The sequence below is a fragment of the Anomaloglossus baeobatrachus genome, chromosome 12 (assembly GCF_048569485.1).
Source record: "Anomaloglossus baeobatrachus isolate aAnoBae1 chromosome 12, aAnoBae1.hap1, whole genome shotgun sequence".
In the NCBI taxonomy this organism is placed as follows: Eukaryota; Metazoa; Chordata; class Amphibia; order Anura; family Aromobatidae; genus Anomaloglossus; species Anomaloglossus baeobatrachus.
Window position 1 is genome coordinate 136,675,191 of NC_134364.1, and position 72,089 is coordinate 136,747,279.

Genomic DNA, 72,089 nt, shown 5'->3' on the forward strand with positions numbered 1-72,089 from the left:
TATGATGTGTATGATGTATATGTGTATGGTCAGCATAAATAATGGGGATTATGTCCTTTGTCACAGCAGCGGGGGTAGGTCTGGTCCAGAGGAGCTCTAATTGTTACTGGTGTTTGGATGGAGAGCCACTGGGGAAGGTACAGTGGCTCCGGTTACTGGTGACCTGCAGGAACAAGGTTGTCTGCAGGGAGGAGGTATTGCTCCGTTGGTGATCAATGCCTTATATATGGGTCAGGGTTGTTGCCAAGGATTATATATTAAGGAGTTGATGGTTGCCAGGGAGTCACAGGTGGCTATAGTGGCCCAGGTGATAGGTAATTGAAAGTACGGGTGTTTTGGTTTGGGTAAGGGTATTACTCCTTTGGTGACTTTTACCTCATTTAAATATAGGACCATTGTTATGGTCAGTGATCCATTTTGGTGAAATGGTAATCGCAGGAGGAGTCACTGGTTGGGGTCATGGTTCTGGATCCAAGTGCAGTGCAAGCACGTGGTTCTGCAAGGCATAGGGGTTTTGATCCGTAGGTGATTAATACCTCTTATCTCTGGGCTGGTTGCAGCTCGGGGATGTTGTTGGATTAAAGTCGCTAACGGGCTTTAAGGTTTTTGAGGTCACAGTTACAGTTATGCACATGGAGGATTGATCCGTAGGTGATTGATGCCTCATATCTCTGGGCTGGAGGTTGCAGCCGGGGATAATATTGAGTTGGAGGTAAAGAGGAATGTAAGGTTTTGAGACACGGTTGATACTTGATGCTTCTTGGGGGGGTTTTAATCCGTAGGTGATTAATGCCCCCATCTCTGGGTCGGTGTGTTGCGGCCAGGGATCGTGTTTCTGACGGTTGTGTGATTGAAGGGTCACTTGTAGGATATAGTGGCTTTGGTTACAGGGATCTTGCAGGCATGGGGTCCTGCAAGGTTGGGGTATTGATCCGTAGGTGATTAATGCCTCGTATCTCTGGGTCGGTGTGTTGCGGCCAGGGATCGGGTTTCTGACGGTTGTGTGATTGAAGGGTCACTTGCGGAATACAGTGGCTTTGGTTACAGGGATCTTGCAGGCATGGGGTCCTGCAAGGTTGGGGTATTGATCCGTAGGTGATTAATGCCTCGTATCTCTGGGTCGGTGTGTTGCGGCCAGGGATTGTGTTCTAGTGGTGGAGTATGGCTTCTGGACCGGACTTATGGCGGGGGTAGGTCTGGTCCAGAGGCGGTTTAACGGATAATGTTATTTGATTGGAGAGTCACTTGTAGGATATAGTGGCTCCAGTTACAAGGATCTTGCAGGCATGGGTCCTGCAAGGTGGGGGGTATTGATCCGTAGGTGATTCATACCTCATCTCCGGCCCGGTGTGTGTTGCGGCCAGGGATCATGTTTTGGTGGTGGAAGGTGGTTTCTGGACCAGGCCTACCCAGGGTTACGTATTGTATTACGTACTGTATTATTATTATTATGGTATTACCTATTGTTAAAAGTTGGGGACGCCCGTTGGACGGCGCCCCCTTGTGTTAGTGTGTAAACAATAGGCAATAAAGGGCTGCTGTGGCCATTTTTTACCAAGTCGCAAGCAGTGTCTGTGATATTATTGATACCGGGTAAGGGTAATTGGGAATAATATAGGAATCAACGACCGGAAAATACCTCCTGGAAATGTCATGTGTGTGTGTGTGTGTCTCGGCCAGATGCAGGGGAGGCGTGCAGCATACCTGCTGGGAACCACACAGACAACCAGGGCTGGTAAGTATGACGATCCTGGGAAGGGGAAGTCTGATCTTTGTGGGGGATAAACTCACCCCCAACCATGTCTCCTCAAGAATAAGACACCCCCTGAAAATAAGACAGTGGGTTTTTTGGGGCTAAAAAAAAATGTAAGACAGTGTCTTATTTTCGGGAAAATGGGGTAATTGGTAATTATTATTTTTTTTTTCTGCATGCGGCGTGATGGGGATCATATGTGCCAGGATGGGGGCCATGTAGTATGATAGGGACATATATAGGAGTATGGGGAACAAAGATTCAAACATGGGCAAGTTGCTGAGGAAAAAAAAGCTTTCCCATGCTCTCATATCAAGGGAAAACTGGGCACTGATGAAACAGTGTATATCAGAGCATGGGAAAGCTGGGTGCTGAGGGAAAGATGTATAGCAGATCATGGGAAAGCTGGGTGCTGAGGGAAAAGATGTATAGCAGATCATGGGAAAGCTGGGTACTGAGGGAACGATTTATAGCAAGAGCATGGAAAAGCCGGGTACTGAGGGAAAAATGTATAGTAGAGCGTGGGAAGGCTGGAGGGAGCTGAAGGGCTACATTTTCCACCGGGTCCCATTGAACAGCAGAGGGCGCTATTTCTGTTTACTGCAGCAGTAGAGTGCACCATGATCTGTATATTGCATCAGTAGCTAATATCACCAGTAGAGGGCACAATGATCTGTCTACTGTAGCAGAAGGTGTGACAAGCAGAGGGCATCATGATCTGTCCACTGCAGCAGTAACTGATTTATCCAGCAGAGGGCACTATGAGCGGTCTATTGTAGCAGTAGATTATGTCCCCACCATAATCTGTATACGACCGCAGCAGATGCAGGTGTCATCAGTTGAGGGCATCATGCTTTTTGTCTACAATAGCAGTAGGTGTCACCAGCAGGGCGCACCATTCTAGCTGATATCGCCAGCAGAGGGCAACATGATCTCAGTTTACTGGAGCAGGAGCTGTTGTTTCCAGAAGAGGGATCATGATTTTGGTCTACTGCAGCAGTAGGTGTCACCAGTAGAGGGCACCATGAAATGTCTACTGCAGTCGTAGCTGAAGTCACCAGCAGAGGACACCTTGTCTCCTGAATCAGTACCTGTTGTAGCCAGCAGAGGGCATCATGCTCTAAGTCTGCTGCAGCAGTAGGTGTCACCAGCAGAGGTCACCAAAATATCAGTCTACTGCAGCAGTAGCTAAACTCACTGGAGAGGGCATCATAATCTTTCTACTGCAGCAGTAGCAGATCTCACTAGCAGAGGGCACCATATTATCAGTCAACTGCAGTCGTAGCTGAAGTCACTGGCAGAGGGCACCATGATGTCAGTCTACTGGAACAATAGATGTCACTAGCAGAGGGCACCATGATTGACGTCTGCTGAAGCAGTAGGTGTCACAAATAGAGGGCACCATGATATGTCTACTGTAGCAGTACCTGTTGTAGTGAAGAGGGCACCATGACCTTAGTTGTTCTTTGCTTACTGCAGCAATAGGTTTCACCAGCAGAGGGCACCATGATGTCTGTCTGTTCAAGCAGGAGGTATTACCAGCAGAGGGCATCATGATCAGTCTACTGCGGCAGTAGGTGTCACCAGCAGAGGGCACCATGATCAGTCTACTGCGGCAGTAGGTGTCACCAGCAGAGGGCACCATGATCTGTCTGCTGCAGCAGTAGGTGTCACCAGCAGAGGGCACCATGATCTCAGTCTACTGTAGCAGTAGGTGTCACCATGCCAGTCAATGCAGCGTCACTGGCGTGTACGCGTCCCGGTTACAGACATGTCTAGTGCGCATGACCAGAAGTGTCGGGACTTTCAGGTCAGCGTTCGCCACGGACACAGGTACGCATGTCACCGCTGGTGACGCTGCATCCTTTTTCTAAAGATCTCTTTATGCTACTAGATATGGGGACGATTAGACAGGGAATAGTAATATGCACAGAACTGGTCGTGGTTCTGGGTGCATATTGGACCTGACAGGTTCCCTTTTTAAACACAAATTTTATTGCAGTTTTCAGAATCATTACAATATATCTAACATTTGAACAAGAATAAATTCACCTTACCAATTTACCCACCCTTGTCTTAACCCACCCTCTTTTATTCCCACTTTATCCCCCCCAACATTTTTAATACACAGAACACTAGGTATAAGTCGCGAAAGAACACACAGCTCCTCTATATTCTGATTCCCGTTTGAAGCCCTATATCTCTGAAACCCTCGTCTCGCCCTACTGTCGTGTCTCTACTGCGTGTGTATTTTCAGCTTTCCCAATGTGCCTTGCAAGTCTCCCAGTAGGTACCATTCCGTATTAGTGAAAGGAGATACCACTTTCCGTATTTCTGCAACTCCATACTGTTGTACTTTAAATCTCTTCCATTTTTTAAAAAAGTTTCCCGTTAGTTCGTCCTTATTTCTTTCGGCTTCCAACTGTTCAATATTGAGCAGCTTTTTAATCTGATTGACCACCTCCTCCTCTGATGGAACAGATTCCTCGAGCCATCTGCGTAGTAGGGCCTTTTTCCCTATCATAGCAATATTATGGAAGAGTCTTGGAATCGTGGTCCCCCGTGTATCTCCTCCTCTTCCTTTTCTTTAGTCCTGTGGTGGAAAATCCATAACAATGGGTCTAGTTCCATTTCCACTTCCCATACTTTTTCTATAAGTGTCTTCATTTTTCCCCAAAATTTCTGACTTTCTGAGCACTGCCAAATCCCGTGGTATAAGTCCGTTTTCGGCTGCTTACATTTGGGGCAATGTTCTATTTTATTCATCGTCTGCTTGGTGGGGATGTTAAAACCATAAATTGCTCTGTGCATTAATCTAAACTGTGTGTCCCTCCAGCCCTCATTAATCACCTCCTTCCTCATCCTCATCCATCCCTGCTGTATCTTTTCCCCTGCCTCTGTATCTTTTAGTTGTCGTGCCCATGCTCCCCAGACCTGGTCCGAGTGCAGTGGTACCAGTGCTGTTCTCAGATCTTTGTACAGGGAGGAGATAGTAATCTCCTGTTTATCCTTCATTATAAATTGGTCCATTTCATTCATTACCTGTTCTTTTCTAACATCCCTCAATAGTCCCATTATTCCCTTTTCCACCTGTTTGTATTGTATGATTTGGAATGGAGAAAGCCCGTACCTGTTCACCAACTCCTCAAGGGTCAACCACCTATGTTCAGTTTCATGGAGCAGATCTTTCACCCCACCGATCCCCTTATTTCTCCATTCTAGAAATAGTTTGTTTTCCCTCCCTGCTGGGAATTCCGGAAAATTCCAGATATTTAGGTATTTGGAGATTCGCCAGGACAGGTTAAACTTTTTCCTCACTGTTTTCCACGCCATTATCGTATCTCTACATACCAGGGAGTGCTTAATTTTCCTCGGAATATTGGCCAATGACGTGTGTAATATTGCCCCCAAGTCCCATGGTCTACAGTACTCACTTTCCAATTTTATGTTAGAATAGCTATTTGTCTTCCTCAGCCAGTCTATTACGTGCCTCATCAAGCATGCAAGGTTGTAGCCTCTCACATTTGGCATCTTGATTCCTCTTCCAGTGGTAGCATTAGTTTTTCCGCCCTAATTCTTGGTCTTTTTCTCTTCCATAGGAAGCTTGTAAATGCTTTGTTCAGTCTATTTACATCCGCATGCTTTAATAATATAGGGATAGTCTGCATTGGGTATAGCAGCTTCGAGAAACTCATCATTTTTAAGAGGTGGTTTCTACCTAGCAGGGATAGCGGCAGCCCCTCCCACATCTTATACCTAGCAGGGATAGCGGCAGCCCCTCCCACATCTTATACCTACCAGGGATAGCGGCAGCCCCTCCCACATCTTATACCTAGCAGGGATAGCGGCAGCCCCTCCCACATCTTATACCTAGCAGGGATAGCGGCAGCCCCTCCCACATCTTATACCTAGCAGGGATAGCGGCAGCCCCTCCCACATCTTATACCTAGCAGGGATAGCGGCAGCCCCTCCCACATCTTATACCTAGCAGGGATAGCGGCAGCTCCTCCCACATCTTATACCTAGCAGGGATAGCGGCAGCCCCTCCCACATCTTATACCTAGTAGGGATAGCGGCAACCCCTCCCACATCTTATACCTAGCAGGGATAGCGGCAGCCCCTCCCACATCTTATACCTAGCAGGGATAGCGGCAGCCCCTCCCACATCTTATACCTAGCAGGGATAGCAGCAGCCCCTCCCACATCTTATACCTAGCAGGGATAGCGGCAGCCCCTCCCACATCTTATACCTAGCAGGGATAGCGGCAGCCCCTCCCACATCTTATACCTAGCAGGGATAGCGGCAGCCCCTCCCACATCTTATACCTAGCAGGGATAGCGGCAGCCCCTCCCACATCTTATACCTAGCAGGGATAGCGGCAGCCCCTCCACATCTTATACCTAGCAGGGATAGCGGCAGCCCCTCCCACATCTTATACCTAGCAGGGATAGCGGCAGCCCCTCCCACATCTTATACCTAGCAGGGATAGCGGCAGCCCCTCCCACATCTTATACCTAGCAGGGATAGCGGCAGCCCCTCCCACATCTTATACCTAGCAGGGATAGCGGCAGCCCCTCCCACATCTTATACCTAGCAGGGATAGTGGCAGCCCCTCCCACATCTTATACCTAGCAGGGATAGTGGCAGCCCCTCCCACATCTTATACCTAGCAGGGATAGCGGCAGCCCCTCCCACATCTTATACCTAGCAGGGATAGCGGCAGCCCCTCCCACATCTTATATCTAGCAGGGATAGCGGCAGCCCCTCCCACATCTTATACCTAGCAGGGATAACGGCAGCCCCTCCCACATCTTATACCTAGCAGGGATAGCGGCAGCCCCTCCCACATCTTATACCTAGCAGGGAGAGCGGCAGCCCCTCCCACATCTTATACCTAGCAGGGATAGCGGCAGCCCCTCCCACATCTTATACCTAGCAGGGATAGCGGCAGCCCCTCCCACATCTTATACCTAGCAGGGATAGCGGCAGCCCCTCCCACATCTTATATCTAGCAGGGATAGTGGCAGCCCCTCCCACATCTTATACCTAGCAGGGATAGCGGCAGCCCCTCCCACATCTTATATCTAGCAGGGATAGCGGCAACCCCTCCCACATCTTTAGCTCTCGTTCTATCTTCTGTATCACCGGTTTGAAGTTTAATTCATAAATGGAGGCAGGCTGGCGTCCCATCTGGATCCCCAGGTATTTAAGGTGGGTTTTTGCTATCGGTATCCCACATATGTGATCCCCTATTCCATAGGTTTTCAGGGATGACATGGTTCGCTCATTCAGAAACAGTATTTCACATTTTGTCTTGTTCAATTTAAAACCTGCCATAGACCCAAATCTCTCTATCTGTTGTATTGTTTGTAAAAGGTCATTGTGTGGTCTATTCATGAATAATATGATATCGTCCGCGAACAGAGCTGAATGGACTTTTTCCGTTCCAATGTTAATGCCCTCAAAGCAGTCTCCTCCATTGATCAGTTTTGATAATGGCTCAATGGCTAGATTGAACAAGAGAGGAGACAGCGGGCACCCCTGTCTCGTCCCTTTGGTCAAAGAGAAGGGTCGTGACAAAAATCTGGGTGTCGCCACTCTTGCCTGAGGGTTTGCATATAGTATACCTATAAATGTTCTGAATGCTCCCCTGAAGCCCATATTATCTAGGACTGTTTCCAGCCATGGCCACTGCACATTATCAAACGCTTTTTCAGCATCCAACGTGATCACTATGGGGAGATAAGGTATGCACACCAGTGACTATGTAAGGGGAATACATGAAATAGCAGAAACTGCTGTGTGAATACTGACTTGAAAAATCCAATAGCTATATGCAAGAGTGAATATGTGAAAAATGGAATCTGCATTACTGCCATGAACATATGAATCTGTGGGGCATATCAGTAATATTGAGCTGGATGCACCCTGACTGCTGAGCCCGGTCTGAAGGGGTTAATTCCTCCTTCCCATGCCCGAACCGTCCGCCCCCTTGTCCGTGTCCAATCCCAGTGTTTTCTCCTCCTCCAGTTTCCCATATAAAATCCCCCTATTTCCTGGTTTCGGTCTCTCCTCATCCGTGAGACCTGGAAGCTGCTGTGCTGCTGGTAGCCCGGACACAGCAGCCTCTGGTGAGAGATGGCTGACGCGCTTGCCGCTGCGATCAGGAACAGGATCGGGAGGGAAGGGGACGCATGGCTTACCTCCATCCTAGCTGAGATGCGTCCTCTCCCTCCTGAGGCTCGGGCAGTTATCTCCGGCGGCAGGCGATCCGCTCGGCGTACACGCCCGCCGGAGCGCCTGAGTCCATCCACAGTGACGTCACGGGGCATGCGCACTCGTGCGCGCGCCTCGCAACAAGCTTCGCCCACTTCCTCCCAGCTCCTGACCGCGGCTGCCGCACGCCGACTCTGTCCCTCCGGTAACGCGGACCCGATGGTCGGCAGCTGTTAACCCCCCCCACCCTGAGCCACCACTATTCCACTTGCCACCAACTATGGGAGGACATCACAGCTGCAGCTCCTCATCCATAGAGGACACTGCAGACACTGTGCTCCCACTGCCTCCTCCCCCTCCCACCCAGCCTTTACAAACAGTGCAGGCAAATATTGTTTCAAGCCAACCTGCTTTATGTGCTGGGGCAGTAATAAGCCCTTCAGCACACACTAACCCCCAGATACTGGTCTTGCCACCCATGATGCAGGGATCTGCGGGTGTGCAGCCAGCTGTGTCTGCCCACCCCCCATCTGATCTGTTCCCACTAGTCCACACGTCACAGGCCCCCATGATTGCCCTGGAACAGATGAATGCTGAAGCTCTGGCCCGCGGTCGTAGCCGCCGCGGCCGCCGCGAACGCTCAGCAACACATTCATCTGCGTCATCACACACCCCCGAGCGATACGAGCGCCCTGCTAGGTCGCATGGAACACATAGCCATTCCAGGTCCTCTCGGAGGAGCCGCCGCTCTCGCTCATCGAGGTGGCGCTCTCCTTCCGCCTCATCAGATTCTTCTGACGCCTCCGTCGTGCCTCATGGGCATCATCGCCGACGTCACCATCACCCGCAGAGGGAGTCGGGTCCTCCCACAGCGCGTTCACAGCCCGTGGAATTCGTTGATCCACTGCTGGAGCCTTATGTCGCCCCTATTCAAGATGCTGGTGAGTATCACTACTCTGGGGCATGGGGGGATGGTGCGGGTATGTCAGCAGCCCTTAAAGCGTTTTTAGCAAATTTACAGCCTGCGGCGGGAGAAAAAATACTAGTTAACCCTTCATTTAATACTCAAATTTCAAAACAACCTGACCCACCCCCCTCCCTCCTTCCCCCCCCTCCTCGAGCGGATATTCACAGAGACGCTTTCTTCTGCGGCGTTACCCCTTTGGGATCCCACTTGAGCGAGGAGACTGTTCAAAAAATATGGGCCAATGACTATATTGATATATGGTCCTTGGTTTCCACCGATCAACATACAGTTGATAAAGAGCGGCGATCGGCGGATCGTCCTTTTGAAAGGAGGCCAAAAGTAGCCAGGTCTATTAACAACTGGCTGCAAGCATTTTGTGTTATGGGATGCATAATGGGTCAGAAGCACCCCGAGCGCTGTTCCGAGATGTTCATTTATCTCGACACCATATACAATTCTTACAAGTCGCACGGGGGATCTGCCTGGTGGCGTTACGACGAAGATTTCCGTCGTCGTTTAGCCCTCCAACCCCAGCTAGGCTGGGGGTCAAAGCCACGGACACATGGCTGCGACTGATGCTGGCCCAGAAGGCTTATCAGCCCTTTCATTCAGCGGCCCCTAGCACCACCGCCGGCTCCGGCTCAGTGGCTGTTCGTAGACCCGGCACGTGCTGGTCATTCAATGAAGGCCACTGTTGTTTCTTTGGCCTCTGTAAATTCAAGCACAAGTGCTCCGCCTGCGGTGGACCTCATACCGCAGCCAAGTGTACCCGTCCATCCGCAAAATTGCCTGCAAAAACATCCAGCATGCCGGATAAGGACGCCAGTGAGCGTCCTCGCGATGGGGCCGTGGCTCGACCAGTACCCCAATAAAGAGGCGGCGGCCCAGCTGCGTTTTGGTTTTACTTTCGGTTTTTTCATCCCTTTTAATTTTTGTAGGGACCCCTCGTTTGCTCAGAACCTAAAATCGGCTACTGAGTTTCATCATGTGTTACTGCAGAAGTTGGAAAGCGAATTGTCAGAAGGCAGGATTCGAGGCCCATTTTCTTCACCCCCCTTTTTCAACTTGAGGGTTTCTCCTTTGAGTGTTGTTCCCAAAAAGGAACCGGGCAAATTTCGCCTGATTCAGCATTTGTCCTACCCCAAAGGATCATCAGTGAATGATGGCATATCTGATGCGGATGCCACCGTGACTTACGTGTCTTTTGATAGAGCGGTTTCGCTAGTTCGACAGGCCGGAAGGGGCGCGTTGTTGGCAAAATCTGACATTGAGTCGGCCTTTCGCCTCCTCCCCGTTCACCCCGACTGTCACCATTTACTGGGATGGTTTGTTGATGGCTCTTATTATTACGACACGTGCCTGCCCATGGGCTGTTCGATTTCCTGCTATTATTTTGAACTTTTCAGTTCATTTTTGGAGTGGGTGGTGAGATGGGAGTCTGGCTCCCATTCCATCACTCACTATTTGGATGATTTTCTTTTTGTAGGACCAGGTGATTCCTCACACTGTCAATTTTTGTTGGATAATTTCTGCCGGCTCATGGAAAAATTTGGCGTCCCCTTATCACAAGGAAAAACAGTTGGTCCGGTTTCAACGCTATCCTTTTTGGGGATTGAAATCGATTCTGAGGCCATGATTTTTCGCCTCCCATCTGACAAAGTTTCTGCATTACTTTCATTGCTCAAGGGTTTTCGTTCAGTTCGTAGCGTTACTTTACGCCAAATGCAATCTTTACTGGGCCTTCTGGTGTTTGCATGCCGTGTCATGCCTATGGGACGTATTTTTTCTCGTCGCCTGGCCCTCCCCACCAGGGGTGTCAGGCTCCCCCACCACCGGATTCGGATCTCGGCACCGCTGCGCGCTGATTTGATTGTTTGGACTGAGTTTATCTCTCAGTACAGCGGTCATACATGCTTTCAGGAGGAGGAAATAACTAATGAGGAGCTATCCCTTTTCTCTGATGCCTCTGGGTCACTTGGTTTTGGAGTGATTTTTTATGACCAGTGGTGTGCTGAACGATGGCCAGATTCCTGGCATGCCTTAGGCTGGGTTTCCAACTTAACCTTGCTTGAGCTTTTTCCCATAGTGGCGGCTGTCGCTATTTGGGGAACTGTTCTACGGAATAAGCGCATTTTGTTTTGGACTGACAATATGAGTGTAGTTCATGCAATTAATCATTTGTCTTCCTCGTCCCCCCCGGTCATAAAATTACTCAGGTCATTAGTCCTTAGATGTTTGGAACTTAACATCTGGTTTCGTGCCCGTCATGTCCCTGGTTTTCGCAATTCCGCTGCTGATGCTCTTTCTCGTTTTCAGTTACAGAAATTCCGAGAGCTTTGCCCTCGCGCTCAGCCGGACAGCTTGCCCTGCCCGGTCAGTATGTGGAACCTCCTTCTCAGCAACTGATTCCGTTGGTGAGAGCTTCCGTGGCTCCTGCGACGTGGCAAGCTTATGGTAAGGCATGGTCGGAATGGCTGAATTTTGCGGGGCACCCCCCGATTGACAGTTCAGAACCTGCCCGTTTGGCAGCTACATTTGCGTGATTCTGTTTTTTCTGGGTCCGTGGCCCGGAATCGTTTAACTGGCATCGCCTTCCATTTCAAGCTTCGCGGCTGGTCGGACGTCACAAAATCTTTTATTATCAGTCGGGCCGTTCGGGGTTGGTGTCGGTTGACCCCCCGCCGGGAGCATAGACGGCCCATTTCTTTTGCACTGTTGGCTCGCCTCATTGGGGCCATCCGTAATTTTTGCTCATCCCCCTTTGAATCCGCCCTTTTCGCGGTTTCCTTTGGATTGGCCTTTTTTGGCGCTTTGCGAATTGGTGAGCTTTTGTCCTTGTCGAAGCACCGTCCCGGTGGCCTTCCGGCACAATGATGTTACAGTTTGCAGTGGGGGTTTGCGTATCCGCATCCGTAAGTCCAAAACGGACCCATCTGGCAGGGGCTTTTGGATCCCCTTATTCTCTATCCCTGGCCCTGTCTGCCCCATTGTTTTGGTAAACAACTATCTAGCTGTGCGTCGCTCTGGTGTGTCCTTCTTATCTCACGAGGATGGTTCACCACTCACAAAGTTCCAGTTTTTGGCCCTCTTTCGTAAATGCCTGCGATCGTTTGGCTTGACGCCTACTGAATTTGGTACACACTCCTTTCGGATAGGTGCGGCTACCGAGGCCGCGAGAGCTGGTTTGTCCAATTCCGAGATTCAGCGCATTGGTAGATGGCGTTCTTCTTGCTTTGCGCGCTACGTTCGACCTGATTTATTGCTTTACTAATTCTGTTTCTTTCCATAGGCGGTGCACGGCCGGCGGTGTGGCTGTTGGGCCACTCATATATTTTTTGGGCTGGCCAGAGAGCGGCGTATCGTCCGGGTGGAAGGCATCTCGGCTTTCGTGGCCTCGACGTGCATTGGAGGGGCATCAGAGGCCTGATGTGGCCGCAGGTTCTCCTGGAGGTAGTCGGCATCGCTCAAGTTGCTGCGTCCCCGGTGATTCTTCTCATACACGCCGGGGGCAATGATCTTTGTTCCTACCGGCTTGCAGAGCTCCTGACTACTATGAGGTCTGACGTGGATAAATTCCACGGTTTCTTTCCCGAGCTGGTCCTCATTTGGTCAGAAGTAATTCCCCGCGTTGCATGGCAGGGGGCTCGCGACGCGGCAGCGGTTGAGCGGTCACGCCGTACTTTGAACGCGAGAATGTCCCGTTTCATCCGCTTTAAGGGTGGTGTAGTCGTCAGACATAGGCAGCTGGAAGGGGACAACTCCAGCCTCATGTTGCCGGATGGCGTCCATTTGTCGGACATTGGCATCGATATTTTTTTATCAGGCCTTCAAGATGGCATTGAGCAGGCACTTCTTTTAATGGGTGGGGGTCGGAGCGCTGTCTAGGGACTTTGCTCCTCCGTGGCGGTCAGTTCTGGAATGGTGGTGTCAAGCGAAGGCTGATTGCGCCGGGTGACCGGCCTGGCATTACGCCTCGTCTTGACAGCAGTATAAGTTGGTTTTGATATTTGCACAAATTAATGTAAAAGCTGTGACCGACCTCAACCCAGCAAAAGATAAGAGTTTTATATGTTTGCACTTGATTATCTCTCCAATAAAGTTTACTTGTTTTATTACAAACGTGTGTTTTGTTCGGGCATGGGGGGTTGGTTTGGTTGTGGGGTCTCAGCAGTCAAGAAAAATTTAGCTACTGAATTGATCAATGCAATAGAGCCCCAACACTACGCCAAAGTATTTCTCTACGTTGGGGTCCCTAGCTTGTGTGTGTCCTCTCATGCAGTTAAAAAACTTAAAAACTAGCCTGGGTCTCAGCTTCCCATACACGGTAGGTTTTTTAACTGCATGAGAGGACACACACAAGCTAGGGACCCCAACGTAGAGAAATACTTTGGCGTAGTGTTGGGGCTCTATTGCATTGATCAATTCAGTAGCTAAATTTCTCTTGATTCATATGTTCATGGCAGTAATGCAGGTTCCATTTTTCACATATTCACTCTTGCATATAGCTATTGGATTTTTCAAGTCAGTATTCACACAGCAGTTTCTGCTATTTCATGTATTCCCCTTACATAGTCACTGGTGTGCATACCTTATCTCCCCATAGTGATGTTTTTTTAGGTTTTTGCACCCAGTTCAGACTTAGAATGGTGTTCCAAACGTTATTCCTATTTTTTTTTTCCAACGTGATCATGGCTGGCAACTCCCCTCCTTGTAGATCCCTGTGTCTGATGGCGTCCATTACTATCATGGCCTTTCTTACGTTCGTCATGGCTGCTCTCCCCTTTACAAACCCCGATTGGGCGGGAGAAATTAGCCTTGGTAATACCTCTGCCAATCAATTGGCCATCAATTTGGCCACTAGTTTAAGGTCTTGGTTGATTAGTGAGATTGGTCTATAATTCGTTGGATTGTCCAAATTTTTATGTCCCTTGGGTAAAAGTTTTATATATGCAGTGTTAAGGTGGCTAGACATTCCCGTACCCCCTAACATTTTATTAAACATACGTGTCAGCGTTGGTGATATTTCCTCCTTTAGTACTTTATAGAATTCCCCATTGAACCCGTCAGGCCCCGGTGCTTTATGTATACTCAGTTCTCCTATTGTTGTTTGCACTTCCTCTATTGTGATGTCCGCGTTCAGTCTAGTCAGTTTGTCCTCGGTTATTTGTGTAAGTCCTAATGTCTTTAGCCACTCCCTCCCTCCTTCTCTATTTTCATCCCCCTTACTATATAGTTTGGCATAGTATTCCCCCAAGATCTGGTTGATCTCCTGCGGATTCGTCGATTTGGTCCCATCCTGTCTTGTCATACTAGCTATTAATGTCAACGGTCGTCTTCCCTTTGCCAGGTTAGCCAGCAGTTTACCTGCCTTATTGCCAAATCGGTGCAAGTCAACCTCCTGCTGAGACCTTACCAGTTCTTCTGGTTTTCCTACCCACATGTCAAACTCTTGTTTTGCTTCCTTCCACTCTTCTTTTGCTTTTTGGGATTTGGTTTTCTAGGTACCTTGTGTATTTCTCTCTCAAACTAGTGCTTGCCTCCTGGTAATGTTTTTGCGTCTGTTTCCTGATTTTGGCTACTTGCCCCATCAGTCTCCCCCTTAATACTACTTTCGCTGTTTCCCAGAATAGCATTGCCTCTTCCTCGTGCCCGCTGTTAGTGCCGCAATATTCCTCCCACCACTCCTTTAATGTTTTAATAAAATCTTTATCTTTGAGTAAGAATGATGGAAATCTCCATATATAATCCGAGCCCCTCTGTATTCTGTCATTTAAGTCTAAGGTCACCGGGCTGTGGTCGGATATAACCATGTTCTCTATGTCTACATCCTTGCCCCTGTGCCAGAGTCTTTGGTCTACTAACATAAAGTCAATCCTTGACCATGCTTCGTGTGGGTGTGAGTAGTGTGTAAATTCACGTTCATATGGGTGTTGCGTTCTCCAACTGTCCTGCAGATTTGTGTCTTCCAGTAATTTGGCCATCAAACCCCTTGTATTCCTACTCTGCCTACCTTGTTCCTTGCCATACCTCCTATCCTCCTCTTTCAAAACTACTGCATTAAAATCTCCCCCCACTATCTTATTTGGGTCTACATCCGCTCCCAATTTGTTGGTGATAAAGTCAAAGAAGGCTTTTTGTTCGTTATTAGGGGCGTATATATTGTGTATGCTAAACTCTCCCTGCGGGCTAGTTAATTTGATATGTATGTACCTCCCACCATCATCACTGTCTTGGGACACTATTTCGTGAGTAAAGTGTTTGTTTATTAAGATCATTACCCCTGCCTTCCTTCCCTGGGATCCCGACCCGACTACCGCCCCCACCCATAATTTTTGCATATGAAAAAATCCCCTTTTTGCAGGTGGGTCTCCTGCAGTAGTGCGATATCTACCTTCAGTCTTTTAAGGTGTCGCAATATCATCATGCGCTTATGTGGAGACTTCAAACCTTTTACGTTCCAAGTGACTAATTTAACCATTATCCCAACATCTCGGGACATTTGTGTCGCTATATGTTCTCACTTGTGTGTGTCTTGGCGCCTTTCCCTGGTCTTTTCCCTGCCTTAACTCCGCTGCGTACTGACAACTATGTATTGCCTAGGCGCAACCTTGTGTCCCCTTCTTGGCATTAACTATAAACCTGGTGGCTACCCCCCCAACTGCCCTCAGTTTTCTTTCGGTGTGCTTATAGCGTTGCTTTCCCTGAACCCAACTATTCAACCTACATCTATTGTCAACTAACAACCCCTCAACTGTCCCCCCCTTTACAATCAATCGTCTCATCACTTCCATTTTTTCTGTGATGCTCCTGGCTCTGCAATCCCCTCTCAGCCCCCTAATTAGCATTTACATATGGCCTGTCCCCCATTGTTCTGTTATCTAACACACCAGAGCAAGGCCTTCCTGGTCAATAGCCGTGCCAGCATACAATGCCCCCTCCCTCATTGCCCAATAGCCGTGCCAGCATACAATGCCTCCTCCCTCATTGCCCAATAGCCGTGCCAGCATACAATACCCCCTCCCTCATTGCCCAATAGCCGTGCCAGCATACAATGCCCCCTCCCTCATTGCCCAATAGCCGTGCCAGCATACAATACCCCCTCCCTCATTGCCCAATAGCCGTGCCAGCATACAATGCCCCCTCCCTCATTGCCCAATAGCCATGCCAGCATACAATGCCCCCTCCCTCATTGCCCAATAGCCATGCCAGCATACAATACCCCCTCCCTCATTGTCCAATAGCCGTGCCAGCATACAATGCCCCCTCCCTCATTGCCCAATAGCCGTGCCAGCATACAATGCCCCCTCCCTCATTGTCCAATAGCCGTGCCAGCATACAATGCCCCCTCCCTCATTGCCCAATAGCCGTGCCAGCATACAATACCCCCTCCCTCATTGTCCAATAGCCGTGCCAGCATACAATACCCCCTCCCTCATTGCCCAATAGCCGTGCCAGCATACAATACCCCCTCCCTCATTGTCCAATAGCCGTGCCAGCATACAATACCCCCTCCCTCATTGCCCAATAGCCGTGTCAGCATACAATACCCCCTCCCTCATTGCCCATACCTATACCTCTGGTCTCAATTTCACTTCACCTCCCATCAGCATAAGTGACCTGGCTACCAGAAGAGCGATTTATCAGTAGATACTAAAGAGAGAAACCCGGTCCCCCATAGATGTTAGGATCCCCTACACCCCCGAGGGGGAAGGGCACCTTGATCCATATAGATTGAAGAGGCGTGGGGAACAGAAGAGAAAGAGAAAAGAATGGAAAAGCCTACAAGAAGAAGAGAAAAAAAAGTGGAAGTGGGAAGAGGAAGTAGGAAGTGGAAAAGGAAGTGGAAGAGAAAGTGTAAAGTGGAAATGGAAGTGGAAGAGGAAGTGGAAGTAGGAAGAGGAAGTAGGAAGTGGAAAAGGAAGTGGAAGAGAAAGTGTAAAGTGGAAATGGAAGTGGAAGAGGAAGTGGAAGTAGGAAGAGGAAGTAGGAAGTGGAAAAGGAAGTGGAAGAGGAAGTGGGAGTAGGAACTGGAAAAGGAAGAGGAAGAGGAAGTGGAAAAGGAAGTGGAAGAGGAAGTAGGAAGTGGAAGAGGAAGTGGTAGAGGATGTGGAAGAGGAAGTAGGAAGAGGAAGTGGAAGTAGGAAGTTGAAGAGGAAGTGGAAGTAGGAAGTGGAAGAGGAAGTAGGAAGTGGAAGAGGAAATAGGAAGTGGAAGAGGAAGTAGGAAGTGGAAAAGGAAGTAGAAGAGGAAGTGGAAAAGGAAGTAGGAAGTGAAAGAGGAAGTGGGACAGGAGGTGGAAGTGGAAGAGGAAGTAGGAAGTGGAAGAGGAAGTGGAAGAGGAAGTAGGAATTAGATTACACCTGTAATGGTGCAGGAGACGTCCGGGCACTGCGGGGTCCCTGTATTCTGTATATATGACCCCTGTAATGGTGCAGGAGACGTCCGGTCACTGCGGGGTCTCTGTATACTGTATATATGACCCCTGTAATGGTGCAGGAGACGTCCGGTCACTGCGGGGTCTCTGTATACTGTATTTATGACCCCTATAATCGTGCAGGAGACGTCCGGTCACTGCGGGGTCTCTGTATACTGTATATATGACCCCTGTAATGGTGCAGGAGACGTCCGGTCACTGCGGGGTCTCTGTATACTGTATATATGACCCCTGTAATGGTGCAGGAGATGTCCAGTCACTCCGGGGTCTCTGTATACTGTATATATGACCCCTGTAATGGTGCAGGAGACGTCCGGTCACTGCGGGGTCTCTGTATACTGTATATGTGACCCCTGTAATGGTGCAGGAGACGTCAGGTCACTGCGGGGTCTCTGTATACTGTATATATGACCCCTGTAATGGTGCAGGAGACGTCCGGTCACTGCGGGGTCTTTGTATTCTGTATATGTGACCCCCTGTACTGGTGCAGGAGTCGTCCGGTCACTGCGGGGTCTCTGTATACTGTATATATGACCCCAGTAATGGTGCAGGAGACGTCCGGTCACTGCAGGATCTCTGTATACTGTATATATGACCCCAGTAATGGTGCAGGAGACGTCCGGTCACTGCGGGGTCTCTGTATACTGTATATATGACCCCAGTAATGGAGCAGGAGACGTCCGGTCACTGCGGGGTCTCTGTATACTGTATATATGACCCCTGTAATGGTGCAGGAGACGTCCGGTCACTGCGGGGTCTCTGTATACTGTATATGTGACCCCTGTAATGGTGCAGGAGACGTCAGGTCACTGCGGGGTCTCTGTATACTGTATATATGACCCCTGTAATGGTGCAGGAGATGTCCGGTCACTGCGGGGTCTTTGTATTCTGTATATGTGACCCCCTGTACTGGTGCAGGAGTCGTCCGGTCACTGCGGGGTCTCTGTATACTGTATATATGACCCCAGTAATGGTGCAGGAGACGTCCGGTCACTGCAGGATCTCTGTATACTGTATATATGACCCCAGTAATGGTGCAGGAGACGTCCGGTCACTGCGGGGTCTCTGTATACTGTATATATGACCCCAGTAATGGAGCAGGAGACGTCCGGTCACTGCGGGGTCTCTGTATACTGTATATATGACCCCTGTAATGGTGCAGGAGACGTCCGGTCACTGCGGGGTCTCTGTATACTGTATATGTGACCCCAGTAATGGTGCAGGAGACGTCCGGTCACTGCGGGGTCTCTGTATACTGTATATATGACCCCTGTAATGGTGCAGGAGACGTCCGGTCACTGCGGGGTCTCTGTATACTGTATATGTGACCCCTGTAATGGTGCAGGAGACGTCCGGTCACTGCGGGGTCTCTGTATACTGTATATATGACCCCTGTAATGGTGCAGGAGACGTCCGGTCACTGCGGGGTCTCTGTATACTGTATATATGACCCCTGTAATGGTGCAGGAGACGTCCGGTCACTGCGGGGTCTCTGTATACTGTATATGTGACCCCTGTAATGGTGCAGGAGACGTCTGGTCACTGCGGGGTCTCTGTATACTGTATATGTGACCCCTGTAATGGTGCAGGAGACGTCCGGTCACTGCGGGGTCTCTGTATACTGTATATATGACAACTGTAATGGTGCAGGAGACGTCCGGTCACTGCGGGGTCTCTGTATACTGTATATGTGACCCCTGTAATGGTGCAGGAGACATCCGGTCACTGCGGGGTCTCTGTATACTGTATATATGACCCCTGTAATGGTGCAGGAGACGTCTGGTCACTGCGGGGTCTTTGTATATTGTATATGTGACCCCTGTAATGGTGCAGTAGACGTCCGGTCACTGCGGGGTCTCTGTATACTGTATATGTGACCCCTGTAATGGTGCAGGAGACGTCCGGTCACTGCGGGGGTCTCTGTATTCTGTATATATGACCCCTGTAATGGTGCAGGAGACGTCCGGTCACTGCGGGGTCTCTGTATACTGTATATGTGACCCCTGTAATGGTGCAGGAGACGTCCGGTCACTGCGGGGTCTCTGTATACTGTATATGTGACCCCTGTAATGGTGCAGGAGACGTCCGGTCACTGCGGGGTCTCTGTATACTGTAAATATGACCCCTGTAATGGTGCAGGAGACGTCCGGTCACTGCGGGGTCTCTGTATACTGTATATATGACCCCTGTAATGGTGCAGGAGACGTCCGGTCACTGCGGGGTCTCTGTATACTGTATATGTGACCCCTGTAATGGTGCAGGAGATGTCCGGTCACTGCGGGGTCTCTGTATACTGTATATGTGACCCCTGTAATGGTGCAGGAGACGTCCGGTCACTGCGGGGTCTCTGTATACTGTATATGTGACCCCTGTAATGGTGCAGGAGACGTCCGGTCACTGCGGGGTCTCTGTATACTGTATATATGACAACTGTAAAGAAAGCCATGGACCCCATAGGGGGGAGGGGCGACATGACCAGAGGGAAGGGAGGGAGTGAGGGGTTAATAAAGTGAATTAAAGGGCATTATGGGCCCTTATAGGGGATTGGTGGAATAGGGTCACTGTAGGGTGGGGGGGGGCTAGTATATAAACTATAGGGGAGGGGTCTTACCTTCCTTGTGACTCCGGACAGCAAAGGATTCCGACCTGACCAACGGCATGGCGGACCTCCAGGAACTGGACAGGATGATCCGATCAGCGATGGCGGTGCACGGGGCCCAGGCAGTGCAGTCCCACTTCAGGGCTGCCTGGGTTTCCCCGTCGGCACCTGCCCCTTGTCTCCCCCTCGGCCGCGGGCGGCGTTCCAGACCCACCCCCACCCCCATCAGGTATTCCCCGGGCGCAGGGGGGGCAAGGAGGCCCAGTGAGAGCCCCCCTCGGGACCCTCCGCGGCGGGGCGGGCAGCGGCTGCTTCCAGCGTCTGCCCCGGCCGCAGGGAGGAATCTCCGGCGAGGCCGCGGCGGCCGCAAAGGGGGCGTGGCCAGCCCGGGGCCTTCTTCTGATGTCGGGCCTCGGGCTGGAGTGAGGAGCCCAGCGGCGTCTCCCGGCCGGGAGCGAGCCCGGCGACGATCGGAGGCCAGCGGCGGCCTGGATGGAGGCGGGCCCGGCCTGGGGCCTACTTCCGGTCCCAGGCCTCGGGCTCAATTTACCAGGCCAGCGGCAGCCCGGGACCGGGGGGCGTGCCCAGCGGAGATCGGAGACTTGGAGAGGGGGCGTGCCCAGCCTGGGGCCTGCTCCTGGTGACGGGCACCCTGCGGTGGGACACGGCCCTGCGGCAGCTTCCAACTGGGAGCGGGCCCTGCAGTTGAATGAGGCCAGCAGTACCCCCCATGGGTGGCGGGGGGGCTGGGCGCAGGCAGCCAGCGGGGGGACCGGTGTGTGCAGGCGGCACCCGGATACCCGTGGGGCTGCGGGGAGCAGGGGGGACGGCGGGAGCCCTGCGGTTCCCGCCAGGTCCCTCAGGTCATCAGTACTGCGCCCGGCAGCAGCGGTCTCCCCCTCCCGTGGAGGACCCAGCGGGATGCCACGGTTGGGGCCCCTGGAGGGCTGGAGGCGACGGTGGGGAGCCCCCTGAGCTCAGGGAGAGGCTCCTCCAGGAAGAGGATTCGGTCAGCGGCGGCCCGGGGGACAGGACGGTCCCGCGGGCTGTCGCCGCACAGGAAGAGACGGATGCCCACCGCCAGTGCCCACGCGGCGGCCCAGGAGGGCGGCCGTGGTGGAGGGGATGCATCGGCTGCGTCCTCTGGAGCTGGAATGGTGGAGGACGACTGGAGCGAGGAAGAAGAGGGAGCCCTCGGGTCGGGGGACGAATCTGACGAGCAGATGGCGGAGGACGTCGCGGTACCAATTTCCATTTCTGCGCCACGGTCGGGTGAGCTAGCCGTGGATTCGGCATTGCTTGCGGCGCGGGGTGCTAGTTTTGGGGAGGTGGCTGCGGGCACGGCAGCGCCAAGGGGGGGTCAGCATTGCTTAGTCAGTTGCTGGGCTTGTTGCAGGGTTTAGCGCGCGCGCCGGCGGCGGCAGCGGCCTGGACGGGTCGGCGGTGGATGGCGCAGCGTCGGTCAGCAGCGAGGCGGCGCCGGTAGGGACGGGTGCGGTTGGTGGAGTAGTGGAGCCCGCGGGTTAAACAGCGGTAGAAAAGGAAAAGGGGGATGAGGTGGTGCGTTTGGATGATAGGGCCAAGTTTACGTGTGCTTCGAGGGACCGTTAGGGGTCACCTCAAGAAGGAGGTGAGGGACAAGATTTGGAAGGGGGAGTATGGGAAGATATTTTCCCGGCTACCCCTGGAAAAATTTAATCTGGACAAGGTGTAGCCGAAGGACTCCAAGAAGGAAAGGGAAGAGGAAGAAAAACGCCGTTATAGGCTCATTCCTCGTTCCCCTTTTTTCCAATTGGCTGCAGGCGTTCGCACTTTGGCAAGTGTAATAAGGGGAAAGGAGCCGGAGCACTGCTCGGCTCTGTTTGGTTATCTGTATGCAATTGGGGAGGCGTATCGCACGGACAGGGGCTTGCCATGGCTGCGGTATGATGAGCAGTTTAGGCAGCGGAAGGCGTTGCGGCCCGGCATGCGGTGGGACCGTGAGGACACTTCCTTATGGGTGCGTTTAATGGCGGCCCCGAGTCAGCCCGTTCATGGCAGCGCCGGGGGGAACGGGAGCCGGGCCCTCAGGTACCCAGAAAAGGGATTGTGCTGGCAAGTTAACGACAACCAGTGCTACTTTGGGGCAGCATGCAGGTTCGAGCATGAGTGCTCCGGCTGCGGGGGGGGGGACATAGTTTTCCAAATGTTTTTAAAAAAAAAAAAAAAAAAAAGGGAAAGGCAAGGCTGGGGACGGGTTTGGTAAAAGGGAGGACGCCGGTGAAAATAGGGGCGATGGCGCCGTTTTAAATAGGTATCCGGACAGGGCAGCGGCGTCAATTTTGCGGTTTGGTTTTATACGGTTTTCAGATTCCGTTGGCGGTTTGAGGCATTGCCTCCGGTTTGTCGTATTTTACGGTCGGCAAGGGACCACCCTATGGTTGTGGGTGGGAAGTTGGGGACAGAGGTTGAGTTGGGCAGGATGGGGGGTCCATTTGAGAGCCCGCCGTGCAGTAATCTGGTGGTGTCCCCGTTGGGGGTGGTGCCAAAGAAGGAGCCGAATAAATTTCGGCTCATCCATCATCTTTCATTTCCGGAGGGGTCGTCAGTGAATGATGGCATCGCGCCAGAATTGTCGGCAGTGTACTACGTCTCGTTTGACAAAGCGCTGGACTTGGTACGGGCGGCGGGATGCGGTGCATTGATGGCAAAGGTGGATGTAGAAGCGGCGTTTCGTTTGCTGCCGGTGCATCCGGAGAGTCAGCACCTTCTGGGTTGCTGGTGGGGTGATGAGTTTATGTTGATCATTGTTTGCCTATGGGCTGTTCAATTTCTTGTTTGTAATTTTGAGGCGTTTAGTTCCTTTGCTGAGTGGGTGGTGCGGGACGTGTCTGGCTTGTCCTCCATTATCCACGATCTAGATGATTTTCTGGGTGTCGGTCCGGCGGGATCCATGGTTTGCGCTGGCTCATTGTTCACTTTACAGAGAGTGGCGGATAGCTTTGGGATCCCTTGGGCACAGAATAAATCGGAGGGGCCGGCGCCGGTTATGCGGGTTTTTTGGGGATTGGGATTGACTCTTTGGCTATGCAATGCAGGCTGCCGGAGGAGAAGATGGTGGACTTGTGGTGCGTGGTAGCAGCCATGCTGGCAGCACGGAAAGTGCGGCTGAAGGTGGTGCAGTCTTTGCTCGGGAAGTTGAAGTTTGCGTGCAGGATTATGCCAATTGGGCGGGTGTTCGCCAGGATTTTGGCTGCAGCTATGGCAGGCGTGGGGTCCCCGGGCACTTTGTGCGGGTCACGCGGGAGATCAAGGAGGATTTTCTGGTTTGGGATGTTTTCTTGCAACGTTTTAACGGCCGAGCCTTGTGGTTGAAGAAGGTGGTGCCCAATGGTGTGCTGGAACTACACAGGGACGCGGCCGGGTCGGCGGGTTTCGTCGCCCCCTTTTCAGGGACATTGGTACATTGGGAGGTGGCCTGAGGAACGGCGGCAGGTTGGTCTGGTAAGGAATCTGGCCTTGCTTTAGTTATTTCCGATAGTGGTGGCGGTGGAGTTGTGGGGGTCGCAATTTTCGGGACGTAAAGTGTGCTGTCTCTGCGATAATCGGGCGGTTGTACATGCGAAAAACAGCTTGTCAGCAAAGTCCGGACCGGTTGTGGCTTATCTGCGGCATTTGGTGCTCAAGTGTTTACTGTGGTACATTCATGTGGTTGCGAAACATGTGGCGGGGTTGATAACGGGGTGGCGGACGCTTTATCCCGTTTTCAGTTCCACAGGTTGCGGGAGTTAATGCCGGGGGGCGGACGAGATCGGAGCAGTGTGTCCAGAGGACTTGTGGAGCCGGGTGAGGCATTGTTTGCGGGTTTACTTAGGAATTCGGTGAGTGGTAGGAGATGCTGGGAGTTATGTTTGGTGACGGGCGAGCAAATTACTTGTTGGCGCTACTGGCATTGGTGAGCGAGGATTTCAGGGCTGGGAAGTCAGCATCAGCAATGATACTTAGGGTGGCGGCTGTGGCCTTTTGGTTGAAGGTCAGGGGTGAGTGGGGCGTGTCGCGGGATTTCGGGTGCGGCAGGCCTTGAAGGGTTTTCGTGAAGGGGCGAAGGAGCGGGACACTAGGCGGCCCATTTCTTTGGTTTTGTTACGGCGATTGGTGGATGGTTTGCGGGAAATTTGTGTCTCAGTTTATGAGAAGGTGCTTTTGAAACGGCTTTTGTGTTAGCCTTTTTGGGGCGTTGGTGAGCCCTTCCAGGTTCAGGGGGGGTGGTCTGATGTCCGAGGTTGTGGCAATGGTGGGACGGAGAGTAGAGTGTCAGCTTAAGCGGTCCAAAACAGACCAGATGGGTCGAGGCAGGTTGGTTGTGATGTACGCGGTGCAAGGGGATGCGTTGTGCCCGGTGCAGATGGTGAGGAAGTTTTGCGGCCTGGGGGCGGTCTTCCGGGCCCGCTGTTACGGCACGTGGATGGGTCTTGGTTGTCTCGTTACCAGTTTGTGGCCGTACTGAGGAGGTGTTTGCACTGTGCGGGGGAATGCCCGGGAGATTACGGGTCTCATTCCTTCAGGATCAGGGCGGCTGCGGAGGCTTCGCGTTGGGGCCTGGGTGATGACATGGTGGGACTAATCGGTTGGTGGGAGTCTTATCGTTTTCGGGGTTATGTGCGCCCACAGTTGTTGTCCCAGGGAGGGCTTTATAGAGTTGTTGGTTGTGGCTTTGTCGTGGTTTCTTGCTGCAAATTGGAGTTGGTGGGGTTTTCTGTTTGTTAAAGTTGTTTCTTTGGTTGTAGGAATCTGCCTGATATGGATTCTGGGGCACTCCTTCGAGTTCTGGGGGGCCCGTCGGGCCGACGCTCGACCGAATGGTCGGCAGTTGGGTGTGGACAGATCGCTTGCGTTGGTCAAGTGGTTCGGTGTGCGGGGCATGGAATGGAGCAGGGTCGTGACGGAGTTTAATACTATTGCAGGGTGGATAGACCTCCGAACGTGTTGGTTTTTGCACGTGGGGGGAATGACTTGGGAGCGCGGGCATCACGTGATTTGATCTGGGACATCAAGATGGATCTATTGCGTTTATGGACCGGGTATCCGGGTTTGATAGTGGTATGGTCGGATATTGTGGCCACGTTGGTGTGGAGGGGGGCACGGTCAGTTGAGAAGCTTAATCGCGCCCGGGCTCAAGTGAACAGGGTGGTTGCGCGTTTCGTGCGGAGAAACGGCGGTATTGTAGTGCGACATGCGGATCTGGAGTCGCCGAAGTGGCAGTTTCGGAGGGGTGATGGGGTTCACCTTAATGAGATTGGTGCTGATCTATGGGCCTTGGGTTTGCGTGATGGTGGGGCAAGCCTTGGGTGTGTGGCGGGTCCAGGCCAAGTAAGGTGTCACGTGTCCTGTCCTGTGGCGGGGGTAGGTCTGGTCCAGAGGCGGTTGTAAGGGATTGGTGGCTGGACTGAGAGGCACTGTCTTGGTATGGTGTCTCCGGGTTCCGGTAAATTGCAGGCACGGGGTTCTGCAAGGTTTGGGGGGTATTAATCCACGGGGTGATTAATACCTCATCTCTGGGTCGGAGTGTTGCGGCCAGGGATATTGGTGGAGGAAGTGGTTTCTGGACCGGGCCTACATGGGGTTACATGTACAGTTATTATTTATGTGTTACCTATTATTGGTTTGGGGTCGCCCGTTGGACGGCGCCCCCTTGTGTTAGAATGTTAATAATAGGTAATAAAGGCTGCTGTGGCCAATTTGTTTAACCAAGTCGCATGCAGTCGGTGTGTTATTTATTAGGTTAAGTGGGTATACTAACCATCACGACCGGAGAATCCTTCCTCAGTGGTCATGGTGCAGGAGACGTCCGGTCACTGCGGGGCCTCTGTATACTGTATATGTGACCCCAGTAATGGTGCAGGAGTCGTCCGGTCACTGCGGGGCCTCTGTATACTGTATATGTGACCCCAGTAATGGTGCAGGAGACGTCCGGTCACTGCGGGGCCTCTGTATACTGTATATGTGACCCCAGTAATGGTGCAGGAGTCGTCCGGTCACTGCGGGGTCTCTGTATACTGTATATGTGACCGCAGTAATGGTGCAGGAGACGTCCGGTCACTGCGGGGCCTCTGTATACTGTATATGTGACCCCTGTAATGGTGCAGGAGACGTCCGGTCACTGCGGGGCCTCTGTATACTGTATATGTGACCGCAGTAATGGTGCAGGAGACGTCCGGTCACTGCGGGGTCTCTGTATACTGTATATGTGACCCCTGTAATGGTGCAGGAGACGTCCGGTCACTGCGGGGTCTCTGTATACTGTATATGTGACCCCTGTAATGGTGCAGGAGACGTCCGGTCACTGCGGGGTCTCTGTATACTGTATATATGACCCCTGTAATGGTGCAGGAGACGTCCGGTCACTGCGGGGTCTCTGTATACTGTATATGTGACCCCTGTAATGGTGCAGGAGACGTCCGGTCACTGCGGGGCCTCTGTATACTGTATATGTGACCGCAGTAATGGTGCAGGAGTCGTCCGGTCACTGCGGGGTCTCTGTATACTGTATATATGACCCCTGTAATGGTGCAGGAGACGTCCGGTCACTGCGGGGTCTCTGTATACTGTATATATGACCCCTGTAATGGTGCAGGAGACGTCCGGTCACTGCGGGGTCTCTGTATACTGTATATATGACCCCTGTAATGGTGCAGGAGACGTCCGGTCACTGCGGGGTCTCTGTATACTGTATATGTGACCCCTGTAATGGTGCAGGAGACGTCCGGTCACTGCGGGGCCTCTGTATACTGTATATGTGACCGCAGTAATGGTGCAGGAGTCGTCCGGTCACTGCGGGGTCTCTGTATACTGTATATATGACCCCTGTAATGGTGCAGGAGACGTCCGGTCACTGCGGGGTCTCTGTATACTGTATATATGACCCCTGTAATGGTGCAGGAGACGTCCGGTCACTGCGGGGTCTCTGTATTCTGTATATATGACCCCAGTAATGGTGCAGGAGACGTCCGGTCACTGCGGGGTCTCTGTATACTGTATATGTGACCCCTGTAATGGTGCAGGAGACGTCCGGTCACTGCGGGGTCTCTGTATTCTGTATATATGACCCCTGTAATGGTGCAGGAGACGTCCGGTCACTGCGGGGTCTCTGTATACTGTATATGTGACCCCTGTAATGGTGCAGGAGACGTCCGGTCACTGCGGGGTCTCTGTATACTGTATATATGACCCCTGTAATGGTGCAGGAGACGTCCGGTCACTGCGGGGTCTCTGTATACTGTATATAAGACCCCTGTAATGATGCAGGAGACGTCCGGTCACTGCGGGGTCTCTGTATACTGTATATATGACCCCAGTAATGGTGCAGGAGACGTCCGGTCACTGCGGGGTCTCTGTATTCTGTATATATGACCCCTGTAATGGTGCAGGAGACGTCCGGTCACTGCGGGGTCACTGTATACTGTATATATGACCCCTGTAATGGTGCAGGAGACGTCCGGTCACTGCGGGGTCTCTGTATTCTGTATATAAGACCCCTGTAATGGTGCAGGAGACGTCCGGTCACTGCGGGGTCTCTGTATACTGTATATATGACCCCTGTAATGGTGCAGGAGACGTCCGGTCACTGCGGGGTCTCTGTATTCTGTATATATGACCCCTGTAATGGTGCAGGAGACGTCCGGTCACTGCGGGGTCTCTGTATTCTGTATATATGACCCCTGTAATGGTGCAGGAGACGTCCGGTCACTGCGGGGTCTCTGTATACTGTATATGTGACCCCTGTAATGGTGCAGGAGATGTCCGGTCACTGCGGGGTCTCTGTATTCTGTATATATGACCCCTGTAATGGAGCAGGAGACGTCCGGTCACTGCGGGGTCTCTGTATACTGTATATATGACCCCTGTAATGGTGCAGGAGACGTACGGACACTGCGGGGTCTCTGTATACTGTATATATGACCCCAGTAATGGTGCAGGAGTCGTCCGGTCACTGCGGGGCCTCTGTATACTGTATATATGACCCCTGTAATGGTGCAGGAGACGTCCGGTCACTGCGGGGTCTCTGTATACTGTATATATGACCCCTGTAATGGTGCAGGAGACGTCTGGTCACTGCGGGGTCTCTGTATACTGTATATGTGACCCCTGTAATGGTGCAGGAGACGTCTGGTCACTGCGGGGTCTCTGTATACTGTATATGTGACCCCTGTAATGGTGCAGGAGACGTCCGGTCACTGCGGGGTCTCTGTATACTGTATATATGACCCCTGTAATGGTGCAGGAGACGTCCGGTCACTGCGGGGTCTCTGTATACTGTATATATGACCCCTGTAATGGTGCAGGAGACGTCCGGTCACTGCGGGGTCTCTGTATACTGTATATATGACCCCTGTAATGGTGCAGGAGACGTCCGGTCACTGCGGGGTCTCTGTATACTGTATATGTGACCCCTGTAATGGTGCAGGAGACGTCCGGTCACTGCGGGGTCTCTGTATACTGTATATATGACCCCAGTAATGGTGCAGGAGGCGTCCGGTCACTGCGGGGTCTCTGTATACTGTATATATGACCCCAGTAATGGTTCAGGAGACGTCCGGTCACTGCGGGGTCTCTGTATACTGTATATGTGACCCCTGTAATGGTGCAGGAGACGTCCGGTCACTGCGGGGTCTCTGTATACTGTATATATGACCCCAGTAATGGTGCAGGAGACGTCCGGTCACTGCGGGGTCTCTGTATACTGTATATGTGACCCCTGTAATGGTGCAGGAGGCGTCCGGTCACTGCGGGGTCTCTGTATACTGTATATGTGACCCCTGTAATGGTGCAGGAGACGTCCGGTCACTGCGGGGTCTCTGTATACTGTATATATGACCCCTGTAATGGTGCAGGAGACATCCGGTCACTGCGGGGTCTCTGTATACTGTATATATGACCCCTGTAATGGTGCAGGAGACGTCTGGTCACTGTGGGGTCTCTGTATACTGTATATATGACCCCTGTAATGGTGCAGGAGACGTCCGGTCACTGCGGGGTCTCTGTATACTGTATATATGACCCCTGTAATGGTGCAGGAGACGTCTGGTCACTGCGGGGTCTCTGTATACTGTATATATGACCCCAGTAATGGTGCAGGAGACGTCCGGTCACTGCGGGGTCTCTGTATACTGTATATGTGACCCCTGTAATGGTGCAGGAGACGTCCGGTCACTGCGGGGTCTCTGTATACTGTATATATGACCCCTGTAATGGTGCAGGAGACATCCGGTCACTGCGGGGTCTCTGTATACTGTATATATGACCCCTGTAATGGTGCAGGAGACGTCTGGTCACTGCGGGGTCTCTGTATACTGTATATATGACCCCTGTAATGGTGCAGGAGACGTCCGGTCACTGCGGGGTCTCTGTATACTGTATATGTGACCCCTGTAATGGTGCAGGAGACGTCCGGTCACTGCGGGGTCTCTGTATACTGTATATGTGACCCCTGTAATGGTGCAGGAGACGTCCGGTCACTGCGGGGTCTCTGTATACTGTATATATGACCCCTGTAATGGTGCAGGAGACGTCCGGTCACTGCGGGGTCTCTGTATACTGTATATATGACCCCTGTAATGGTGCAGGAGACGTCCGGTCACTGCGGGGTCTCTGTATACTGTATATATGACCCCTGTAATGGTGCAGGAGACGTCAGGTCACTGCGGGGTCTCTGTATACTGTATATATGACCCCTGTAATGGTGCAGGAGACGTCCAGTCACTGCGGGGTCTCTGTATACTGTATATGTGACCCCTGTAATGGTGCAGGAGACGTCCGGTCACTGCGGGGTCTCTGTATACTGTATATGTGACCCCTGTAATGGTGCAGGAGATGTCCGGTCACTGCGGGGTCTCTGTATACTGTATATATGACCCCTGTAATGGTGCAGGAGGCGTCCGGTCACTGCGGGGTCTCTGTATACTGTATATATGACCCCTGTAATGGTGCAGGAGACATCCGGTCACTGCGGGGTCTCTGTATACTGTATATATGACCCCTGTAATGGTGCAGGAGACGTCTGGTCACTGCGGGGTCTCTGTATACTGTATATATGACCCCTGTAATGGTGCAGGAGACGTCCGGTCACTGCGGGGTCTCTGTATACTGTATATATGACCCCTGTAATGGTGCATGAGACGTCCGGTCACTGCGGGGTCTCTGTATACTGTATATGTGACCCCTGTAATGGTGCAGGAGACGTCCGGTCACTGCGGGGTCTCTGTATACTGTATATATGACCCCTGTAATGGTGCAGGAGATGTCCGGTCACTGCGGGGTCTCTGTATACTGTATATATGACCCCTGTAATGGTGCAGGAGACATCCGGTCACTGCGGGGTCTCTGTATACTGTATATGTGACCCCTGTAATGGTGCAGGAGACATCCGGTCACTGCGGGGTCTCTGTATACTGTATATGTGACCCCAGTAATGGTGCAGGAGACGTCCGGTCACTGCGGGGTCTCTGTATACTGTATATATGACCCCTGTAATGGTGCAGGAGACATCCGGTCACTGCGGGGTCTCTGTATACTGTATATATGACCCCTGTAATGGTGCAGGAGACGTCCGGTCACTGCGGGGTCTCTGTATACTGTATATGTGACCCCTGTAATGGTGCAGGAGACGTCCGGTCACTGCGGGGTCTCTGTATACTGTATATATGACCCCTGTAATGGTGCAGGAGACGTCCGGTCACTGCAGGGTCTCTGTATACTGTATATATGACCCCTGTAATGGTGCAGGAGACGTCCGGTCACTGCGGGGTCTCTGTATACTGTATATGTGACCCCTGTAATGGTGCAGGAGACGTCCGGTCACTGCGGGGTCTCTGTATACTGTATATGTGACCCCAGTAATGGTGCAGGAGACGTCCGGTCACTGCGGGTTCTCTGTATACTGTATATGTGACCCCTGTAATGATGCAGGAGACGTCCGGTCACTGCGGGGTCTCTGTATACTGTATATGTGACCCCTGTAATGGTGCAGGAGACGTCCGGTCACTGCGGGGTCTCTGTATACTGTATATGTGACCCCTGTAATGGTGCAGGAGACGTCCGGTCACTGCGGGGTCTCTGTATACTGTATATATGACCCCTGTAATGGTGCAGGAGACGTCCGGTCACTGCGGGGTCTCTGTATACTGTATATATGACCCCTGTAATGGTGCAGGAGACGTCCGGTCACTGCGGGGTCTCTGTATACTGTATATGTGACCCCTGTAATGGTGCAGGAGACATCCGGTCACTGCGGGGTCTCTGTATACTGTATATATGACCCCAGTAATGGTGCAGGAGACGTCCGGTCACGGTGGGGTCTCTGTATACTGTATATATGACCCCTGTAATGGTGCAGGAGACGTCCAGTCACTGCGGGGTCTCTGTATACTGTATATATGACCCCAGTAATGGTGCAGGAGACGTCCGGTCACTGCGGGGTCTCTGTATACTGTATATATGACCCCAGTAATGGTGCAGGAGACGTCCGGTCACTGCGGGGTCTCTGTATACTGTATATATGACCCCTGTAATGGTGCAGGAGACGTCCGGTCACTGCGGGGTCTCTGTATACTGTATATATGACCCCTGTAATGGTGCAGGAGACGTCCGGTCACTGCGGGGTCTCTGTATACTGTATATATGACCCCTGTAATGGTGCAGGAGACGTCCGGTCACTGCGGGGTCTCTGTATACTGTATATGTGACCCCTGTAATGGTGCAGGAGACGTCCGGTCACTGCGGGGTCTCTGTATACTGTATATATGACCCCTGTAATGGTGCAGGAGACGTCCGGTCACTGCGGGGTCTCTGTATACTGTATATGTGACCCCTGTAATGGTGCAGGAGACGTCCGGTCACTGCGGGGTCTCTGTATACTGTGTATATGACCCCTGTAATGGTGCAGGAGACGTCCGGTCACTACGGGGTCTCTGTATACTGTATATGTGACCCCTGTAATGGTGCAGGAGACGTCCGGTCACTGCGGGGTCTCTGTATACTGTATATGTGACCCCTGTAATGGTGCAGGAGACGTCCGGTCACTGCGGGGTCTCTGTATACTGTATATGTGACCCCTGTAATGGTGCAGGAGTCGTCCGGTCACTGCGGGGTCTCTGTATACTGTATATATGACCCCTGTAATGGTGCAGGAGACGTCCGGTCACTGCGGGGTCTCTGTATACTGTATATGTGACCCCTGTAATGGTGCAGGAGACGTCCGGTCACTGCGGGGTCTCTGTATACTGTATATATGACCCCTGTAATGGTGCAGGAGATGTCCGGTCACTGCGGGGTCTCTGTATACTGTATATATGACCCCTGTAATGGTGCAGGAGACGTCCGGTCACTGCGGGGTCTCTGTATACTGTATATATGACCCCTGTAATGGTGCAGGAGTCGTCCGGTCACTGCGGGGTGTCTGTATACTGTATATGTGACCCCTGTAATGGTGCAGGAGACGTCCGGTCACTGCGGGGTGTCTGTATACTGTATATGTGACCCCTGTAATGATGCAGGAGACGTCCGGTCACTGCGGGGTCTCTGTATACTGTATATATGACCCCTGTAATGGTGCAGGAGACGTCCGGTCACTGCGGGGTCTCTGTATACTGTATATATGACCCCTGTAATGGTGCAGGAGACGTCCGGTCACTGCGGGGTCTCTGTATACTGTATATGTGACCCCTGTAATGGTGCAGGAGACGTCCGGTCACTGCGGGGTCTCTGTATACTGTATATGTGACCCCTGTAATGGTGCAGGAGACGTCCGGTCACTGCGGGGTCTCTGTATACTGTATATATGACCCCTGTAATGGTGCAGGAGTCGTCCGGTCACTGCGGGGTGTCTGTATACTGTATATGTGACCCCTGTAATGGTGCAGGAGACGTCCGGTCACTGCGGGGTGTCTGTATACTGTATATGTGACCCCTGTAATGATGCAGGAGACGTCCGGTCACTGCGGGGTCTCTGTATACTGTATATATGACCCCTGTAATGGTGCAGGAGACGTCCGGTCACTGCGGGGTCTCTGTATACTGTATATATGACCCCTGTAATGGTGCAGGAGACGTCCGGTCACTGCGGGGTCTCTGTATACTGTATATGTGACCCCTGTAATGGTGCAGGAGACGTCCGGTCACTGCGGGGTCTCTGTATACTGTATATATGACCCCTGTAATGGTGCAGGAGACGTCCGGTCACTGCGGGGTCTCTGTATACTGTATATGGGACCCCTGTAATGGTGCAGGAGACGTCCGGTCACTGCGGGGTCTCTGTATACTGTATATATGACCCCTGTAATGGTACAGGAGACGTCCGGTCACTGCGGGGTCTCTGTATACTGTATATATGACCCCTGTAATGGTGCAGGAGACGTCCGGTCATTGCGGGGTCTCTGTATACTGTATATGTGACCTCTGTAATGGTGCAGGAGACGTCCGGTCACTGCGGGGTCTCTGTATACTGTATATGTGACCCCTGTAATGGTGCAGGAGACGTCCGGTCACTGCGGGGTCTCTGTATACTGTATATGTGACCCCTGTAATGGTGCAGGAGATGTCCGGTCACTGCGGGGTCTCTGTATACTGTATATGTGACCCCTGTAATGGTGCAGGAGACGTCCGGTCACTGAGGGGTCTCTGTATACTGTATATATGACCCCTGTAATGGTGCAGGAGACGTCCGGTCACTGCGGGATCTCTGTATACTGTATATATGACCCCTGTAATGGTGCAGGAGACGTCCGGTCACTGCGGGGTCTCTGTATACTGTATATGTGACCCCTGTAATGGTGCAGGAGACGTCCGGTCACTGCGGGGTCTCTGTATTCTGTATATGTGACCCCTGTAATGGTGCAGGAGACGTCCGGTCACTGCGGGATCTCTGTATACTGTATATATGACCCCTGTAATGGTGCAGGAGACGTCCGGTCACTGCGGGGTCTCTGTATACTGTATATGTGACCCCTGTAATGGTGCAGGAGACATCCGGTCACTGCGGGGTCTCTGTATACTGTATATATGACCCCTGTAATGGTGCAGGAGACGTCCGGTCACGGTGGGGTCTCTGTATACTGTATATATGACCCCTGTAATGGTGCAGGAGACGTCCGGTCACTGCGGGGTCTCTGTATACTGTATATATGACCCCTGTAATGGTGCAGGAGAGGTCCGGTCACTGCGGGGTCTCTGTATACTGTATATATGACCCCTGTAATGGTGCAGGAGACGTCCGGTCACTGCGGGGTCTCTGTATACTGTATATGTGACCCCTGTAATGGTGCAGGAGACGTCCGGTCACTGCGGGGTCTCTGTATACTGTATATATGACCCCTGTAATGGTGCAGGAGACGTCCGGTCACTGCGGGGCCTCTGTATACTGTATATATGACCCCTGTAATGGTGCAGGAGACGTCCAGTCACTGCGGGGTCTCTGTATACTGTATATATGACCCCAGTAATGGTGCAGGAGTCGTCCGGTCACTGCGGGGTCTCTGTATACTGTATATGTGACCCCTGTAATGGTGCAGGAGACGTCCGGTCACTGCGGAGTCTCTGTATACTGTATATGTGACCCCTGTAATGGTGCAGGAGACGTCCGGTCACTGCGGGGTCTCTGTATACTGTATATATGACCCCTATAATGGTGCAGGAGACGTCCGGTCACTGCGGGGTCTCTGTATACTGTATATGTGACCCCTGTAATGGTGCAGGAGACGTCCGGTCACTGCGGGGTCTCTGTATACTGTATATATGACCCCAGTAATGGTGCAGGAGACGTCCGGTCACTGCGGGGTCTCTGTATACTGTATATATGACCCCTGTAATGGTGCAGGAGACGTCCGGTCACTGCGGGGTCTCTGTATACTGTATATATGACCCCTGTAATGGTGCAGGAGACGTCCGGTCACTGCGGGGTCTCTGTATACTGTATATATGACCCCTGTAATGGTGCAGGAGACGTCCGGTCACTGCGGGGTCTCTGTATACTGTATATGTGACCCCAGTAATGGTGCAGGAGTCGTCCGGTCACTGCGGGGTCTCTATATACTGTATATATGACCCCAGTAATGGTGCAGGAGTCGTCCGGTCACTGCGGGGTCTCTGTATACTGTATATGTGACCCCTGTAATGGTGCAGGAGACGTCCGGTCACTGCGGAGTCTCTGTATACTGTATATGTGACCCCTGTAATGGTGCAGGAGACGTCCGGTCACTGCGGGGTCTCTGTATACTGTATATATGACCCCTATAATGGTGCAGGAGACGTCCGGTCACTGCGGGGTCTCTGTATACTGTATATGTGACCCCTGTAATGGTGCAGGAGACGTCCGGTCACTGCGGGGTCTCTGTATACTGTATATATGACCCCAGTAATGGTGCAGGAGACGTCCGGTCACTGCGGGGTCTCTGTATACTGTATATATGACCCCTGTAATGGTGCAGGAGACGTCCGGTCACTGCGGGGTCTCTGTATACTGTATATATGACCCCTGTAATGGTGCAGGAGACGTCCGGTCACTGCGGGGTCTCTGTATACTGTATATATGACCCCTGTAATGGTGCAGGAGACGTCCGGTCACTGCGGGGTCTCTGTATACTGTATATGTGACCCCTGTAATGGTGCAGGAGACGTCCGGTCACTGCGGGGTCTCTGTATACTGTATATATGACCCCTGTAATGGTGCAGGAGACGTCCGGTCACTGCGGGGTCTCTGTATACTGTATATGTGACCCTTGTAATAGTGCAGGAGACGTCCGGTCACTGCGGGGTCTCTGTATACTGTATATGTGACCCCTGTAATGGTGCAGGAGACGTCCGGTCACTGCGGGGTCTCTGTATACTGTGTATATGACCCCTGTAATGGTGCAGGAGACGTCCGGTCACTGCGGGGTCTCTGTATACTGTATATGTGACCCCTGTAATGGTGCAGGAGACGTCCGGTCACTGCGGGGTCTCTGTATACTGTATATATGACCCCTGTAATGGTGCAGGAGACGTCCGGTCACTGCGGGGTCTCTGTATACTGTATATGTGACCCCTGTAATGGTGCAGGAGACGTCCGGTCACTGCGGGGTCCCTGTATACTGTATATGTGACCCCTGTAATGGTGCAGGAGACGTCCGGTCACTGCGGGGTCTCTGTATACTGTATATGTAACCCCTGTAATGGTGCAGGAGACGTCCGGTCACTGCGGGGTCCCTGTATACTGTATATGTGACCCCTGTAATGGTGCAGGAGACGTCCGGTCACTGCGGGGTCTCTGTATACTGTATATATGACCCCTGTAATGGTGCAGGAGACGTCCGGTCACTGCGGGGTCTCTGTATACTGTATATGTGACCCCTGTAATGGTGCAGGAGACGTCCGGTCACTGCGGGGTCCCTGTATACTGTATATGTGACCCCTGTAATGGTGCAGGAGACGTCCGGTCACTGCGGGGTCTCTGTATACTGTATATGTAACCCCTGTAATGGTGCAGGAGACGTCCGGTCACTGCGGGGTCCCTGTATACTGTATATGTGACCCCTGTAATGGTGCAGGAGACGTCCGGTCACTGCGGGGTCTCTGTATACTGTATATATGACCCCTGTAATGGTGCAGGAGACGTCCGGTCACTGCGGGGTCTCTGTATACTGTATATATGACCCCTGTAATGGCGCAGGAGACGTCCGGTCACTGCGGGGTCTCTGTATACTGTATATGTGACCCCTGTAATGGTGCAGGAGACGTCCGGTCACTGCGGGGTCTCTGTATACTGTATATATGACCCCTGTAATGGCGCAGGAGACGTCCGGTCACTGCGGGGTCTCTGTATACTGTATATGTGACCCCTGTAATGGTGCAGGAGACGTCCGGTCACTGCGGGGTCTCTGTATACTGTATATGTGACCCCTGTAATGGTGCAGGAGACATCCGGTCACTGCGGGGTCTCTGTATACTGTATATATGACCCCTGTAATGGTGCAGGAGACGTCCGGTCACTGCGGGGTCTCTATACTGTATATGTGACCCCTGTAATGGTGCAGGAGACGTCTGGTCACTGCGGGGTCTCTGTATACTGTATATGTGACCCCTGTAATGGTGCAGGAGACGTCCGGTCACTGCGGGGTCTCTGTATACTGTATATGTGACCCCTGTAATGGTGCAGGAGACGTCCGGTCACTGCGGGGTCTCTGTATACTGTATATGTGACCCCAGTAATGGTGCAGGAGACGTCCGGTCACTGCGGGGTCTCTGTATACTGTATATGTGACCCCTGTAATGGTGCAGGAGACGTCCGGTCACTGCGGGGTCTCTGTATACTGTATATATGACCCCAGTAATGGTGCAGGAGACGTCCGGTCACTGCGGGGTCTCTGTATACTGTATATATGACCCCTGTAATGGTGCAGGAGACGTCCGGTCACTGCGGGGTCTCTGTATACTGTATATATGACCCCTGTAATGGTGCAGGAGACGTCCGGTCACTGCGGGGTCTCTGTATACTGTATATATGACCCCTGTAATGGTGCAGGAGATGTCCGGTCACTGCGTGGTCTCTGTATACTGTATATGTGACCCCTGTAATGGTGCAGGAGACGTCCGGTCACTGCGGGGTCTCTGTATACTGTATATATGACCCCTGTAATGGTGCAGGAGACGTCCGGTCACTGCGGGGTCTCTGTATACTGTATATGTGACCCTTGTAATGGTGCAGGAGACGTCCGGTCACTGCGGGGTCTCTGTATACTGTATATGTGACCCCTGTAATGGTGCAGGAGACGTCCGGTCACTGCGGGGTCTCTGTATACTGTATATGTGACCCCTGTAATGGTGCAGGAGACGTCCGGTCACTGCGGGGTCTCTGTATACTGTGTATATGACCCCTGTAATGGTGCAGGAGACGTCCGGTCACTGCGGGGTCTCTGTATACTGTATATGTGACCCCTGTAATGGTGCAGGAGACGTCCGGTCACTGCGGGGTCTCTGTATACTGTATATCTGACCCCTGTAATGGTGCAGGAGTCGTCCGGTCACTGCGGGGTCTCTGTATACTGTATATATGACCCCTGTAATGGTGCAGGAGACGTCCGGTCACTGCGGGGTCTCTGTATACTGTATATGTGACCCCTGTAATGGTGCAGGAGACGTCCGGTCACTGCGGGGTCCCTGTATACTGTATATATGACCCCAGTAATGGTGCAGGAGACGTCTGGTCACTGCGGGGTCTCTGTATACTGTATATATGACCCCTGTAATGGTGCAGGAGACGTCCGGTCACTGCGGGGTCTCTGTATACTGTATATATGACCCCTGTAATGGTGCAGGAGACGTCCGGTCACTGCGGGGTCCCTGTATACTGTATATATGACCCCTGTAATGGTGCAGGAGACGTCCGGTCACTGCGGGGTCTCTGTATACTGTATATATGACCCCTGTAATGGTGCAGGAGACGTCCGGTCACTGCGGGGTCTCTGTATACTGTATATATGACCCCTGTAATGGTGCAGGAGACGTCCGGTCACTGCGGGGTCTCTGTATACTGTATATATGACCCTTGTAATGGTGCAGGAGTCGTCCGGTCACTGCGGGGTCTCTGTATACTGTATATGTGACCCCTGTAATGGTGCAGGAGACGTCCGGTCACTGCGGGGTCTCTGTATACTGTATATATGACCCCTGTAATGGTGCAGGAGACGTCCGGTCACTGCGGGGTCTCTGTATACTGTATATATGACCCCTGTAATGGTGCAGGAGTCGTCCGGTCACTGCGGGGTCTCTGTATACTGTATATGTGACCCCTGTAATGGTGCAGGAGACGTCCGGTCACTGCGGGGTCTCTGTATACTGTATATATGACCCCTGTAATTGCTCCAGGAATCTTCTGTTACTGCCTATGTACTCAATATATGACGGCTGTGATGTGTCTTCCCTGCACCCGCGAACACGAGTGTCGTGTAGCAGATAAGCCGCCTGTTCTCTGTCCTTGGTGGGGAGGGTAGGCGTTGGGGGGTCAGCAGTATTGGCATACCTCCCAACCGTCCCGGATACAGCGGGACTGTATCGGATTTCAGCGGGTGTCCCGGTGTCACGATCGTGAGCAGGGTCGGATTATAGGCGGGGCAGGCGGGGCTTCAGCCCAGGGGCCCCCACCACAAGAGCTTCTGAGGGGGCCCCCACCACCATCAGTGTGGGCACCATTTTATTAAGGTTCAGGACCACACTGTACCCTTAAAGAATTTCAATCCGGCCGTCACTGTGCTGCAGACACGCCCACTGCATGCTGTGTGGGCTGAGTCTGCAAGGATGACGTCACGGCGCGCCTGCTGCTTCTTCTTCGTGCCGTACAGGAGCTTGTGGGAGGACCGGAGCAGAGGCCTCGGTGGATGATGGTGAGTGTGACGTCATCCATCATGGTGCCGGGCAGGAGGCTGCAGTGACGAGGGAGCAGGACGGGATTTCATAGTGTCAGCGGCAGCTCTGCCGGCAGGACCAGTGTGAGTTATTGCAGGAGTGTGACCTGCTGCAGATCAGGTCGGGCTGTCAGTGCCGGGTCATTGGCCTCATCCCTCCCCTGCAATAACTCACACTGATCTCCTGCACAAACATCACTACACAGATCCTGCACTGATCACATGTGAGCCTGCAGCACACATTACACTATATGGCCCATATTACATATAGAATATGTGAGGTCCTGTAGGCCCAGGTGTGATCAGTGCAGGGCATTGTATATCTGTGTATATACCACATTCAGTGTACAGAGCAGTGTGATATACTGTGTACATGGTATATCACATCCAGTGTACAGAGTAGTGTGATATACTGTGTACATGGTATATCACATCCAGTGTACAGAGTAGTGTGATATACTGTGTACATGGTATACCACATCCAGTGTACAGAGTAGTGTGATATACTGTGTACATGGTATACCACATCCAGTGTACAGAGTAGTGTGATATACTGTGTACATGGTATATCACATCCAGTGTACAGAGTAGTGTGATATACTGTGTACAAGGTATATCACATCCAGTGTACAGAGTAGTGTGATATACTGTGTACATGGTATACCACATCCAGTGTACAGAGTAGTGTGATATACTGTGTACATGGTATATCACATCCAGTGTACAGAGTAGTGTGATATACTGTGTACATGGTATATCACATCCAGTGTACAGAGTAGTGTGATATACTGTGTACATGGTATATCACATCCAGTGTACAGAGTAGTGTGATATACTGTGTACATGGTATATCACATCCAGTGTACAGAGTAGTGTGATATACTGTGTACATGGTATATCACATCCAGTGTACAGAGTAGTGTGATATACTGTGTACATTATATACCACATCCAGTGTACAGAGCAGTGTGATATACTGTGTACATTATATACCACATCCAGTGTACAGAGCAGTGTGATATACTGTGTACATTATATACCACATCCAGTGTACATAGCAGTGTGATATACTGTGTACATTATAAACCACATCCAGTGTACAGAGCAGTGTGATATATTGTGTACATGGTATACCACATCCAGTGTACAGAGCAGTGTGATATACTGTGTACATTATATACCACATCCAGTGTACAGTGCAGTGTGATATACTGTGTACATGGTATACCACATCCAGTGTACAGAGCAGTGTGATATACTGTGTACATGGTATACCACATCCAGTGTACAGTGCAGTGTGATATACTGTGTACATGGTATATCACATCCAGTGTACAGAGTAGTGTGATATACTGTGTACATGGTATATCACATCCAGTGTACAGAGCAGTGTGATATACTGTGTACATTATTTACCACATCCAGTGTACAGAGCAGTGTGATATACTGTGTACATTATATACCACATCCAGTGTACATAGCAGTGTGATATACTGTGTACATTATAAACCACATCCAGTGTACAGAGCAGTGTGATATATTGTGTACATGGTATACCACATCCAGTGTACAGAGCAGTGTGATATACTGTGTACATTATATACCACATCCAGTGTACAGTGCAGTGTGATATACTGTGTACATGGTATACCACATCCAGTGTACAGAGCAGTGTGATATACTGTGTACATTATATACCACATCCCGTGTACAGAGCAGTGTGATATTGTTAAAAAATATACTCTTAAATATATTTTTCTTCAAATACGTAAAAGCGCATGAAAGAAAGAAACTTGAAAAAATGTAAAAAATAAATATATTTTATCTATTTAAAAATGGTTGCCAGGGTTCAGTTACAGAAAGGAAAAATAATATACTTTGATAGCTTACGCAAAGAGTTCATTTAGTCCATACTGATCAATGGGAAGTCTTTACCCATCTCTCTTTGGTTCCTGAATGGCAAGGCAGGGGATGTCATCTCTTAGTGTGTCTTCATCTTGCAGCCTCGGGTCTTCTCACAGCAGGCAATGTGGAGGAGCGACCCATAGCCCCCTCCATCGTGTGTTATATAACAACTGTCCAGTCCATATAAGGGGTTTTAGTTAAACATAGTTCCATATGACATAATGTTCTAGAAGCTACCAGAAGCTTCTGGAAGGATTTATATATATCCTTCCATGCTCAGCATATATATATTCAATATGGATATTTTAATACTTATTCCTTATAAAAACTTTATTAATAAACTATGCCCTTCAACATTAACAGAACTGTAGACATATATGTCTTACTATGAAATATTTGATAACTAGATGTATTAATTTTAATGTTTTTACAAACCCCCCTTGAAGCGGGTGGAGTAACCCCGAAAATTAATTAATACATCATTAAAACAACAAATCTTCTTTCCTTATTTGGTGATAACGGGTTAATATTAATAATAATGATGAATAATAATTAATTTGCATTATTCATGTTGTAAGTTCAATAATATAATAATGTGGATTCCTGTTATGATAGGCCATGACTGATCAATCATATAAAAATATATAACTACACTTTGCTAGACCTAAAAAGAAATGCAAAAAACAAATCCGGTCACCATATGATGTCCTCTGAGTTGATGTCTTCTTATCTCCGATGTAATCCGGCATAAACACAGTCTCTTAGAAATAAATCCTTTGATAAAAATGGATGGTTACCAATTTATACAGTCCCGTATTGCGTTTATCATCGTTAGATCAAAGTCCATAAACCTTATTCTTTATTACAAAGTCCATAGCCAATGTTGATAAACCACAGTTCAAGAGTGTAGAAGAATAACAAAAGTCTTTGATGTCTGTGCAGTGTAATTTCCTTCATGCTGCCTGTTGTCAAATCCTAGAACAGATGTTAAGACGTTCTTGGTCAGCAGGACAGGGGTTAACTTTAACACGTCCTTGCTCTTCTTAGTAACTTTAGGGAGGTCTTAATGTACAGACCATGTGTCATTGTCCATCATAGGACCACTATGTTTCTGAGATGCAAACGCGGTAAGTGTATTTTGTATGTTTCACAGTCTTATTTGAGACGTTTCCTTTTGGACCTTTTTGCAGAATCCCTTTTAACTTTAGGAAAATTATAAAGTCTTTTTATCTTTTGTAATCTTGATTGAAGACTTCATCCCTAATCTAAATACCAAATATGGCAATAACTATCACTAATAAATGTCACAGCGTATCATAACTCTAATACTATAATACCATGTCATTATTATTATCGTAGAAGTATTAATGTAATTGATACTCAGAATGATAAAAATACTGCATAATGGTATAGACAATAGTATTTTCTTGTAATAACCTTTTTTGTCATTGGTGTATTACCCTTCCAAACCCATAGGTGGCAATGTGTTGAATGTAACCAAAATATAATATAAAATATGAAACAATATAATGTGTACCTATAACATGTATCATATTATAAATATGAAAGGCAACAATGTGGCTTTTTAGTTAGATCATTTGTAAAATTATAAACCAAAGCAAATAACCTTTTGGAAAAGACTGGATGATTTCATCAAAACACAATAATACCCATTATAAATTATTATTGATTAAAAATATAATATATATTATTTGTAAATTTAGAAAGGTAAACCTAAATGTACCTTGATCTTCCATCTTTATTATTCTAATTTAATTTATTTGATTTATCTATTATTTATTAAATAACCTACTATAAGAAAATGTGTAACTATAAGTAATATTTCATCCTTATTGTGTTAACATACTAATATAAAAATAATGTATAACTAGGAAGTATCTTTTCTTCCAAAAAAATGGAACTTTTCCCTTTTAATATGATTCATATTTAATAAAGTAATATTCTTATATTAGATATTACTGAACTAAATATTGAAGTGTTTTCTCAATTGAGATATTTAAAATCTGAAGAAAAAATAAAAATTGCAGAATTTAGATTTTGATTAAAAATGTGAATATTAAAATAATTAATATAAAAAAATAGGAATCAAAGGAAAAATGAAAATCGGAATAAAAAAATAAAAATTAAAATAAAAATAAGGCCTTCTATGTATATAACACCTTTATCTTCAATAATACATAACCTTAATGTTACCAGTATCTTATAGGATTCCCATACCTATCATAAAAATAATTAAGTCATGTAACCTTGCAAATAATACACTTCTCTTAGTATATAAATGCATTATGATATACTTCAAATATATTTTTTTTTTATTCCCAATTCTTCCTTTGTACTTGAAATATTAATTATTAAAGTATCCTGTAAACACATATATTTATCAAATATAAAATGTGTGATTGAGACCAAACCTCTCCCTTTCAATATCATGAAATATGATATTAGAAAAATTAATATGTTTAGATTAAATTAAATTAAAAGTTGTGTTGTATATCTTCAAGACCATATTATAAATATCACTTCCATATTTGAAAAGAAAAATGATTTCCAATCTATGTACCAATAAAAGAAGTGACTAACACAAAAGATATAAGTAAATCAAAACGTTATAACCTTATTCTAGAATGTAACTCTTCAGAATAAACCCTTAATAAAAAATCCTAATATCTCTATACTAAAGAAATATGTCTAAGAATAAGATATACCCAGTATAACTTCCTTCATTATTTATACTTATGTACTATAACTTATTTATTCTAATAGTAAACATACATATATTATAACCTTGAAGTTAAAACAAAAATTCCCTTTTTTTTTTTCTCTGGATCCAAGTACTCTGACTTTAGCAGCTGCTCAGACAATCAATCATTCATAGACACATCTATGCACACAAGACTGTCATGTTCTTTAACATATACTTCTACATAGAAACTGACAAACACATATCCCCTTTTTTTTCCAATATTCTATGCGCATTTCAAAAATTATGTTACTAATTTGAAGTACTTCTTGAAAAATACAAATTCCAATGTATTACATACTGTACATATGACCATGGAACCGACAGACATTTATTATTAGCTTTAGTAATTCAAAAGTCACATGCTCTGGTTACGTGCAAAGAACACCATTCCAAAACAGCAAGCAGTTTTACTACACTCCAAAGCTCAGATTACATTTCTAATAACTCTAAAGAAGATGCATGTATATTCATAAAAGAAACGTTAAAGTAATAGTTGTCTAGCAATTGGTACCTGAGAAAATAATAATTATTATTATCAATCGTACTTTTGCGATTATCCTTACCCAATAAAATATATGTTACCTGATTGAGGACAAGAACAAATGCATAGATAAAAATTAATACTTCATCAATCTGTTTTACTGATAAATTCTGAGGGAAATAAAAGAATAAAATTATTATCATATTTATGATAAAAATGAAACACTTAGAATCTGTTACTTTCTCTTATTATTTTATTTTAAATATTATTATTCATATACAGAGATCAAATTATTAATTATAACATTAAACTATCATTTTACTAAATGAAAATATGACCTTGATTTACTATCACTACTTTTAATATATATATATATAGATATATATATCTATATATATATATATATATATATATATAGATATATATATCTATATATATATATATATATATATATATTCACTGTATATGAAAAATTATGATTATCAAATAGCAAAATTAATTTATCCAGAAATCCCCTTTTATCCAGCTAAAGACCAAACCTCAATTTTTGCAAGATTCGATTTATTACAGTAATTTCCAGAATATTGGAATTGAAATTATTTTGTAACTCAATTTTTGTCCTTAAATGAGAAAAAAATGTCTTTCTCTGAAAAACCACCCAGCTGTCGCTGGCTGTCAAATTCTCTGGACGACCTTTTTTCTTTCACTAGTGACCAGGGGAGAGAATCTGCACAAGACACCTGTTTCTGTCTTTCAGGGCTTTTAAAAATCGCTTGTCTGAGATAATCGGTATCAGATTTTGTGACAATTTTCTCTTTCATTGAAGGTGACAAGGAAAGAGGGGGGGTGTATGACTTATAATTCACATGAAATTTCCTGCGAATTTCATACACCCTGTCACAGAAATATCTGGATCTGGGAGACACTGTTGGTTTTTCACAAAAACTCTCCCTTTTTCGTGTTGGTTTTTCAGAACTAATTAATTTCTGTTTTGACTGACTTTTCCTAACAAAATCGATAAATGTCGTACATTCGAATAGGGACTTTTTATTTAATGCCACCGCACAAGCTGCATTATCAAGGAAATTAAATTTCTTGATGAATAAACGTATCATTCCATCCAATCTGACATTTGGAATGACCGCCCTATACAAACGTTCAAAAACGGACATAAATGAGAACGTACTCTCATTCTGTTCAATTTGAAATTCCTTCATCATCTCATAATTTGGATCAGATTCATTCCTTGCACAGAAGATGAGATTTTTCAGCCTTATGATATCATTATCATTTGAACAATCAAATGTCTCATTGTCAGAAGACTTTTTTAATGCCAATTGTCTAAAGAAATGCTGAGGTAACCACATACGGAATAACTGATTCGTCTCACTATTGGTTAAATTTAACTTCTCAACGGAACTTTCAAATATCTCTGAATTTCTGCAAACATGTATTTTAGGATTATATGCGGGAATTAATTTGCATATGTCCAATAGACTCTTTCTAAGTCTAATTCCTAAATTTGTCTGTTCTATTTTTAGAAACTGATCGTCGCCATTTTCTCTCTCCACGTGTCCTTTCTGCACGTCTCCCACTCTGGCTCCTCCCCCTTCTGGCTTCTCTACGTCATTTCCTGCGTCTTTCCCAGTGTCCTGAAAATGACCTTGATTACGTAGCACATGTCTGCCGCCATTATCAAAATTCTGATTTACAAAATTACAGCCAACATTACAGTCAGAATTCACAATATCACTGACTGACATTCCAGGTTCTAAGCAGTCTTCGGATTTCTCTGTCACTGACTCTCCTGACAATTCAGGTTGTCTATTTCCACCATTTTTACACTTTTCTACGATTAACTTGTGAAAATCATAGACTAAATGACAGACATTTCTGATTTTCTGTTTCTCTCTATTAAAAGACCTTGCACATTCTATACGTGAATTCTCAAGTTCACACTCCTCATAAAAGCGTAACCAAATCTCTTCCACATTAGAAATATCTGGATAAGTGAACTGAAGTTTACTTTGCTTAACATATGAAGAGATAAAATCCATTTTCTTACCTGAAATGATCAGATGATCTGACGGATGATCCTGTAAGACTTGATTCACCTTGTTCAGCACGTCCAATACTTCTTATGGACTGACTTTATCTTTCTTGCTCAAAAATACGTCAAAAGTTAACTTCTGTGGCTTAGTAAAGACTTTAAAGTTCATTAAAAAAAAAACATTCATGCAACTTGACTTATACGTATTTCCTAGGTTCTGCGTGATTTTTATAAATTGTCGATTCCTGATCCTTTGCAGGAGATACTTAAGATACTTCGACCCCCCTTATGCAAAGTGAAGGAACAACACAAAATGTAAAAAAATTATGAATGGGTGGCTCACCAAAATGTTAAAAAATATACTCTTAAATATATTTTTCTTCAAATACGTAAAAGCGCATGAAAGAAAGAAACTTGAAAAAAAGTAAAAAATAAATATATTTTATCTATTTAAAAATGGTTGCCAGGGTTCAGTTACAGAAAGGAAAAATAATATACTTTGATAGCTTACGCAAAGAGTTCATTTAGTCCATACTGATCAATGGGAAGTCTTTACCCATCTCTCTTTGGTTCCTGAATGGCAAGGCAGGGGATGTCATCTCTTAGCGTGTCTTCATCTTGCAGCCTCGGGTCTTCTCACAGCAGGCAATGTGGAGGAGCGACCCATAGCCCCCTCCATCGTGTGTTATATAACAACTGTCCAGTCCATATAAGGGGTTTTAGTTAAACATAGTTCCATATGACATAATGTTCTAGAAGCTACCAGAAGCTTCTGGAAGGATTTATATATATTCTTCCATGCTCAGCATATATATATATATATATTCAATATGGATATTTTAATACTTATTCCTTATAAAAACTTTATTAATATACTATGCCCTTCAACATAAACAGAACTGTAGACATATATGTCTTACTATGAAATATTTGATAACTAGATGTATTAATTTTAATGTTTTTACAGATATACTGTGTACATGGTATATCACATCCAGTGTACAGAGCAGTGTGATATACTGTGTACATGGTATACCACATCCATTGTACAGAGCAGTGTGATATACTGTGTACATTATTTACCACATCCAGTGTACAGAGCAGTGTGATATACTGTGTACATTATATACCACATCCAGTGTACAGAGCAGTGTGATATACTGTGTACATTATATATCACATCCAGTGTACAGAGCAGTGTGATATACTGTGTACATTATATACCACATCCAGTGTACAGAGCAGTGTGATATACTGTGTACATTATAAACCACATCCAGTGTACAGAGCAGTGTGATATACTGTGTACATGGTATACCACATCCAGTGTACAGAGCAGTGTGATATACTGTGTACATTATATACCACATCCAGTGTACAGAGCAGTGTGATATACTGTGTACATTATATACCACATCCAGTGTACAGAGCAGTGTGATATACTGTGTACATTATAAACCACATCCAGTGTACAGAGCAGTGTGATATATTGTGTACATGGTATACCACTTCCAGTGTACAGAGCAGTGTGATATACTGTGTACATTATATACCACATCCAGTGTACAGTGCAGTGTGATATACTGTGTACATGGTATACCACATCCAGTGTACAGAGCAGTGTGATATACTGTGTACATTATATACCACATCCAGTGTACAGAGCAGTGTGATATACTGTGTACATTATAAACCACATCCAGTGTACAGAGCAGTGTGATATATTGTGTACATGGTATACCACATCCAGTGTACAGAGTAGTGTGATATACTGTGTACATTATAAACCACATCCAGTGTACAGAGCAGTGTGATATACTGTGTACATGGTATATCACATCCAGTGTACAGAGCAGTGTGATATACTGTGTACATTATATACCACATCCAGTGTACAGAGCAGTGTGATATACTGTGTACATTATATACCACATCCAGTGTACAGAGCAGTGTGATATACTGTGTACATGGTATATCACATCCAGTGTACAGAGTAGTGTGATATACTGTGTACATGGTATACCACATCCAGTGTACAGAGCAGTGTGATATACTGTGTACATGGTATACCACATCCATTGTACAGAGCAGTGTGATATACTGTGTACATTATAAACCACATCCAGTGTACAGAGCAGTGTGATATACTGTGTACATTATATACCACATCCAGTGTACAGAGCAGTGTGATATATTGTGTACATGGTATACCACATCCAGTGTACAGAGCAGTGTGATATACTGTGTACATTATAAACCACATCCAGTGTACAGAGCAGTGTGATATATTGTGTACATGGTATACCACATCCAGTGTACAGAGCAGTGTGATATACTGTGTACATTATATACCACATCCAGTGTACAGTGCAGTGTGATATACTGTGTACATGGTATACCACATCCATTGTACAGAGCAGTGTGATATACTGTGTACATGGTATACCACATCCATTGTACAGAGCAGTGTGATATACTGTGTACATTATTTACCACATCCAGTGTACAGAGCAGTGTGATATACTGTGTACATGGTATATCACATCCAGTGTACAGAGTAGTGTGATATACTGTGTACATTATATATCACATCCAGTGTACAGAGCAGTGTGATATACTGTGTACATTATATACCACATCCAGTGTACAGAGCAGTGTGATATACTGTGTACATTATTTACCACATCCAGTGTACAGAGCAGTGTGATATACTGTGTACATTATATACCACATCCAGTGTACAGTGCAGTGTGATATACTGTGTACATTATATACCACATCCAGTGTACAGAGCAGTGTGATATACTGTGTACATTATATACCACATCCAGTGTACAGAGTAGTGTGATATACTGTGCACATTATATACCACATCCAGTGTACAGAGCAGTGTGATATACTGTGTACATGGTATACCACATCCAGTGTACAGAGCAGTGTGATATACTGTGTACATGGTATATCACATCCAGTGTACAGAGTAGTGTGATATACTGTGTACATTATATATCACATCCAGTGTACAGAGCAGTGTGATATACTGTGTACATTATATACCACATTCAGTGTACAGAGCAGTGTGATATACTGTGTACATTATATACCACATCCAGTGTACAGAGTAGTGTGATATACTGTGTACATTATATACCACATCCAGTGTACAGAGCAGTGTGATATACTGTGTACATGGTATACCACATCCAGTGTACAGAGCAGTGTGATATACTGTGTACATTATATACCACATCCAGTGTACAGAGTAGTGTGATATACTGTGTACATTATATACCACATCCAGTGTACAGAGCAGTGTGATATACTGTGTACATGGTATATCACATCCAGTGTACAGAGCAGTGTGATATACTGTGTACATTATATACCACATCCAGTGTACAGAGCAGTGTGATATACTGTGTACATGGTATACCACATCCAGTGTACAGAGCAGTGTGATATACTGTGTACACACATCAGATGGCATATAATGTGTATATTGTATAACATCTGGTGTCTGTATCACAGTAAACCCGGTCAAATGCCGGGGCCCTGAGCTGCCGGGGGGCCCAATCGCGGTGGCAGGAGTGGCGTACCGCTAGTCAGGGGGCCCGGTGCCAGCGCTGTCACCAGCCTCCCCCCCCTGCCGAGGATCGCACTTTCAATTGTATCGGTATCGCAGTTGCCGATACAATTGAGAGCAATGATGAGATTGGGCGGCTCTCTCTCATGATTCTCCTCACTGTCTCTGTTGGCACTCTGACAGCTCTGCAGCGGAGCACGGTGACGTCATCACTGCGCGCCTGCTGATAGGTCGAACGACAGCAATGGACGCGCCGAGGAGACCGGAGCAGCGGGGGAACGAGGGGAAGTGAGTATGTACAATCACTGTGGCCAGACGACCATGGGGGTACATTAAATGATATGGCGGCTGTATACTACATGAGGATGCCTATTGCTATCTGGTTCTCTGCACTGTGCTATATACTGGCTGTATACTACATGAGGGTGCCTAATGCTAACTGGCTCTGCACTGTGCTATATAGGGGCTGTATAATACATGAGGATGCCTAATGCTATCAGGGTCTGCACTGTGCTATATAGGGGCTGTGTACTATGTGAAGGTGCTTAATATTATCTGGTCTGCTCTGTGCTATATAGGCTGTGTACTGTGAGGATGACTAATGCTATTGGCTCTGCACTGTGTTATATAGGGTTCTGTGTACTACGTGAGGATGCTTAATGCTATCTGGGTCTGCACTGTGCTATATAGGGGCTGTGTACTACATGAGGGTGCCTAATGCTATATGGGTCTGCATTGTGCTATATGGGGGCTGTATACTACATGAGGGTGCCTACTGCTATATGGGTCTGCATTGTACTATATGAGGACTGCTTATTGTAATATGGGGGCTGCATAGTCCCATATGGGGGCTGCATAGTGCCATATCGGGGCTGCATAGTGCCATATCGGGGCTGCATAGTGCCATATCGGGGCTGCATAGTGCCATATCGGGGCTGCATAGTGCCATATCGGGGCTGCATAATGCCATATCGGGGCTGCATAATGCCATATCGGGGCTGCATAATACTATATGGAGGAATATTGAGGCTGCATAATACTATACCCCCAGAGTTGTATGTCCCTTCCACCCCAGAGCTGTATACCCCAAGAGCTGCATGTCACCCCCCCACCTCAGAGCTGTTTGTCCCCCCACCTCAGAGCCACTGCCCCCCTCTACAGCTGTATGCCCCCCATTGCTCCATACCCCTTTCCTTAGTAATATTTATGCCCCCCCAGTAATGTGTATGTCCCCAGCCCCTCTTGTGATGTGTATATACATCGGTGTTAGTGTGCTCTATGTGCGGCCATGTCTGTTAGTGACTGCCACCAATCAGCGTGGCACAGACACATGCCCAGGAGGAGTTGGATGGAGACAAGCGGGGAGGTGAATGAGACTGTTGCTGGCTTCCCAATATTAACAATATATATAAAAATATAAAAATGTGTCTGTGTGTTCATGTATGATGTGTCTTTATGTCTATTTATATGTGTTTTTGGGAATTTCTCTTTAAATATATATGTGTATGTATGCCTGTATGTGAATGTATGTGTGCATGTCTATGTGTGGATGGGGCCCACTGAGACTCTTTCGCCCAGGGCCCACAAAAACCTGGAGCCGGCCATGCGAATACCAGTCATGTATTCTCCTGTACACTGTACAGGGGCGTACCTTTGGGGGGCATGCGGCATATTTGCCCCTGCACAGCAATCAGGGGGGCACCATTGGAAAGTGTGAGGCAGCAGTATGGTGGGAGAAAATTGTAAGTGGACAGTATTGGGAAAGAAAAGTGTGAGGGGCATAGAATAGAGACTGGGTAGTAGTGGGGGATAAGCAGTATAGAGAAGGGGCAGCATGGTGGCCAGTGTGAGGCCACAGTATGGAGGGCACAGTATGCTGAGGAGAGGGAATGTGAGACTGAGGTGCAGTATAGTGACTGTATAGTGAAGGACATAGGCAGTATAGATAAGGGGCAGCATGGTGGCCAGTGTGAGGGCACAGTATGGAGGAGGGCACAGTATGCTGAGGAGAGGGAATGTGAGACGGAGGTACAGTATAGTGACTGTATAGTGAAGGACATAGGCAGTATAGGTAAGGGGCAGCATGGTGGCCAGTGTGAGGGCACAGTATGGAGGAGGGCACAGTATGCTGAGAAGAGGGAATGTGAGACTGAGGTACAGTATAGTGACTGTATAGTGAAGGAGATAAGCAGTATAGATAAGGGGCAGCATGGTGGCCAGTGTGAGGGCACAGTATGGAGGGCACAGTATGCTGAGAAGAGGGAATGTGAGACTGAGGTACAGTATAGTGACTGGATAGTGAAGGACATAGGCAGTATAGAGAAGGGGCAGCATGGTGGCCAGTGTGAGGCCACAGTATGGAGGGCACAGTATGCTGAGGAGAGGGAATGTGAGACGGAGGTACAGTATAGTGACTGTATAGTGAAGGACATAGGCAGTATAGATAAGGGGCAGCATGGTGGCCAGTGTGAGGCCACAGTATGGAGGGCACAGTATGCTGAGGAGAGGGAATGTGAGACTGAGGTGCAGTATAGTGACTGTATAGTGAAGGACATAGGCAGTATAGATAAGGGGCAGCATGGTGGCCAGTGTGAGGGCACAGTATGGAGGAGGGCACAGTATGCTGAGGAGAGGGAATGTGAGACGGAGGTACAGTATAGTGACTGTATAGTGAAGGACATAGGCAGTATAGGTAAGGGGCAGCATGGTGGCCAGTGTGAGGGCACAGTATGGAGGAGGGCACAGTATGCTGAGAAGAGGGAATGTGAGACTGAGGTACAGTATAGTGACTGTATAGTGAAGGAGATAAGCAGTATAGATAAGGGGCAGCATGGTGGCCAGTGTGAGGGCACAGTATGGAGGGCACAGTATGCTGAGAAGAGGGAATGTGAGACTGAGGTACAGTATAGTGACTGGATAGTGAAGGACATAGACAGTATAGAGAAGGGGCAGCATGGTGGCCAGTGTGAGGCCACAGTATGGAGGGCACAGTATGCTGAGGAGAGGGAATGTGAGACGGAGGTACAGTATAGTGACTGTATAGTGAAGGACATAGGCAGTATAGATAAGGGGCAGCATGGTGGCCAGTGTGAGGCCACAGTATGGAGGGCACAGTATGCTGAGGAGAGGGAATGTGAGACTGAGGTGCAGTATAGTGACTGGATAGTGAAGGACATAGGCAGTATAGATAAGGGGCAGCATGGTGGCCAGTGTGAGGGCACAGTATGGAGGAGGGCACAGTATGCTGAGGAGAGGGAATGTGAGACGGAGGTACAGTATAGTGACTGGATAGTGAAGGACATAGGCAGTATACATAAGGGGCAGCATGGTGGCCAGTGTGAGGGCACAGTATGGAGGAGGGCACAGTATGCTGAGGAGAGGGAATGTGAGACGGAGGTACAGTATAGTGACTGTATAGTGAAGGACATAGGCAGTATAGATAAGGGGCAGCATGGTGGCCAGTGTGAGGGCACAGTATGGAGGAGGGCACAGTATGCTGAGAAGGGGGAATGTGAGACTGAGGTGCAGTATAGTGACTGTATAGTGAAGGACATAGGCAGTATAGATAAGGGGCAGCATGGTGGCCAGTGTGAGGGCACAGTATGGAGGAGGGCACAGTATGCTGAGGAGAGGGAATGTGAGACGGAGGTACAGTATAGTGACTGGATAGTGAAGGACATAGGCAGTATAGATAAGGGGCAGCATGGTGGCCAGTGTGAGGGCACAGTATGGAGGAGGGCACAGTATGCTGAGAAGGGGAAATGTGAGACTGAGGTGCAGTATAGTGACTGGATAGTGAAGGAGATAAGCAGTATAGATAAGGGGCAGCATGGTGGCCAGTGTGAGGGCACAGTATGGAGGGCACAGTATGCTGAGAAGGGGGAATGTGAGACTGAGGTGCAGTATAGTGACTGTATAGTGAAGGACATAGGCAGTATAGATAAGGGGCAGCATGGTGGCCAGTGTGAGGCCACAGTATGGAGGAGGGCACAGTATGCTGAGAAGGGGGAATGTGAGACTGAGGTGCAGTATAGTGACTGGATAGTGAAGGAGATAAGCAGTATAGATAAGGGGCAGCATGGTGGCCAGTGTGAGGGCACAGTATGGAGGAGGGCACAGTATGCTGAGAAGGGGGAATGTGAGACTGAGGTGCAGTATAGTGACTGGATAGTGAAGGAGATAAGCAGTATAGATAAGGGGCAGCATGGTGGCCAGTGTGAGGGCATAGTATGGAGGAGGGCACAGTATGCTGAGAAGGGGGAATGTGAGACGGAGGTACAGTATAGTGACTGTATAGTGAAGGACATAGGCAGTATAGATAAGGGGCAGCATGGTGGCCAGTGTGAGGGCACAGTATGGAGGGCACAGTATGCTGAGAAGGGGGAATGTGAGACTGAGGTGCAGTATAGTGACTGTATAGTGAAGGACATAGGCAGTATAGATAAGGGGCAGCATGGTGGCCAGTGTGAGGCCACAGTATGGAGGAGGGCACAGTATGCTGAGAAGGGGGAATGTGAGACTGAGGTGCAGTATAGTGACTGGATAGTGAAGGAGATAAGCAGTATAGATAAGGGGCAGCATGGTGGCCAGTGTGAGGGCACAGTATGGAGGAGGGCACAGTATGCTGAGAAGAGGGAATGTGAGACTGAGGTACAGTATAGTGACTGTATAGTGAAGGACATAGGCAGTATAGATAAGGGGCAGCATGGTGGCCAGTGTGAGGGCACAGTATGGAGGGCACAGTATGCTGAGAAGGGGGAATGTGAGACTGAGGTGCAGTATAGTGACTGGATAGTGAAGGACATAGGCAGTATAGATAAGGGGCAGCATGGTGGCCAGTGTGAGGGCACAGTATGGAGGAGGGCACAGTATGCTGAGAAGGGGGAATGTGAGACTGAGGTACAGTATAGTGACTGGATAGTGAAGGACATAGGCAGTATAGATAAGGGGCAGCATGGTGGCCAGTGTGAGGGCACAGTATGGAGGAGGGCACAGTATGCTGAGGAGAGGGAATGTGAGACGGAGGTACAGTATAGTGACTGGATAGAGAAGGACATAGGCAGTATAGATAAGGGGCAGCATGGTGGCCAGTGTGAGGCCACAGTATGGAGGAGGGCACAGTATGCTGAGAAGGGGGAATGTGAGACTGAGGTGCAGTATAGTGACTGGATAGTGAAGGACATAGGCAGTATAGATAAGGGGCAGCATGGTGGCCAGTGTGAGGGCACAGTATGGAGGGCACAGTATGCTGAGAAGGGGGAATGTGAGACTGAGGTACAGTATAGTGACTGGATAGTGAAGGACATAGGCAGTATAGATAAGGGGCAGCATGGTGGTCAGTGTGAGGGTACAGTATGGAGGAGGGCACAGTATGCTGAGAAGGGGGAATGTGAGACTGAGGTGCAGTATAGTGACTGGATAGTGAAGGAGATAAGCAGTATAGATAAGGGGCAGCATGGTGGCCAGTGTGAGGGCACAGTATGGAGGAGGGCACAGTATGCTGAGAAGGGGGAATGTGAGACTGAGGTGCAGTATAGTGACTGGATAGTGAAGGAGATAAGCAGTATAGATAAGGGGCAGCATGGTGGCCAGTGTGAGGGCACAGTATGGAGGAGGGCACAGTATGCTGAGAAGGGGGAATGTGAGACTGAGGTACAGTATAGTGACTGGATAGTGAAGGAGATAGGCAGTATAGATAAGTGGCAGTGACTCGCCCACCCCAGGGCTATGGGACACCCGGTGCCGGGCCGGACTAGTCCGGTGGTAGTCAGTGGTGGCTGGGCCCGGCTCCGTGGCCCTGGTGGGTGTCAGTTGAATATGTGGCTGATGACTTTAATGTTTGTGTTCGTGACGCCACCTGTGGTATGCGGCTATTAAGCCGCCGCTGCTGTGTGAGGCCACCGGGATGATGTTATGGCAGCAATGTTAGTACTGCTCCCCACAGGTGGAGCAATGCCCGGGGCACAGTTGGTGCTTGTGGAAGTCTATGGTGCTGCGTGACTAACACGGTGCAGGGCCGACAAGCAATGAAAGAAACAGGCACAAACAGTAGTCTCTTTACCTTCTCCTCTTTTACTCGGCAGAAACTTAGTCCAGGGAGACCGTCACAGATGGTATAGATGATCCGGCCGGCCTGGAAGTGCCTGGGGTGATCTTTGGCCAGTTGAGTATGAGGCCTACTCCTTAATCTTTCTCTGCTGTTTTAGGACACTGCACTTTGGGTTAGCAATTGCCCTCTTGCTGCTGGGACTTGTTGTTCGTCCCCTCTTCTGTGTGGTAGACTGCGCAGGCCCTCTCTGGTGCTTCTCTGCTGGAGCCCACACCAGGCCCTTGGGATGCAGTTGTACCTTCAGATTGCTTCTGGGCCAGGGGGCTTGCAGCTCTCCTGCCCTCCGGATTCAGCTACCAGGGATGGATTTTATGCCCTGGCAACTACAGACTCCGATGTCCGAGTCTCTGCTGTGCCTCTCTGCTCCCCTTGCTTCACTGGGCCAAGCTATCCCAGCTCTAGGCCCCAGTTTACAAGGCAGCACTACTCTGCGTCTGCACTCTTTCACTCCTGTCTCCAAACTAACTAACACTTCCTCCTTCCAGCCAGACTTAAGGAATGCTCCCTGAAGTTCCAGGTTCAGAGCTCCCCCTGCTGGCCGGAGGGAGAACTGTGTTGAGTGTTAACTTACTGGCCAATAGATCTCCCAATTACCTCCAGGCTCAGCATTAACCCTTTTGGGAGGGCAATGCTGTTGTGGCGACCAGGTCCTGGGGCGCCACACTCCCCCTTAGTTAAATTCAGTACTCCCGGACTGTAGAGACAAACATGACATGTTAGAACATTTCATCCCCTGACATGGCAATTCCACCCGCCCCACTTTAATGGTTACTTCTTTGTACCCAATTTGAGGTAAGGGCTGACCATTACTGGCCACAATCGTTAAATCATCATCTGGGCCATGGTCAATGTCTGAATCAGCCCAATATCTTTTGTACAGTTTGTGGGGGATGGTTGTTACCTGGGACCCCGTATCCAGGAGGGCATTCAAAGGGATCCCATCCAGCACAATGGGAAGGACCGGTCGTCCTCCCACATACTTGCTGCGGCTGGGGTTTGAGCCGGGCTTCCTCACACCTGGGGGTTGGCTCCTGGCCCCAGGCTCAGCCCGTTTAAAGGACAGCGTCGTGCAATGTGGCCCGCCTGGTTGCAGTGGCGGCAGATCGGTTGTCCTGTTGAATCATACCGGTCTGTGTCTCTGCCTCGGGTCGGCGGAATCCTCCTCTGTCGCATCCATGGGACGTCTTCTGGGCTGGAGGCCAACTCGATTTTTGCAGGCGAGGGGGTCATTTGTAGAGACTGCACGGTCTTGGCAAGGGCAGCCACAGTCTTGGTCAGCTCCTGGAACTGCTGTCTGAGCTCTGCCGTGGGATCCTTATCCAGGGACTGCGCCTCAGCCCCTGCAGTGGCTCGTGTTGCAGGCACCACCCCGGGGTACGTGATAGCAAGAGGCCGGAGGGGTACTGGGTCATTCGGTGTAGATTCTCTCAGTACCCTGATGGCCTGGTCCTTAAACTTTGCAAAGTCCAGAGCAGGGTTCTGCAGGACCATGATACGCAGCTGTGTCCTGTGGGCGTCTGACAGGAGCCCCTCTATGAACTGCTCAGTTAGGAGTTTGTGTTCCTCACGTACACTCTCTGGGTCCACCTGTTTAACTGCTTTCAGGGCCTCCTGCAAGTTTAAGGCATAGTCCCTTATGCTGTCTGTGGCCCGTTGCTTGCACCCAAAGAATCTCATCTTTATCTCTGCTGCGGTGCGGGTGTCAAAAGTGCTCTTTAGTTTGGCCAGTATCTGGGCTGCTGTCCCTTTATCTGTATCAGGCCAGGACTTCGCTTCACGCTGGGCTGCGCCGGCTAGCTGTCCCATTAATATGCCCACCTTCTGGCTCTCAGTCAGAGGATACACCCGGAACAAGCTGTGCAGGCTTTCTCTGAAGTCACTCAAGGTATGGGACTCCCCGGAGTACTGCGGCAGCCATTCTGCTCCTGGTATGTACGGCATGGTGATCGGCATTACCGGCGCTATAGTGGGGGCTGGGGCGACGGCGACTGGGACTACTTCGGCCGGTGCTGCGGCGCCCTGGGCGATGGCAGCCACCTGCTCTCCCTCGGATTCGGACATCTTCCTCCCCCTTAGTGAACCTTACCAGGCTCCGTTCACTTTTCAAATTTTCTTCCGGGTCGCGCGGGGTTAACAGCGCTCTGCTCTGATGGCGCGCTCCCTTCGCGCTCTTTGTCAGGCACGCCCCCCTTCTTCCTGCGCTCGGCGCGGCTAATGGCGGCGGCAATTTACAACCAGTACACAGTCTTTTACACAGTTCTTCAGGCGCACAGTACCCGGTGTGACCGGGCACGAAATCCTGTTCGTGACGCCAAAAGTTGACTCGCCCACCCCAGGGCTATGGGACACCCGGTGCCGGGCCGGACTAGTCCGGTGGTAGTCAGTGGTGGCTGGGCCCGGCTCCGTGGCCCTGGTGGGTGTCAGTTGAATATGTGGCTGATGACTTTAATGTTTGTGTTCGTGACGCCACCTGTGGTATGCGGCTATTAAGCCGCCGCTGCTGTGTGAGGCCACCGGGATGATGTTATGGCAGCAATGTTAGTACTGCTCCCCACAGGTGGAGCAATGCCCGGGGCACAGTTGGTGCTTGTGGAAGTCTATGGTGCTGCGTGACTAACACGGTGCAGGGCCGACAAGCAATGAAAGAAACAGGCACAAACAGTAGTCTCTTTACCTTCTCCTCTTTTACTCGGCAGAAACTTAGTCCAGGGAGACCGTCACAGATGGTATAGATGATCCGGCCGGCCTGGAAGTGCCTGGGGTGATCTTTGGCCAGTTGAGTATGAGGCCTACTCCTTAATCTTTCTCTGCTGTTTTAGGACACTGCACTTTGGGTTAGCAATTGCCCTCTTGCTGCTGGGACTTGTTGTTCGTCCCCTCTTCTGTGTGGTAGACTGCGCAGGCCCTCTCTGGTGCTTCTCTGCTGGAGCCCACACCAGGCCCTTGGGATGCAGTTGTACCTTCAGATTGCTTCTGGGCCAGGGGGCTTGCAGCTCTCCTGCCCTCCGGATTCAGCTACCAGGGATGGATTTTATGCCCTGGCAACTACAGACTCCGATGTCCGAGTCTCTGCTGTGCCTCTCTGCTCCCCTTGCTTCACTGGGCCAAGCTATCCCAGCTCTAGGCCCCAGTTTACAAGGCAGCACTACTCTGCGTCTGCACTCTTTCACTCCTGTCTCCAAACTAACTAACACTTCCTCCTTCCAGCCAGACTTAAGGAATGCTCCCTGAAGTTCCAGGTTCAGAGCTCCCCCTGCTGGCCGGAGGGAGAACTGTGTTGAGTGTTAACTTACTGGCCAATAGATCTCCCAATTACCTCCAGGCTCAGCATTAACCCTTTTGGGAGGGCAATGCTGTTGTGGCGACCAGGTCCTGGGGCGCCACAGCAGCATGGTGGCCAGTGTGAGGGCACAGTATGGAGGAGGGCACAGTATGCTGAGGAGAGGGAATGTGAGACTGAGGTGCAGTATAGTGACTGTATAGTGAAGGAGATAGGCAGTATAGATAAGTGGCAGCATGGTGGCCAGTGTGAGGGCACAGTATGGAGGAGGGCACAGTATGCTGAGGAGAGGGAATGTGAGACTGAGGTACAGTATAGTGACTGGATAGTGAAGGAGATAGGCAGTATAGATAAGTGGCAGCATGGTGGCCAGTGTGAGGGCACAGTATGGAGGAGGGCACAGTATGCTGAGGAGAGGGAATGTGAGACGGAGGTACAGTATAGTGACTGGATAGTGAAGGAGATAAGCAGTATAGATAAGGGGCAGCATGGTGGCCAGTGTGAGGGCACAGTATGGAGGGCACAGTATGCTGAGAAGGGGGAATGTGAGACTGAGGTACAGTATAGTGACTGGATAGTGAAGGACATAGGCAGTATAGAGAAGGGGCAGCATGGTGGCCAGTGTGAGGCCACAGTATGGAGGGCACAGTATGCTGAGGAGAGGGAATGTGAGACGGAGGTACAGTATAGTGACTGTATAGTGAAGGACATAGGCAGTATAGATAAGGGGCAGCATGGTGGCCAGTGTGAGGCCACAGTATGGAGGGCACAGTATGCTGAGGAGAGGGAATGTGAGACTGAGGTGCAGTATAGTGACTGGATAGTGAAGGAGATAAGCAGTATAGATAAGGGGCAGCATGGTGGCCAGTGTGAGGCCACAGTATGGAGGAGGGCACAGTATGCTGAGGAGAGGGAATGTGAGACGGAGGTACAGTATAGTGACTGTATAGTGAAGGACATAGGCAGTATAGATAAGGGGCAGCATGGTGGCCAGTGTGAGGCCACAGTATGGAGGAGGGCACAGTATGCTGAGAAGGGGGAATGTGAGACTGAGGTGCAGTATAGTGACTGTATAGTGAAGGACATAGGCAGTATAGATAAGGGGCAGCATGGTGGCCAGTGTGAGGCCACAGTATGGAGGGCACAGTATGCTGAGGAGAGGGAATGTGAGACTGAGGTGCAGTATAGTGACTGTATAGTGAAGGACATAGGCAGTATAGATAAGGGGCAGCATGGTGGCCAGTGTGAGGCCACAGTATGGAGGAGGGCACAGTATGCTGAGAAGGGGGAATGTGAGACTGAGGTACAGTATAGTGACTGGATAGTGAAGGAGATAAGCAGTATAGATAAGGGGCAGCATGGTGGCCAGTGTGAGGGCACAGTATGGAGGGCACAGTATGCTGAGAAGGGGGAATGTGAGACTGAGGTGCAGTATAGTGACTGTATAGTGAAGGACATAGGCAGTATAGATAAGGGGCAGCATGGTGGCCAGTGTGAGGCCACAGTATGGAGGAGGGCACAGTATGCTGAGAAGGGGGAATGTGAGACTGAGGTGCAGTATAGTGACTGTATAGTGAAGGAGATAAGCAGTATAGATAAGGGGCAGCATGGTGGCCAGTGTGAGGGCACAGTATGGAGGAGGGCACAGTATGCTGAGAAGGGGGAATGTGAGACTGAGGTGCAGTATAGTGACTGGATAGTGAAGGAGATAAGCAGTATAGATAAGGGGCAGCATGGTGGCCAGTGTGAGGCCACAGTATGGAGGGCACAGTATGCTGAGGAGAGGGAATGTGAGACTGAGGTGCAGTATAGTGACTGGATAGTGAAGGACATAGGCAGTATAGATAAGGGGCAGCATGGTGGCCAGTGTGAGGGCACAGTATGGAGGAGGGCACAGTATGCTGAGGAGAGGGAATGTGAGACGGAGGTACAGTATAGTGACTGGATAGTGAAGGACATAGGCAGTATAGATAAGGGGCAGCATGGTGGCCAGTGTGAGGCCACAGTATGGAGGAGGGCACAGTATGCTGAGAAGGGGGAATGTGAGACTGAGGTGCAGTATAGTGACTGGATAGTGAAGGACATAGGCAGTATAGATAAGGGGCAGCATGGTGGTCAGTGTGAGGGCACAGTATGGAGGAGGGCACAGTATGCTGAGAAGGGGGAATGTGAGACTGAGGTGCAGTATAGTGACTGTATAGTGAAGGACATAGGCAGTATAGATAAGGGGCAGCATTGTGGCCAGTGTGAGGCCACAGTATGGAGGAGGGCACAGTATGCTGAGAAGGGGGAATGTGAGACTGAGGTGCAGTATAGTGACTGGATAGTGAAGGAGATAAGCAGTATAGATAAGGGGCAGCATGGTGGCCAGTGTGAGGGCACAGTATGGAGGAGGGCACAGTATGCTGAGAAGGGGGAATGTGAGACTGAGGTGCAGTATAGTGACTGGATAGTGAAGGAGATAAGCAGTATAGATAAGGGGCAGCATGGTGGCCAGTGTGAGGGCATAGTATGGAGGAGGGCACAGTATGCTGAGAAGGGGGAATGTGAGACGGAGGTACAGTATAGTGACTGTATAGTGAAGGACATAGGCAGTATAGATAAGGGGCAGCATGGTGGCCAGTGTGAGGGCACAGTATGGAGGGCACAGTATGCTGAGAAGGGGGAATGTGAGACTGAGGTGCAGTATAGTGACTGTATAGTGAAGGACATAGGCAGTATAGATAAGGGGCAGCATGGTGGCCAGTGTGAGGCCACAGTATGGAGGAGGGCACAGTATGCTGAGAAGGGGGAATGTGAGACTGAGGTGCAGTATAGTGACTGGATAGTGAAGGAGATAAGCAGTATAGATAAGGGGCAGCATGGTGGCCAGTGTGAGGGCACAGTATGGAGGAGGGCACAGTATGCTGAGAAGAGGGAATGTGAGACTGAGGTACAGTATAGTGACTGTATAGTGAAGGACATAGGCAGTATAGATAAGGGGCAGCATGGTGGCCAGTGTGAGGGCACAGTATGGAGGGCACAGTATGCTGAGAAGGGGGAATGTGAGACTGAGGTGCAGTATAGTGACTGGATAGTGAAGGACATAGGCAGTATAGATAAGGGGCAGCATGGTGGCCAGTGTGAGGGCACAGTATGGAGGAGGGCACAGTATGCTGAGAAGGGGGAATGTGAGACTGAGGTACAGTATAGTGACTGGATAGTGAAGGACATAGGCAGTATAGATAAGGGGCAGCATGGTGGCCAGTGTGAGGGCACAGTATGGAGGAGGGCACAGTATGCTGAGGAGAGGGAATGTGAGACGGAGGTACAGTATAGTGACTGGATAGAGAAGGACATAGGCAGTATAGATAAGGGGCAGCATGGTGGCCAGTGTGAGGGCACAGTATGGAGGGCACAGTATGCTGAGAAGGGGGAATGTGAGACTGAGGTACAGTATAGTGACTGGATAGTGAAGGACATAGGCAGTATAGATAAGGGGCAGCATGGTGGTCAGTGTGAGGGTACAGTATGGAGGAGGGCACAGTATGCTGAGAAGGGGGAATGTGAGACTGAGGTGCAGTATAGTGACTGGATAGTGAAGGAGATAAGCAGTATAGATAAGGGGCAGCATGGTGGCCAGTGTGAGAGCACAGTATGGAGGAGGGCACAGTATGCTGAGAAGGGGGAATGTGAGACTGAGGTGCAGTATAGTGACTGGATAGTGAAGGAGATAAGCAGTATAGATAAGGGGCAGCATGGTGGCCAGTGTGAGGCCACAGTATGGAGGAGGGCACAGTATGCTGAGAAGGGGGAATGTGAGACTGAGGTACAGTATAGTGACTGGATAGTGAAGGAGATAGGCAGTATAGATAAGTGGCAGCATGGTGGCCAGTGTGAGGGCACAGTATGGAGGAGGGCACAGTATGCTGAGGAGAGGGAATGTGAGACTGAGGTGCAGTATAGTGACTGTATAGTGAAGGAGATAGGCAGTATAGATAAGTGGCAGCATGGTGGCCAATGTGAGGCCACAGTATGGAGGAGGGCACAGTATGCTGAGAAGGGGGAATGTGAGACTGAGGTACAGTATAGTGACTGGATAGTGAAGGAGATAGGCAGTATAGATAAGTGGCAGCATGGTGGCCAGTGTGAGGGCACAGTATGGAGGAGGGCACAGTATGCTGAGGAGAGAGAATGTGAGACTGAGGTGCAGTATAGTGACTGGATAGTGAAGGACATAGGCAGTATAGATAAGGGGCAGCATGGTGGCCAGTGTGAGGGCACAGTATGGAGGAGGGCACAGTATGCTGAGGAGAGGGAATGTGAGACTGAGGTACAGTATAGTGACTGGATAGTGAAGGAGATAGGCAGTATAGATAAGTGGCAGCATGGTGGCCAGTGTGAGGGCACAGTATGGAGGAGGGCACAGTATGCTGAGGAGAGGGAATGTGAGACGGAGGTACAGTATAGTGACTGGATAGTGAAGGAGATAAGCAGTATAGATAAGGGGCAGCATGGTGGCCAGTGTGAGGGCACAGTATGGAGGGCACAGTATGCTGAGAAGGGGGAATGTGAGACTGAGGTACAGTATAGTGACTGGATAGTGAAGGACATAGGCAGTATAGAGAAGGGGCAGCATGGTGGCCAGTGTGAGGCCACAGTATGGAGGGCACAGTATGCTGAGGAGAGGGAATGTGAGACGGAGGTACAGTATAGTGACTGTATAGTGAAGGACATAGGCAGTATAGATAAGGGGCAGCATGGTGGCCAGTGTGAGGCCACAGTATGGAGGGCACAGTATGCTGAGGAGAGGGAATGTGAGACTGAGGTGCAGTATAGTGACTGGATAGTGAAGGAGATAAGCAGTATAGATAAGGGGCAGCATGGTGGCCAGTGTGAGGCCACAGTATGGAGGAGGGCACAGTATGCTGAGGAGAGGGAATGTGAGACGGAGGTACAGTATAGTGACTGTATAGTGAAGGACATAGGCAGTATAGATAAGGGGCAGCATGGTGGCCAGTGTGAGGCCACAGTATGGAGGAGGGCACAGTATGCTGAGAAGGGGGAATGTGAGACTGAGGTGCAGTATAGTGACTGTATAGTGAAGGACATAGGCAGTATAGATAAGGGGCAGCATGGTGGCCAGTGTGAGGCCACAGTATGGAGGGCACAGTATGCTGAGGAGAGGGAATGTGAGACTGAGGTGCAGTATAGTGACTGTATAGTGAAGGACATAGGCAGTATAGATAAGGGGCAGCATGGTGGCCAGTGTGAGGCCACAGTATGGAGGAGGGCACAGTATGCTGAGAAGGGGGAATGTGAGACTGAGGTACAGTATAGTGACTGGATAGTGAAGGAGATAAGCAGTATAGATAAGGGGCAGCATGGTGGCCAGTGTGAGGGCACAGTATGGAGGGCACAGTATGCTGAGAAGGGGGAATGTGAGACTGAGGTGCAGTATAGTGACTGTATAGTGAAGGACATAGGCAGTATAGATAAGGGGCAGCATGGTGGCCAGTGTGAGGCCACAGTATGGAGGAGGGCGCAGTATGCTGAGAAGGGGGAATGTGAGACTGAGGTGCAGTATAGTGACTGTATAGTGAAGGAGATAAGCAGTATAGATAAGGGGCAGCATGGTGGCCAGTGTGAGGGCACAGTATGGAGGAGGGCACAGTATGCTGAGAAGGGGGAATGTGAGACTGAGGTGCAGTATAGTGACTGGATAGTGAAGGAGATAAGCAGTATAGATAAGGGGCAGCATGGTGGCCAGTGTGAGGCCACAGTATGGAGGGCACAGTATGCTGAGAAGGGGGAATGTGAGACTGAGGTGCAGTATAGTGACTGGATAGTGAAGGACATAGGCAGTATAGATAAGGGGCAGCATGGTGGCCAGTGTGAGGGCACAGTATGGAGGAGGGCACAGTATGCTGAGGAGAGGGAATGTGAGACGGAGGTACAGTATAGTGACTGGATAGTGAAGGACATAGGCAGTATAGATAAGGGGCAGCATGGTGGCCAGTGTGAGGGCACAGTATGGAGGAGGGCACAGTATGCTGAGGAGAGGGAATGTGAGACTGAGGTGCAGTATAGTGACTGTATAGTGAAGGACATAGGCAGTATAGATAAGGGGCAGCATGGTGGCCAGTGTGAGGCCACAGTATGGAGGAGGGCACAGTATGCTGAGAAGGGGGAATGTGAGACTGAGGTGCAGTATAGTGACTGGATAGTGAAGGACATAGGCAGTATAGATAAGGGGCAGCATGGTGGTCAGTGTGAGGGCACAGTATGGAGGAGGGCACAGTATGCTGAGAAGGGGGAATGTGAGACTGAGGTGCAGTATAGTGACTGGATAGTGAAGGAGATATGCAGTATAGATAAGGGGCAGCATGGTGGCCAGTGTGAGGGCACAGTATGGAGGAGGGCACAGTATGCTGAGAAGGGGGAATGTGAGACTGAGGTGCAGTATAGTGACTGGATAGTGAAGGACATAGGCAGTATAGATAAGGGGCAGCATGGTGGCCAGTGTGAGGGCACAGTATGGAGGGCACAGTATGCTGAGAAGGGGGAATGTGAGACTGAGGTGCAGTATAGTGACTGTATAGTGAAGGAGATAAGCAGTATAGATAAGGGGCAGCATGGTGGCCAGTGTGAGGGCACAGTATGGAGGAGGGCACAGTATGCTGAGAAGGGGGAATGTGAGACTGAGGTACAGTATAGTGACTGGATAGTGAAGGAGATAAGGAGTATAGATAAGGGGCAGCATGGTGGCCAGTGTGAGGGCACAGTATGGAGGAGGGCACAGTATGCTGAGAAGGGGGAATGTGAGATGGAGGTACAGTATAGTGACTGGATAGTGAAGGAGATAAGCAGTATAGATAAGGGGCAGCATGGTGGCCAGTGTGAGGGCACAGTATGGAGGAGGGCACAGTATGCTGAGAAGGGGGAATGTGAGACTGAGGTGCAGTATAGTGACTGGATAGTGAAGTGTGGCGCCCCAGGACCTGGTCGCCACAACAGCATTGCCCTTCCAAAGGGTTAATGCTGAGCCTGGAGGTAATTGGGAGATCCATTGGCCAGCAAGTTTAACACCCAACGCAATTCTCCCTCCGGCCAGCAGGGGGAGCTCTGAACCTGGGATTCCAGGGAGGATCCCCTTAAGCCTGGTCTGAGAGAGGAAGTAGTGTTCAGTCTGGAGGGAGCAGTAGAAGTGAACAGACGCAGAGTGAGCTGTCTTGTGCATCTGGGGCCTAGAGCTGGAGCAGCTTGGCCCAGAGAAGCAGGAGTAGCTGAGAGGCAGCAGAGAGAGACTCGGACATCGGAGTCTGTGGCCACCAGGGTATAAAATCCGCCCCTGGTAGCCGAATCCGAAGGGCAGGAGAGCTGCAAGCCCCTGGCCCATAAACCTCCCAAAGGTACAGCTGCAGCAGCAGGGCCCGGTGTGGGCTCCAGCAGAGAAGCACCAGAGAGAGGGCCTGCGCAGCCACCTACAGAGGGAAGGGACGTACCATCGGTCCCAGCAGCAAAGAGGGCCCTTGCTGGATTTAGAGAAGCAGGGTCCTATCAGAACAAAGCAAAGCATAGGAGTAGGCCTCATACTCAGCTGGCCAGAAAGATCACCCCAAGTACTTCCAGGCCGACCGGATTCCCATCACCACCTGTAACGGTCTCCCAGGACTGGACTGTTCCCAGAGTAAAAGAGGAAAAGGTAAAGAGACTGTTGTTTGTGCCTGGTTCTTTCATTGCCTGTCGGCCTTGCACCGTGTTAGCCACACAACACCATAGACTTTCACGAGCACCAACAGTGTCCCCGGGGCTCCGCTCCACCTGTGGGGAGCAGTACCAACATTGCTGCCATAACATCACCCCGGAGGCCTTGCACAGCAGCGGCGGCTTAATAGCCGCATACCACAGGTGGCGTCACGAACACAAAGACTTTAATATCAGCCACATATTCAACTGACACCCACCAGGGCCACGGAGCCAGGCCCAGCCACCACTGACTACCACCGGACTAGTCCGGCCCGGCACCGGGTGTCCCATAGCCCTGGGGTGGGCGAGTCAACTTTTGGCGTCACGAACAGGATTTCGTGCCCAGTCCCACCGGGTACTGTGCGCCTGCAGGAATTGTGCTTAAAAGACTGTGTACTGGTTGTAAATTGCCGCCGCCATTAGCCGCGCCGAGCGCAGGAAGAAGGGGGGCGTGCCTGACAAAGAGCGCGAAGGGAGCGCGCCATCAGAGCAGAGCGCTGTTAACCCCGCGCGACCCAGAAGAAAATTTGAAAAGTGAACGGAGCCTGGTAAGGTTCACTAAGGGGGAGGAAGATGTCCGACTCAGAGGGAGAGCAGGTGGCTGCCATCGCCCAAGGCGCCGCAGCACCGGCCGAAGCAGTCCCAGTCGCCGTCGCCCCAGCCCCCACTGTAGCGCCGGTAATGCCGATCACCATGCCGTACATACCGGGAGCAGAATGGCTGCCGCAGTACTCCGGGGAGTCCCATACCTTGAGTGACTTCAGAGAAAGCCTGCACAGCTTATTCCGGGTGTATCCGCTGACTGAGAGCCAGAAGGTGGGCATAGTAATGGGACAGCTAGCCGGCGCAGCCCAGCGTGAAGCGAAGTCCTGGCCTGATACAGATAAAGGGACAGCAGCCCAGATACTGGCCAAGCTAAAGAGTACTTTTGACACCCGCACCGCAGCAGAGATAAAGATGAGATTCTTTGGGTGCAAGCAGCGGGCCACAGACAGCCTAAGGGACTATGCCTTAAACCTGCAAGAGGCCCTGAAAGCAGTTAAGCAGGTGGACCCAGAGAGTGTACGTGAAGAAGACAAACTCCTAACTGAGCAGTTCATAGAGGGGCTCCTGTCAGATGCCCACAGGACACAGCTGCGTATCATGGTCCTGCAGAACCCTGCTCTGGACTTTGCAAAGTTTAAGGACCAGGCCATCCGGGTACTGAGAGAATCTACACCGAATGACCCAGTATCCCTCCGGCCTCTGGCTATCACGTACCCCGGGGTGATGCCTGCAACACAAGCCACTGCAGGGGCTGAGGCGCAGTCCCTGGATAAGGATCCCACTGCAGAGCTCAGACAGCAGTTCCAGGAGCTGACCAAGACTGTGGCTGCCCTTGCCAAAACCGTGCAGTCTCTACAAATGACCCCCTCGCCTGCAAAAATCGAGTTGGCCTCCAGCCCAGATGACGTCCCATGGATGCGACAGAGGAGGATTCCGCCGACCCGAGGCAGAGACACAGACCGGTATGATTCAACAGGACAACCGATCTGCCGCCGCTGCAGCCAGGCGGGCCACATTGCACGACGCTGTCCTTTAAATGGGCTGAGCCTGGGGCCAGGAGCCAACCCCCAGGTGTAAGGAAGCCCGGCTCAAACCCCAGCCGTAGCAAGTATGTGGGAGGACGACCGGTCCTTCCCATTGTGCTGGATGGGATCCCTTTGAATGCCCTCCTGGATACGGGGTCCCAGGTAACAACCATCCCCCACAAACTGTACAAAAGATATTGGGCTGATTCAGACATTGACCATGGCCCAGATGATGATTTAACAATTGTGGCCAGTAATGGTCAGCCCTTACCTCAAATTGGGTACAAAGAAGTAACCATTAAAGTGGGGCGGGTGGAATTGCCATGTCAGGGGATGATAATTGTAGATATTGATCGCAAAGAATCTGACCCACTGCTAACCATTGGTACAAATGTGATAGAAAATTGTATTGCCGAAGTGATAATTTTGTTGCAACAGGCGTCTGAAACTGCCAGCTCCGGGCAGCAGCGTGCCTTGCAGAGGGAGATCAGAGCCCTGATGAGGAGGCAGCAGGTAGAGCTGGCCGGAGGAGAAATTGGCAGTGTGAGGGTAAGTGACCCCCTCCCCATTGCAATACCCCCAAGAAGTGAAATGTTGATATGGTGTCGGGCAGCAATAGGCCTCAAGGGTCAGGATTACCATGCCTTGGTAGAACCGGTGTATTCAGACAGTAGGCCTGGAGTCCTGATAGCCAGAGGGGTAGCGGATGTCCGCAAGGGGAGAGTGCCCGTCCGTGTCTTGAATTGTGGGGAGGAGGAGGCCAAATTGCCCCGGTACGCCACTGTAGCAAAACTGTACACTGTCAGCAACAATACCATTAAAGCAGTGGAACCCTTGATCCCGTCCGACCAGGCGGAAGACAATGGCTCCAAGGGGCAGCTGGAAGACTGGTGCCAAAAATTACATGTAGGCACCGACTCCACCCCCTCGCACCAGAAGCATGGGGTTTACCGGGTGGTACAGGAGTATGAGCGGGTCTTCAGCAAACACCCCCTAGATTTTGGGCAGGTGAAAGGGGTTAAACATCAAATCCCCACGGGTGATCATCATCCCATTAAAGAGAGATACCGCCCTGTACCCCCCGCACAGTATCAGTGTGCCAAGGAAATGTTACGAGAAATGAAGGAGGCTGGGGTTATCAGAGATAGTTGTAGCCCCTGGGCAGCTCCACTAGTGCTCGTAAAGAAAAAAGATGGTACAATGAGAATGTGTGTAGATTACAGGCAAATTAACCGCATTACACATAAAGATGCTTATCCACTGCCCAGAATAGAGGAGTCACTAACAGCCTTAAAGTCAGCTAACTATTTCTCCACCTTGGATCTCACCAGTGGGTATTGGCAGGTTCCCGTGGCAGAGGCGGACAAAGAGAAGACTGCATTCACGACACCAATGGGCCTCTGTGAGTTCAATTGTATGCCATTCGGGCTCTGCAACGCCCCAGGGACATTCCAAAGGTTGATGGAGTGCTGCTTGGGCCACCACAACTTTGAAACCGTGCTGTTGTACCTGGATGACGTCATAGTCTACTCCAAGACTTATGAGGACCACCTGAAGCACTTAGCAGAAGTGTTTGAGTCCTTGTCGGAATATGGCCTGAAGATCAAGCCGTCCAAATGTCACCTCTTGAAGCCAAAGGTACAGTACCTGGGTCATGTGGTCAGCGCAGAAGGTGTGGCACCTGATCCGGAGAAAGTCACTGTAATCAAGGACTGGCCAAGACCCACCACAGTGAAGGAGGTGCGGCAGTTCCTTGGACTGGTGGGCTACTACCGAAGGTTCATTGATGGTTTCACCAAGATAGCAGCGCCCCTTCAAGATCTCCTGGTGGGCCAGCCAAAGCAGGCTAAGAAGCAGAGCCCTCCATTTGAATGGAGCAGCCAACTAGAAACATCCTTTGTCCGGCTGAAAGGGGCTCTCACGGGAGAAGAAATTCTGGCCTACCCTGACTACAGCCAACCGTTTGTACTGTATACAGACGCCAGCAACGTGGGACTGGGAGCAGTTCTGTCCCAGGTACAGGGAGGCAGAGAGAGGGTGATAGCGTACGCCAGTAGGAAGCTTCGGCCCACAGAAAGGAATCCAGAAAACTACAGTTCCTTCAAGCTGGAGTTCCTCGCTATTGTTTGGGCAGTGACTGAACGCTTCAAGCACTATCTGGCATCGGCCAAGTTCACCATCTTCACGGACAACAATCCGTTGACACACCTGGCAACAGCCAAGTTAGGTGCGATGGAACAGCGATGGATGGCCCGGCTGTCTAACTTTGACTTTACCATCAAGTATCGGGCTGGCAAGAAGAATAACAATGCTGATGCGCTGTCCAGAATGCCTCACTTACCCGAGTCTGGAGAAGACCTGGATGAACTCGAAGAGATAGAGTTACCGGCTTTCCATCACCAAGGTGTTTCCCAGTGTGAGCATGCTGTGGGAGTGAAGCGCTCAAGCCAGCACGAGGTCTCGGTCAACCCATTACTCCACCATAATTGGGAAGAGACACAGAACGGTGACCCGGCCGTGCGATTGGTCAAAGAGAAGCTAGCGCAAGCTGAGACCCATCTTGGCCCAGACGCTCCAGAGGAAGCCCAGCAGCTGTGGAAGGAGAGGGGACGACTGTTCACCTACCAAGGCAAGCTCTGCAAGAGATATGTCAACTGGCGAACAAATGAACTTGTCTGGCAGATAGTGGTTCCGCAGAGGGATGCTCCAATGGTCCTAGCAGCGTATCATGATAACGCAGGACACTTCGGGTGGAAGAAGTTGGAGGCCCTACTCCGTGATCGGTTCTATTGGGTGCACATGAGAAAGATGATCGAGAAGTGGTGCCGAGACTGTGGCCCGTGTAACCTGAGGCGGAAGGATGATGCCAGCCAAAGGTCTCCCCTACAGCCAATTGTCACGAAGCAGCCCCTGGAGTTGGTGGCCCTGGACCACGTGAAGTTAACACCAAGTCGGTCAGGCTATGTGTACGCCCTCACCATTGTGGACCATTACTCTCGTTTCCTGGTAGTAGTGCCTGTGAAGGACCAGACAGCCAGAACAGCAGCTAGAGCGTTCCAGGCATCCTTTTGTCGACCTCACGGCTATCCGGAAACGGTACTGACTGATCAAGGTCCTGCATTCGAGGCCGAAGTGTTCCAAGAGTTCTGTAACATGTACGGCTGTAAGAAAATCCGAACCACACCGTACCACCCCCAAACCAATGGACTGTGCGAGAAAATGAACCATGTGGTTATTGA